The sequence below is a fragment of the Suncus etruscus genome, chromosome 14 (assembly GCF_024139225.1).
Source record: "Suncus etruscus isolate mSunEtr1 chromosome 14, mSunEtr1.pri.cur, whole genome shotgun sequence".
NCBI classification, from domain to species: domain Eukaryota; kingdom Metazoa; phylum Chordata; class Mammalia; order Eulipotyphla; family Soricidae; genus Suncus; species Suncus etruscus.
This window is the reverse complement of record NC_064861.1, coordinates 63859863-63931951: the sequence shown is the minus strand read 5'-3', so window position 1 is coordinate 63931951 and position 72089 is coordinate 63859863. Positions and strand designations below refer to the sequence as shown.

General features: G+C 43.9%; 1 protein-coding gene and 1 pseudogene across 1 annotated transcript; both read right to left on the bottom strand.

Moving 5' to 3' along the window:
* Positions 1-21541: 21541 nt before the first annotated feature.
* On the bottom strand, positions 21542-57095 carry LOC126027457 (cytochrome b5 type B). The gene is made up of 5 exons (XM_049786478.1): positions 56866-57095; positions 44379-44507; positions 43528-43557; positions 26529-26557; positions 21542-22807 (listed from the first exon to the last, which is right to left on the bottom strand). The coding sequence occupies exons 1-5, from the start codon at positions 57025-57027 to the stop codon at positions 22717-22719; spliced, it is 441 nt and encodes a 146-aa protein (XP_049642435.1). The 5' UTR covers positions 57028-57095; the 3' UTR covers positions 21542-22716.
* Positions 57096-57779: 684 nt separating this feature from the next.
* On the bottom strand, positions 57780-57880 carry LOC126029257 (uncharacterized; annotated as a pseudogene).
* Positions 57881-72089: the final 14209 nt, after the last annotated feature.

The window sequence follows — 72089 nt, the reverse complement described above, 5'->3', positions numbered from 1 at the left end:
TCTCGCATCTGCGCTTTTTTGTGTCTCCTTTCCTCTGCAGAGCCCCCACCTTCCTATGGTCTTTTTTTTGTTTGTTTGTTTGTTTGGGGGAGAAGGGGAGTTGGGGCCACACCTGAGGTACTCAGGAGCTACTCTTGGTAACATGCTCTGGGTCACTCCCAGAATTGCTGAGGACCATGTGGTGCCAGAGAAGGGTTTGTTGGCATGCAAGGCCAGTGCCCTATGACCCCCACATGGTCTCAATCTGATTTTTTCTCCCTTGCCCTGTCAGTATGTAACCCTCTGGTACCCAGTCTGTCTGTTGGCTGTGCCCCTGGGTGCCTGGAACAGAAGCAGACCTCCACACGTGTTTATGACATCCAGGTACCCCTTGGTCGCCCCATTTCAGCCTTCATCCGTGATGTGAAGAATATGGGCTTTCTTGGTGCTGGAGCCTCTACGAGGCAAGTGTCTAGACGGGCCTTTTATTTTTGGCATTTTTGGCAAAGGACCTTGCTTCTGGAATTTAACAAAACCAGACAACGCCTGTCTCCCCAGAGCCTCGCCCAACGCTGTGCCACCTCTTCAGAATCTGCCTGCTGATAGGGGAGGCCCAGGGACGGAGTCTGACAAATCCTGCTGGAATATTCTGCAGCTCAAAAAAAAAAAAAAAAAACTGGAGCTTCCCTGAACTGAAGCCTTCAAGGCAGCGGCAGCCAGCGACCAGCCAAAGCCCCTGGTCCTTAGTAGGCCGGACACATGGGATTAATTCAGGCCGGGCCAAGGAGAGCTGAAAAGGGCCCAAGAAAGGGATTTGTAAGAGTCCGACTGAAAACAGAACAGGAGCAGTGGCAGAATGTAAGGAGTGTGGGCGGGCGCTCCTCCTTTGCCCAGGTTCTCGGCCTGAGAGAGAGGAGAGAGAGGAGAGAGGAGAGAGGAGAGAGGAGAGAGGAGAGAGGAGAGAGGGGAGAGAGAGAGAGAGAGAGAGAGAGAGAGAGAGAGAGAGAGAGAGAGAGAGAGAGAGAGAGAGAGAGAGAGAGAGAGAGAGAGAGAGAGAGAGAGAGAGAGAGAGAGAGAGAGAGAGAGAGAGAGAGAGAGAGAGAGAGAGAGAGAGAGAGAGAGAGAGAGAGAGAGAGAGAGAGAGAGAGAGAGAGAGAGAGAGAGAGAGAGAGAGAGAGAGAGAGAGAGTTGAGAGAGTTGAGAGTTGTGTGAATGTGTGTTTGTTATAGGAAGTTTCATTAGGGTTGTGGTATTTGTGTGAATGTGAGTATGTGTGTGTTTTAGACAAGGGTCGAGTCTGGGTTGGGTCTCATCTGTTATCAGGGGTTTCCGTACACTGGGCCCCAAAAGGTTAAGGACTGCGCTGGGGCCGGCCCCCCTCATCTCCATCCTAAACACAACCTGAACTGAACCGATCACGAGAAAGGAAAAGTGCTTCACGCTCCAAAGAAAACAAAGGCCATTTCCAACAGGAATTGGCTGTCACATTCTCTGCACTTGGAAAAGAAAGCAACAGAGCATCCGCCCAGCCTGCCCCAGGCCCATCCCTTAAGCCCAGGTCTCCAGGGACGGCTGCAGGCTTTTGTTTTCCAGTTCGTGGGCAACTGGCTGGGCAGGGAGCCAGAAGGGAAAGAAGTGCTCAGAGGGAAACAGGGGTGACGGGGTGATGTGACGAGGTGTGCAGGCCAGACACCCTGAAGGTGAGCTCCCAAGAGGGGTCGAGAAGAGACCAGGTGGTGGCAGACTGCTCCTGCCTGTGTCTCCATCTGACCTTGGCCAGGAGAGTGGGGTGGGGGGGCTGAGCCTACCTTTCCCCAGCTTGCCCGGGGATACCCGGGTATCCCTCATCAGCCTGGTGACTGGACTTGAATGGCCCACACCATTGGGTTGGCACTGCCCAAGTCTCCGACCTGTAGTGAGCCCTGTACCCCATGTGGTGTTCCAAAGGGGCCTTCCCCACCCCCATCTGCTGGCATCTGCAGAAAAGGCCCTGGGTGGTGGCAGGAGGCCCTCGGAGTGCTGGAAGGAGCCTGGGCCGAGCAGGCTGCGGGCCCCAGGCCAGCGGGCAATGCCAGCACTCGCTGTCAGCTCCAGGGAGGCGCCGTCCACACACGTCCTGCTTCCGGGAGGCAGGCCCGGGGCCTCTGCTGCCCGGCCTCGCCCTGAGCCCCGGACATGCTGGCCAGCATTTCCCGTGTTTGTCAGAGGTTCTAGAAGCTTCTTGGCCCTAATACCTCCCTGAAAGGGAAAAAGGAATCACCCAGCAGCTGGGGAAACTGAGCAGCTTCAAGCAGAGAAACAAGGCCGAGGGTGTCCCCGATGCCCCGGATGTGCCCAGCACCCTGCTGATAAAACAACTGGTCTATATTCTGTCTTTTACATATTGGGGTTCCTAGAGTTTCCCCCAAATTCTCCTCCCAGTTTCTCCATCCCTGGTTTTAGGATTCACCTTCTGGGTCCCAGCTTAAGCAGCACCTTCCGGGGCCACAAATCTCAGGGCTCCTGCCTGCCATTCCATACCAGGTTGCCCTTCCAGGCTACCCATTTATTCTCTCCTGTGACCCTTTTCTATTTTCTCTGTCTCTCCACTGTCAGGCCTATGGGAGAGAGGCTGTCTCATGTCCCCCCACAGTTTCTTGGGGTAACCTGGCCATTCTCCACAGGCCCCTGCAGACTATGGGGTTGTCCCCTACAGCCAAGGCTAATGGGAGGCACATGGAGTAGGCATTTTCTGCCCTCGGCCTCCCAGGTACCCCTTCATTGCTACCTATGGCCAACCCAGAAGTACTTCCCTGTCCCTCACCCGGCTCACCTTTGCTTGCCCACACCTCCACAAATTGTCCCTTCCTTAACTTCCCTTAGAGACCTCTCTGGTATAGTCAGTGTGTGTCCTGACAAAGGTTTGGCCACATCAGGGTGATGTCTCCCTCAAAGACTCTCCCCCTGGTCCCCATAATATGCTAAAGGATCCCTGGCATGTCTGAGGCACTTCTCCCCTGTGTTTTGAATAAGAAAATTTGATAAGAATACTGTGTTTTAATTTACAATTTAAAGATGACACTGACCATGAAGTGCATGTCAGAAGGTCTAGGATTCAGTGTGTTTTAGTATAATCACCACTCATGAGGTCATCTGAGGACCTAATTCCAACCCCCTCCATTTCCGTCTTCCGCTAGCCCCTGGCAGTCATCTCTCTCTTTTCTTTCTCATGAATTTGTCTGTTCTGGACATTTCACTCAACTGGAATTACGTCACATGGTTTTCTGCATCTGGCTTCTCTCACTTTGCATCATGTTGTCGTGCCTGTGGTCCCCTTTTATGCTGAATAACAGCCCTTTTGTGTGTTTCCTTTCATTGGCTGATGGACCTTTGTGTTGTTTTCCCTTTCTGGTTGTCATGAATCTGCTGTGAACATACATGAACATGTTGTTTGCCTGGGCATGGTTTCTCTTGGGAAGAGGAAATGCTGCTTGTGCGGGAACCCTTTGTCTAACTTTGGGGGGCAGGTGCTGTTTGACATCTGGGTGTCCCACAGCACCAACATACTCTCGTCATCTGCACCTGGCTTCTGAGTCTCTATTTCTGCTGTTGATGTTGTTCTTGTTCTTTGTTGATTTGGAGCCATACCTGGCAGTGCTCAGGGCTGATTCCTGGCTCTGTGCCCAGGGATCACTATTGATGGGTTCGGGGGACCCTATGAAATGCTGGAGATGAAACTTGGGTTGGCCAAGTACAAGGCAAACACCCTACCCACTGTGCTACTGCTTCAGTCCCTGAGTTTCTATTTCTACAGACCAAACAGGTAAGAGGTGTGAATTCATATGTGCCAGGGTTGTGAATTCCTTGGGCCTTGGCACCAACCATTGCTTTTCCACTTAGTTTCATGAGGAGGTGACTCTCTACCGGGGGTCCCAATTCCTTGATGTCTCTGCCATGTCCAGCTCTACTTCCTCTAAGATGGTTGAGGGCAAATTTCCTAAGCCGTTTTTCCTCTAGGGAAACCAGATCCTTCTTCAGATAACTTGATTCCCAAAGCCCCTATTCTCTTCTTCCACAATAACAGGAGGTCTGAACAAGGCACTTCAAGAGATTTATAAAAGACAGATTCATTTAGCTGCCTCACAAAAGGACCATGATAGGTTAATCCTATCCCTCCAGTCACGATATACATTGCTTGTTTGCAGGTCTGGTGACAGTAGAATACTTTTTAGTAAACTATTTTCTTTTTTAACTGCAGCACAGTTTACCTGCAGAAAAATGCACAAATTATGCACAGCTCAATGAATTTATCCCAAAGTAAACACACCCATTTAATCACCATCCGAATGAAGAAACCACCGGCATTCCAGAAGCCCCTCTTGGGTCCCCTCCCAGTGCCTAGCCACACCCTCTCCCTAAATTCAACCACTATAATTTTCATCTTATGACCTCCATATTTTTTATGTATCTGATGGCCCAGATAATTCCCCTTGGAGGCCAGAGTTCATCAGGAGCCGGGAGGAGGATTGTTTCTCCGTGAGTCACTCCTCTTCTGAATAGTTGACCCATGAGCTTGCTTCCAGTTGCAAGTAAGAGCAACCCCAACTCAGGTAGCTCAAACAATAAGAAAATTGATTATCTTCACATAAAGGGAAGTACTGCTGGAGGGGGGAGCCCCAGGGTTCACTAAATTGGCAGCCCGAGTCCACACACAAAGTGCTGTGTCCTTTCTGTCCCCCCTTGCGGCTCCATTTTGGAAGTGGCTTTCTTCCCAGAAAGCAGCTCTTCCTGGGCCTCCTCTTTGCAGTGAAACGTCATCCAGAGGTCTTGTCTCAGTGCTAAGAATTGTGTCACTTGAGACTGATAGTACAATGGGTACTTGCACGTCTGATCCATTGTACCCACTATGGTCACCCAAGCATGTTAGGAATGATTCCTGAATGCAGAAACAAGAGTAATCCCTGAGCTTAGCCGAGCATGTCATTTGTTCACCCAAACAGATCGGACTGAGGAGTAAGATTGTCCTCAGGGTCTTAGACTTATCTTTGGGGACCCCAGCAATACTTCATACAGTCAGCCCCGTAATGAGAGTGGAACATGCCTGTTTCAGCTCATTCATAAGCTTAATATTGCTAAAGGGTAACAAGGCTTATAAACAGAAATTTGTGGCTAAACAGACTGGTGGTGAGTCAAGGTTAGAGGTAAGTAATTCTCTGGGAGGAAAGGATAAATTGACCGTAGCAAAATAAACAGAGCAGTTCTTGCCCTCTCTCTCCTCTGCACGTCAATGAGCTTTCATCGCTGAATTGCCCATTTGGGCACTGAATTGTAAACCCATTTTTAAATTAAATTTAATTTTATTTTTTGATTCCCCCAAATTTATAAATCTAAAAAGAATTGATTGATGCACTGTGATTTTCAGTAATTTATGATCGTTTCCTGTATACATGATTCCAATACTAGAGTCTCTGGTGCACCTGCCTCCTCCAGGTGCCCTCCCCCTCTCCTGAAGCCCCTCACAACCACATGAGCTCAGTTCTGTGGCTGTTTTCCTTGCTGTGTTGTCTTTGTCCCTTCGTTGCTATCTTGCTGTGTATCTTTCAGCCCCACATATCAGATCATTCTGTATCTGTCCCTTTCCTTCTGGCTGACTTCACTCAGCATGATCTTCTCTAGTTTCAACCACTAGGGCCAATTGCATGCTTTTGTACTTTCTTAGAGCTGCATAATATTCCATTGAGTGTATATAGCACATCTTGGATAGGGGGTTAGGCCACATCCAGATGTTCTTGGGGCTTACTCCTGACTCTGGGTGCAAGGATAGATCACTTCTGACAGCACTTAGGAACTCATTATGTGGTGCCGAAAATTTAACCTGGTTGGTCATATACAAGGCAAGAGCTCTACAAGTGACACTGTCTCCTGTCCTAAACCCCAATGTCTTGATTTATTTATCTGCAATTGAGCATTTGAATTGATTCCATATCTTGGCCATTGTACTTAACTCGGTTATGAATAGAGAGAGGTGTGTATGTATCCTTTTGAGATAAACTTAGTATTTTTTCTTTTGTTTTGTTTGTGGGTCACACCCAGTGACACTCAGGGTATATTCCTAGCTCTGCACTCAGAAATCACTCCTGGCAGGGTAGGGGGACCATAAGGGATGCCAGGAATTGAACCGGGGTCCTGATTGGCTGCGTGCAAGGCAAACTCCTTACTGCTGTGCTATTGCTTCCAGCCCCGGGATACACTTAGTTTTGTTTTGTTTTGGGGTCATACTCAACAGTGCTCAGGGGTTGCTCCTGGTTCTATGTTCAGAAATCACTCCTGGCAGGCACAGGGGACCATATGAAATGCCAGGAATCGAATCACCACCTGTCCTGGATTGGCTGCATGCAAGACAAACCTACCACTGTGCTATCTCTCCGGCCCTGATAAACTTAGTTTTTAAAGTTGCTGGGATAATATCTGTGACCAGTTATATAAAGTGATAAACACAATATTTAATATACTTAGGATGAATCTCTTCTCTGCAAGTCACATGAGAGCATGTCACACATGTCATATCATTTCAATGCTATCAGGTTCATATCATTCAATGCTATCTATGGAATCATAGATCCTCAAAGGATATCAGTTCTTCCAGTCACCTTGATAAGTATCCTTTTTTTGGGGAGTCGGGGGGATGCACACTGCAACACTCAGGGATTACTCCTGGCTCTGCACTCAGAAGTTGCTCCTGGCTTAGGAGACCATATGGGATGCCAAAAATCAAACCCAGGTTTGTCCTAGGTCAGCCTTGTGCAAGGCAAATGCCCTACCACTATGCTACTACTCTGGCCCTACACCTTGATCATTTTCAATAACTATTCAGAGCCCTACATATTGGAATGCCTTCTACACCAAAAAACCCATTTTCAAATAAATAGTTTTACAAATTAGTCATGGATATGCATATTTATTTGTTTATGGTAGTTGGGGATATAACCTGCATTTTAACAGAGGTCCATTCTCATATTATTAAAATGGGCAAAACTCATAGAGGGAGGGTATCCAAGATATGAGTTGGTAAACCAGTTTCATGGGAGAAAAATCATTACATTATGACAGATACAATAGTGTTATTCTTGTATTATGCTAAAATGAATATGCTTATGAATAATAGGACAAGTAGATATTTTCAAAAATATGGAGCTAGAGACCAGAGAGATAGTACAGCAGGCAGGACATTTACCTTGCATGCGGCTAACCTGAATTCAATCTCCAGCATCCTATATGATCCCTTGAGTTCACCAAGAATGAACCCTGGGTACAGAGTCAGGAGTATCCCCTGAGCACCACTTGATGTAACCTAAAACAAAAAAATAATTAAAAAATAAGGAACTGGGGCCCGGAGAGATAGCACAGCGGCGTTTACCTTGCAAGCAGCTGATCCAGGACCAAAGGTGGTTGGTTCGAATCCCGGTGTCCCATATGGTCCCCCGTGCCTGCCAGGAGCTATTTCTGAGCAGACAGCAAGGAGTAACCCCTGAGCACTGCCGGGTGTGGCCTGAAAACCAAAAAAAAGAAAAGAAAAAAAAAAAGAAACTACTGGGGCCAGAGAGATAGCATGGAGGTAGGAGGTTTGCCTTGCATGCAGAGGGATGGTGGTTCAAGTCCTGGCATCCCCTATGGTTCCCCCACCCTACCTGCAAGGAGCGATTTCTGGGCATGGAGCCGAGAGTGGCCCCTGCGTACTGCCTGGTGTGACCCAAAAACAAAAAAATAAATAAAAAATAAGGAACTATCAAGGTGTTTAAATAAAGATATTAATAATAATAAAAAATAAGGAACTACTATATATGTGCTACTATCTATGAATGTATATTTCACATATATAAGGGTATCTAGACCACAATTTTTATATTTTTAAAATATGTATTTCTTTTTTTTTTTTTTTTTTTTGGTTTTTGGGCCACACCCGTTTGACGCTCAGGGGTTACTCCTGGCTATGTGCTCAGAAATCGCCCCTGGCTTGGGGGGACCATATGGGACACCGGGGGATCGAACCACGGTCCGTTCCTTGGCTGGCGCTTGTAAGGCAGACACCTTACCTCTAGCGCCACCTTCCCGGCCCCAAAAATATGTATTTCATTTTTTGGGGTCATACCAGTGGTATTCAAGAAAGTATTCCTGGCCCTAGACTCAAAGGACCCCTTCCTGAAGTGCTCAGGCGATCATATGAGTGCCAGGGACTGAACAAAGACTGGCTATGTGCAATGCAAGTGGCTTAACCCTATAGTACCTCTTCAGCCCTTAAAAATGTTGGGTTTTTTTTTTTTGGGGGGGCCACACCCATTTGATGCTCAGGGGTTACTCCTGGCTAAGCGCTCAGAAATTGCCCCTGGCTTGGGGGGATCATATGGGACGCCAGGGGATTGAACCACGGTCCTTCCTTGGCTAGCCCTAGCAAGGCAGACACCTTACCTCTAGCGCCACCTCACCGGCCCCAAAAATGTTTTTAAATCAGTGTTCATAGTGAATACATATGTACTAGACTATTCTCAGAACTCACAAGAAAGGATGACTACAAGGGCAATTCCAGCTAACCAGTAAAAATATCCTGCTTCTCCTTCTAAAAAACAAGCACAAAATTAACATTTTGAAGAAGTATCTTTCTCACAAATGTTTCCATTTTAATTGGGACTATATTTATAAGGCAATGAGCACATCAACACAGACATAGCAATATCAAATATATATGGTTGGAAAATGAGTACATTCATAAATGACACACTTGTTCTCAACCTCCACAAGTTTCAGGAAAAAAAATTTTTTTTATTATTTTTTTTTTTTAGGGAAAAATTTCTAAGTACAAAGTAATATCCTGCCATCATTGATCGTTTTAGTCATGTGTTTCATTTCTAAGAACTACTAAATATCCACTGGATGTTTGAATGCTCTTAGAATTCCAATTCTTCCCAAGGATAACTCAGGAGGTTGAACTGGAATGTAGCTCAAGTAGTAGAACACAGACCTAGTATGTGTAAGCTCTTGAGTTTGATCCCAATACTTCATTATTCCGAGTACCACTGGGAATGGCCCCCTAAAAATATTCTGGATTATTCCTGGCATAGAGTTATAGAGTCCACAGTAATAGGGTACTCACGTTTGCTTTTTGATATACGTTAGGCATTTTTTTAAGATGTTAAGGGACCAGGGCAGTGGGTAGGGTGTTGTCTTGTACACGGCCAGCCCAACTTTGATTCCCAGAATCCCATATGATCTCCCAAATAATTTAGGAATGACTTCTGAGTACAGAGCTAGGAGTAACAACTCCTAAGTATTGCCAGATGAGACTTCAATACCAATAATAACAACAATTAAAAAATTATTACTACTTTAAAAATAAAGAAGCTTAATATTTCATGATGCCAAGACCCAATCAGGCAAGGATCTTTAGTGAGGTCCTAGATGTTATGAAGTCTTTCATGATTTCATCTATAAAGGTCAGGCCAAGGTCAAAAGGAAATGCTTTATCTATTGCACCAGCAGAGGGCGCATTTCCTAGCTCACTATGACTACTCCAACCACCAATCCAAAGTGTTGTATCAACTACACAGAGAACCCTTCAGGATACAGCTGGTCCTTGGATAACATCATTTCCTTCAGTGTCATTTCATTGCAACATAGATGAGGGAGGGAGGGAAAAAAAATCTAGCTAGTGTTGCATCAGACAACAATATTGGAAGACCTGGTTTAATTATCTATGGTTTTCCTTCAAGTTTCCTTTTCCAAGAAATTATAGAGATTTAAGTTCTCAATACTGTCTCCCCAGCCCTTCAGAGAAACCCCAATTTAGTTAGGAATATGAACACAGGGACTGAACTCTGGGGTCAAAACATAAAAAAGACCACAAGTGTGAGAAGCTGTGAGAAGGGAGAGTGCCAGGAGGACTGGACTCATCTGAGGTTGCTGGAAGAGGGAGATTCCTTCATCTTTGCAGTCCTTATGTGATTCAGACAAGCCCACGTAGTGAACAAGATGCCCCCATTTTCTCTCCTCCTTCTCTCTGCCTGTGCAGACCTTTCTATTCCCCATCAGTGTCTCTGCTCTTCAATGAGCTCAGATTAGATGCTGCTAAAGGCAATTAGAATCAAAACTCTGAACACAAGCCATTTGGTGTTAGCGGTAGAGTGGAGTGGTGGAATGGGTGTGGACTCCTGGGCACAAGAGGTAGAAATGAGCCAGAAGTAAAGAAGTAGGAGGCATGGCTGGCTAGGAGCTGACAGTCTAGGAATTCTGAGTTTTCTATTAAAAACTAGACAATTCGGGCCCGGAGAGATAGCACAGCAGTGTTTGCCTTGCAAGCATAAGATCCAGGACCTAAGGTGGTTGGTTCGAATCCTGGTGTCCCATATGGTCCCCTGTGCCTGCTAGGAGCTATTTCTGAGCAGACAGACAGGAGTAACCCCTGAGCACTGCCCGGTGTGGCCCAAAAACAAAACAAAACAAAACAAAAAACAAAACTAGACAATTCGGGGTTGGAGAGATAGCACAGCAATAGGATGTTTGCCTTAAAGCGGCTGACCCAGGACCCAGGGTGGTTCAAATCCCGGCTTCCCATATGGTCCCCTGAGCCTGCCAGGAGTAATTTCTGAACGTAGAGCCAGGAGTAACCCCTTAGTGCTGCTGGGTGGGACCAAAGTAAATAAATAAATAAATAATAAAAAGTATTAAAAAAACTAGACAATTCTTCAATGAAGAAGTGTGTTAAGGGCTGGAGTGATAGCACAGTGGGTAGGGATTTGTCTTACCCTTAGCATCCTTAGCATCCCATATGGTCCCCCAAGCCTGTCTGGGTGCTGAACCAAGAGTTACCCCCTGCCAGATGTGGCCCAAAAATAAACAAAAGGTGTTTAATTAGGGAGTTATAGATAGGAAGAAATATGCATAGCAAATACATAAAAAGTACATAAAAATAATCAGATATCCACTTAAAAAAAAAACTCACTGGAGCTGGGGAGATGGCTCAAAGGATTGGAGCATATGAGAGCCTGAGGCTCAATCCTTCACATACACAGACTCCTAAGCACAGCTGAGAATGGCCCAAACAAAATCTCTTTCAACAAAAGCTAAAATATTGTCTTAAGGGGCCGGGCGGTGGCGCTGGAGGTAAGGTGCCTGCCTTGCCTGCGCTAGCCTAGGACGGACCACGGTTTGATCCCCCGGCGTCCCATATGGTCCCCTGAGAAGCCAGGAGCAACTTCTGAGCGCATAGCCAGGAGTAACCCCTGAGCATCACAGGGTGTGGCCCAAAAACCAAAAAAAATAAAAATAAAAAATATTGTCTTAAGGGTGAAGATTCTGGGGCCAGAACAATAGTAGTGATTTCGTGCTTGCGTTGTATAAGGCTGACCCAGTTCAATCCTCAGCATTCCACATGGTCCCCTAATCTCCTCCAGGAGTAATTCCTGAGTGTAGAGCGAAGAGTTATCTCTGAGCATCTCCAAGTGTGCTCCTCCTCCCCCCCCCCCTAAAAAAAGATGACTCTTTTTTTTTTTTTTTGGTTTTTGGACCATACCCAGTGACGCTCAGGGGTTTCTCCTGGCTATGTGCTCAGAAATCGCTCCTGGCTTGGGGTAACATATCGGACACCAGGGATCAAACCCAAGTTCATCCTGGATCACATGCAAGGCAAATGCCCTACCGTTGTATTATCTCTCTGGCCCCCAGGAATGACTCTTAAATCTCATGATTTACAGACTTCTCAACTAATATGCATTCCAGGTTAGAAGCCAGGTTCTCTTGAAGGCAAGTTCACCTAGGGGTTAGTGTTGTACTGAGGTTTATAAGCTGCCTGCTTCTCCAGGGGATCTATTTTTTCTCTTTCTATTAGGAACTTTCAAGGCAGCAGTTCTCAACCCATAACCATACACCAAATGTGTCATCTGACCCTCTCTTCACTTGAAAGATGCCTTCTTGGCTCCTTGGCATCCACTGTCTGATGTCATCTACTGCCAGTCCTTTCTTCCCTTTCACAACCTTCACAATCACAGATAATGGTGAGTTTGTCAAGTTTGGATCTGATATTTGTACAATTTTTTTTTGGGGGGGGGGCTTTACTTCGTTTTGGAGTGAGGAGCCAAACCCCACAATGCTCAGGACTTACTCCTGGTTCTGTATTCAGTGTGATATGCAATGGACCATATGTGGTACCAGGGATCAAAGTGGGGTCACTGCAGTTTATGTGCTCTCTGGCCCTTGGTTTTACAAATTCAGGTTCTGAATGACAGGGAATACAATGGGGATATTATGCCCATCTAAATGCATCATTCCAAGGGTAACTGATACATTGCTGGCTATTCCTTCTGGAGGCACTTAAATCTGTTTCCTATCTCCAAAGGCTCCTGTGTGTGTGTGTGTGTGTGTGTGTGTGTGTGTGTGTGTGTGTGTGTGTTTACCAACTGACATGTACCCTCTCATTGACTTTGTTTTTGAGGACTTCTTCTATTTTATTCCTTATTCTCATTATTATGTGGCTTTTTTCCCACCCTCCCTATTATGTGGCTTTTGAAAAGGGGCAGAGATAAATGATTTCCTTCAAACTATTGCTCAATCAAAACCCTCTCCTGGGGCTGGAGCGGTGGTGCAGCAGTAGGGCATTTGTCTTACACACAGCTGACCCAGGACAGACCATGGTTCGATCCCCCAGCGTCCCATATAGACCCCATGCCAGGAATGATTTTTGAGCACATAGCCAGGAATAACCCCTGAGCGTCACCAGTGTGGCCCAAAAATCAAAACTCCCCTCTCCTGTTAGACAAAAACAAAGTATCAAGTATAAAATTCTATGGACCATGGGGCCAGAGAGATAACATAGAGGTAGAGCATTTGCTTTGCATGCAGAAGGACAGTGGTTCGAATCCCGGCATCCCATATGGTCTCCTGAACCTGCCAGGAGCGATCTCTGAGTGTAGAGCTAGGAGTAACCCCTGAGTGCTGCCGGGTGTGACCCAAAACAAATCAAGAAAATTATATGGACCAGTCTCCCAAGTATAAAATTCTATGGACCAGTCTCCCACACAGAATTCCAAATAACTAATGTACACAGTCCACCTTCATGAATGTAAAGCATAGGTTCCCCAATCCAGCTCACTCCCAAAATTATCTGGCCATTCCTTAAGTGTATAGAACCTCAGTTCAATATGAAGGAATAATATGGCAAGTTCCTTCCAAACAGTACTCTACAGTGGGGAAACTCATTCATATGATGATGAAGGCCAGCATCATCATTCATAAACCATGTCAGTGGCATGTGTGCTTGAGATGAAATAATTAAAAAAAAATAAAGAGAATATAGGCGTAAGGCATCTGCCTTGCACATGACTGATCCTGGTTCAATCCCCAGGCACTACATTTGATCTCCTGAGCCCCATAAGGAATCATCCCTAAGCAGAGTCAGGAGTTAGCCTTGTGCTCCCACAGGGCTATAATTTTTTCTTCCCTCAAGCCCAAATCTGCCTCATCATAAGAAATATCAAATTCCACAGCAGGCATCCCTCAGTGGACCTGACAAGTACTCAAATTGTCAAAATCAAGAACGAGATTTCAAGAAACTGATAGGAAAAAAGGAGCCTTGCAAGATACAGTGACTAAATGTACTGAAATGTCCTGGATGACATCCTGGGGGCATTAGGTAGAAGTAGGAATGACAAAAGCCTCAACTATTCTAGCAGTATATCAATATGGGTTCAATTACGGTATGATAATATAAGAGGTTAACCATAGAGAAAAAGAGTACCTAGTTCATGAAAACTCAATCCTTTCTGTAAGTTAAATGCTGTTTCAAATAAGTTTTCTTAAAATATATGTTTTGGAATTATATCCAGCAGTACTCAGGGGTCACTCCGGACAGTCTCAGGGAACCTTATGGAGTACAGAGATCGAACCCGAGGTGAACACATGCAAGACAAATGCCCTACCTATTGTACTATATCTCCGGCCCCTACCTAAATATTTCAGGGCCAGACCAACGCAGCAGACCCAGGTTCGATCCCTAGCATCCCATATATGGTCTCCCAAGCACTGCCAGCAGTGATTCCTGAGTTTAGAGCCAGGAGTAAGCCCTGAAGATCACTGGGTATGGCTCAAAACAAAACAAAAATTCTTTGAGGCCAACAAAGGCTGGCAGTTGCATCTATATTACTAAGAAACAGGACTCTTGTCAGCAGGCAGATGTGAATGGGGCAACATGAGCCTTTATTTTAAATTTGAGTTGGGAGTCCTACCTTGCCACAGGATAGCTATGGTGATAGTCCAGACCCAGCTGAAAATCACAATAAATCTGCTGAGCACCCCCGCGATGGTCTGGCATAATGTAGGGATCTTGGATGAGGCAGACAACATGATACTATCTGTTCAACTATATTCACATTTCTGGAAATGAATTTCTATTATGTGCTTGGACAGAGACTAATGCAGCCACCCTGAATTCGTTCATCTTCTGAGTTCTAATCCAAGTTCCCCAGGAGGTCAGGCAATCTAGCTGGCTTTCAAAATTCTTAAGTACCCATTCATAATTGATTCAGAACAATTTCCCTTATTGAAGTCTGCAGAATTTGTTATCCAATGGCTACAATGACTAATCTTAGTGTTTATCTTTTGAAAGTGAGGAATATTTTTTTCTTTCCAATAATACCTAGATGGCACAGAATAAAATAAATGTCTGCCCTGTGGGAGAGGTAGAAAGAAGCCTCATAAAGGACATTGCTAAGACAAGTATTTTAAGAAAAGAAAACAGAGGATTTAGTAGGTAGCTATGTGTCAAAAACCAATTGGAATCACTAAAGACAAAAGTAAACTATTGACTCATCCATGGAAGATTGAGATAGAATCTAGCCTTCAACCAAAAGCCAATAGTGATGTTTGAACAGGCACCAGTTTCCATGGACACACCAGATTAAAAAGTAATCAGCTTTAGCTCATCCAAATACTTCATAGAACAGCTCATCGCGTACATTTTTGTGGAATACTTTAAAACAAAAGTGTGCGCAGCTGAGGTGTTATCTTGTCATTGATTAAAACATGAGGCTTCAAAGAAGTCCAAGGTAGGAAGAAAGAACTAAGAAAAATAGCAACAGAAATGTTCAAGGATCCAAAAAAACAAAGAACTAAGAAAAATAGCAACAGAAATGTTCAAGGATCCAAAAAAGGGAGAGGGATCAGACCTGTTGTAAAGTTTGTTTTCCTGTGTTCACCTTCTCCCCTTTTTTCTCCTAAATAGATTTATTTTATTCTCCTAAATAGATTTATTTTTGGTGTGAACACGTGTGCAAAGATTCACTTTTTTCCTGTAGATATCCTATTGTTTTGGAAAGTAATGCATCTCCACTTATTACAAATGTAAATGAGGAAGGTAGAGGAAATGGTCCCCAATGCCTTTTTTTTTTAGTTTTTGGGGCCACACCCAGTGATGCTCACAGGTTACTCCTGGCTATCCACTCAGGAATAGCTCCTGACTTGGGGGACCATATGGGACGCTGGGAGATTGAATCTTGGTCCATCTTAGGTTAGTATGTGCAAGGCAAACACCCTACCACCCTGCATCACTGCTCAGGCCCCCCCCCTTTTTAAGTAAAATTCAAGCACCTGGAGTTTTGGGGGGTTTTTTTGTTTGTTTTTTTTTTTTTTTACGGTTCTATGTGGTTCAAAATTGGCACCAATGTTTGAGTCAGAGATGGGAAACAGGGGCAAACAATGGGCAACTGCTTTGAGGCTGGCACCAAGGGTCAAAACTGCCATGTCACCCTGTAACAAACAGCATTTGTCTTTGTGCCTCTCCTACAAACTGGAATCTTCTCATGACACAAGTTTGAAAGCAGGAAAATGATTTTTCAAATCCTATACCTTGTGACATGAAGTACACTTTCAATTTACAAAATTCTGAAAAGATGAAGGTTAAACCTACTGACTAAAAAAACCTTCAAAACCATGTGTAGGTGCCAGAGATAGTACAGTGGGTTTAGGAGTTTGCCTTGTACATGGTCAATCAGGTTCAATCTTCAGCAACACATCTGGTTCTATGAGCCCTGCCAGGAGTGATCTCTGAGTACACATCCTAAGTACCACTGTATGTGGCCCCCAAACACACATACACATACACACACAGAGAGAGCTAGCCACATAATAGCAGATTAAATCTTTTTTTGGGGGCCCGGAGAGATAGCTCAGCGGTGTTTGCCTTGCAAGCAGCCGATCCAGGACCAAAGGTGGTTGGTTCGAATCCCGGTGTCCCATATAGTCCCCCGTGCCTGCCAGGAGCTATTTCTGAGCAGTCAGCCAGGAGTAACCCCTGAGCACCGCCGGGTGTGGCCCAAAAACCAAAAAAAAAAAAATCTTTTTTTGGGGGGGGCACACCTGACAGTGCTCAGGGGTTTCTCCTGGCTATCTACAGAAATACCTCCTGACAGACATGGGGACCATATGGGATGCCGGGATTCGAACCAACCACCGTAGGTCCCAGATCGGCTGCTTGCAAGGCAAACACTGCTGTGCTACCTCTCCGGCCCCAGGTTAAATCTTAACTATGATCCTAGACTAAATGAAGTAAGGCAAGAACTTTTCACTGGTGGATTTCACTCAAGGATTTCCTTCCTCAACTCTTTTTTTATAGGTGGTGTTTTACTCAAAGGTATTTGGCTCTAAATTCTCATTAGCAGACTTCAAGAATTATTTTGCAAGGACCATTTTAAAATAAGTTATTTCTATGTAGAGATGCAATGGTTCTCGTCAACAGCTAAAACTAAAGGACTCCCAAAGCCAGTAGCTTTATTTGGGGGGGGGGGGGGTTCAGCCACACCTGATGACACTCCTGGCTATGTGCTCAGAAATCGCTCCTGGCTTGGGGGACCATATGGGACTCTAGGGGACCGAACTGCGGTCCATCCTAGGCTAGTGCTGGCAAGGAAGACATTTTACCACTCCATGCCACCGCTCTGGCCCACAGTAGCTATTTATTTTAATATCTACTAATTTTAATGACATTATTAGGAAGACCAAATATTCAACTTCATTATTTACATAGGACCACAAAAGTATGGGCATATTTACTTTGGTACAGTGAGAATGGTCTTTACTATATGGAAACCACCAATACAGTGGAAACTGAGTTCGAGAACTAGATTTGGGTTTAATTTCTAACCCACCCTCTAAGCTAAATGGAATCAGAAGTTTCTGAACTACAGGAAGACGTTAGCTTGCTCCATCTACTATGTGGGGATAAGATACTATGTGGGGATAAGAATCAGAAATTTTACAAACTATCAGAGATGGAGTGTGCATGCCATGGGTGCAACATGAACACTAGAATTACATCTGTAACCTCCTATTTCATCTGAAAATAGCTCGAATCACTCTTGAATGCTTCGTGAAAGGTGTGTGTGTATGATTAAACTAAATGCCCCTTAAAAAAAAGACTATAGATGGGGCCGGAGAGATAGCACAGCGGTAGGGCGTTTGCCTTGCAAGCAGCCGATCCAGGACCCAAGGTGGTTGGTTCGAATCCCAGTGTCCCATATGGTCCCCCGTGCCTGCCAGGAGCTATTTCTGAGCAGACAGCCAGGAGTAACCCCTGAGCACTGCCGGGTGGGTGTGGCCCAAAAACCAAAAAAAAAAGAAAAAGAGTACAAGATTATCAATCAGTACCTAAGTGGGTACAGCAGGTAGGGAGTAGGCCTTGCATGAGTTCGATCTTCAGAATCTCATAAGGTTCCCCCAAACCTGCCAGGAGTAATTTCTGAATGCAGAGCTTTGAATAACCCCTGAGTGCCACCGGGTGTGGCTCAAACCCTCTCCCTCAAAAAACAGTACAGGGTTATTGGGACCTGAAGTGGTACAGCAGGAAGGTACTTACCGTGCATGCTGCCAATCTGGGTTTGATCCTGGCACCATATGGTCACCTGCCAGGTGTGATCCCTGAGCACAGAGCCATAAACCTTGAACACACAGCTGGGTATACTCCAAAAACAAAGACAACAACCAAAAAAGGTACAGAGATATAAACTATTCTGATTCAAGATTAAACTGCTGCTAGGAACAAGAATGGGGTTTTGGTTAGTAATAAGAATGATGTTCTTATTTTTGGTTAGTATCCTCAACTCATGATAATTAAAGAACAAAGTCTCAAAGACCAATTTCTCCTATAGACTGTTAAGATAGGGCCCGGAGAGATAGCACAGCGGTGTTTGCCTTGCAAGCAGCCAATCCAGGACCCAAGGTGGTTGGTTCGAATCCCGGTGTCCATATGGTCCCCCGTGCCTGCCAGGAGCTATTTCTGAGCAGACTGCCAGGAGTAACCCCTGAGTACCGCCGGGTGGGTGTGGCCCAAAAACCAAAAAAAAAAAAAATACTGTTAAGATAACTACTGGTGAAAAAAAAAAAGATAACTACTAGTGGGGACGAAGAGATAGCATGGAGGTAAGGCATTTGGCTTGCATGCAGGACAGTGGTTCGAATCCCAGCATCCCATATGGTCCCCCCAGCCTGCCAGGAGCAATTTTCTGAGTGTAGAGCCAGGAGGAACCTCTGAGCGCTGCTGGGTGTGACCCAAAAACCAAAAAAAAGAAAAGAAAAGAAAAAAGACAACTACTGGTATACTGTAAAGGAAACTATAAGATGATTTACTTCACCTTTTATTAACCGTCACTGTAACTTAAATCTCAGTGTCTGATGCTCCCCGCTTTAGCTATTTCTAAGAAAACAACCATATCAGAGAAATGACACCATGCACTGCCTTCTCTTTCTCCAATAGTTTCAGTAAAACTCCCAATGTGCTGACCTGGCTTCCACTTTACACTACCCAATAACAGCAAAGCATTGATTTTTTTTTTTTTTTTGCATCTCATAATTATCAAATGAGCAACTCATTTCAAGGAAGAAGCTGTAGTGAGAATTTTGACAAACTGCAGAAATGTTAGCAGAGACCCGGTGCCCATCATGCCTCTGGGCCTCTCCATGAAGAACCCAAGAGGGTTTCAGAGCCAACACTTGGACTTTAAAACAAAAAATTTAAAACAAAGCAAAACAAAACAAAATAAAACAAAACAAAACATGACAACTAGGGGCCGGCGAGGTGGCGCTAGAGGTAAGGTGTCTGCCTTGCAAGCACTAGCCAAGGAAAAGATCCCGACCACGGTTCTACCGCGGTTCGATCCCATGGCATCCCATATGGTCCCCCCAAGCCAGGGGCAATTTCTGAGCACTTAGCCAGGAGTAACCCCTGAGCATCAAATGGGTGTGGCCTGAAAAACCAAAAAAAAAAAACCCAAAAAAAAACAAACATGACAACTGTAGTCAGAGCAAGAAAAGGAAAACAGTATCTTTATTGTGTGTAGTTTTAACAAATATTCGCTGTGTGCTACATTCCAGCAGAGACAAAGATCTTTGTTCAAAATATGCTGAAATAAAATAGGTAAACAAATTCTATTATTGAATACACAAAAGGAATGTCAATGTTAACTTGTCCAGAGTGGAGGGTAAGTAGAAAGAAAGGAAATGAAATAATCATCATAATGATTGGCCAAGCAGCCAAGGCAGAACTCAGGTGTGGGCAAAGGGCAGCTCTCAAATCTGGAGTAGAAGTGATGTGAGGACGGGTGACTTGATTACCTCTGCTTCTTAGAACCTCCGCTCGGAAGTCACCCCCATAAATTCCAAACTGGGCCCTCACTGCACAACAGCCAAATGTGACTAAACTCGGCTTTACTTCTGTGATAGTTGGCAACAGAGGTCATGTTCTTTTATTTTTGTAAATCAATTTTCTTGTTGAGACAAGACATGTCTGAATCCATTTCTCCCGGGGAAGGAAGTAGCGAACATTAATGTTTTGCATTTCACTTTCCTAAGATGGAATTTAATCTGATAGATATATATCACTTGAGATTTTAAGCATGAGATCCCATTAAGTAATGATATGCCTGGCTCGAAAAAAGCATTTCTCATTGCTCCACCTCAGAACGAAATGAGTCTAAATACAACAATGCTTTCATTTCACAACAGCTAACAGACCCCAAAAATTCTTCTGGGGCTCCAATGAGAGGTTCCAGTGAATTTTTTTTGTTGCTACTTAAGAACTTAACAGAATAAAATACTGTCCCTCCCCCCATTGCTTTAAAAATATAGAAATCATTAACAAATCAAAAAACCTAAGCCCAAGCCTCCCTCAAAACAAAAACAGTTTTCAAGGAGGGGAGGTTGGACACAGATACTCAGCTTTGGGGGCCCAACTGTCTGTCCTCTCGCCTTCGGAGAACTCAGTCCCTGGAGGCAGCAGTCATCCTTCTCAGGAATCAACAAGCCAACACCCCCGACAACAGTTCCGGGGTCCTAGGTGGCCCATAGAATTCGCTTCTCCAGCTCTCTTGTGGGACTTTCAAGACCTCCCTGTGTGGAGAGGGTCTTATGGATTTGAGCACACCTCATTGGGAAGGACTTTCTAAAACAAAAGCCCTTTTTGACAGATTCGGCTAACTGTATATTTTTATTGTTTCCCAAAACCTGTGCAAACTCTCCAATGAGCTCTACCTGGCTGTTTATGTACGCAATAAAGTCAGAGCAAATGCACCCACATGTGGTTTTTATTCTACAAAGTGCCATCACATTAGCAGTCATTCCAAAGTCCTGGACAGGGTTCACACGGGGTAGATACAAAGTCTGAAAATCTTTTCCTCTCACTCGAGTAAGAACAAGTCCAGATATAAACAGGAAAAGACAACCAACGTAAAATTTAAAAAACAGAGCTTTCACATTGGTGTTTACAATAAAAAATATCAAAAACACCAGTCTTGCTTGACTCAGTCTTTAATGTTTCTTATAAGCCAGATGATTTTCATCCATACAGAGGCTGCCAACAAACTTTTAATTGATCTAGGTTATCTTCTGGCTTCATTTTAGCTTGAATGTTCCTTTTTTAGCTCCTCAATGTGCCTTTGTTCATTATTTCTACCCCAAAGTAACCCCTTGTCATCACCATGCAACTTAATTTTTATAGCCATTTATTCAAGGTAAGCCTTTCCTATCTTCAGAGGAGAATTAAGTTATACCAGTGTTGTAAATAGTCAATAAAATGCCTGACAGTGGCATCTTGCAGTACATACAAAACATTTTCTAAAGATAAAAGTTTGCCTATACCCATACCCCTAGTATATAAAAAAAAGTCAGACCCAAACCCCCTAGTTATTCCAAAAGGTCATTATCCAAGAGAGAAAGTACAAGGTTTGAAGAATTATGAATCCACTCAATTAAAAAAATCACAGGAGACAAGGCCTGGGCTGAACTTTTTCTTAAATAGTGAGGGAGCGGGAGGCGCAAGCAGAGCCACACCCAGCCACATGTGACAGAGCTCAGAGACTGGAAATGCTCAAAGGGTGGGAGAAATGTCGTCAGAAACAGAAGTGACTAGAAAATAGGCACAACACTGTCTCCTCAGAAGCTTCCTCAGAAATAGACAAGTCAAAGATGTGAGAGAAATTCCTAAACCACAAAGAAACAGTAACATAGTTCTATAAAAATCACTTCCTCAATGAAACACTCATTCGAGGAAAAATTACCAGTTTGGTCTTTTTTTTATTCTCAATGGAAAACAAAACAAAATCACAAATTGGAATTGCCAGCAAGGTAATAGAAAACATTCTTGGCTACAATTGCGCACAATCTAACATTTTACTATATGAAAGTGGTAAACAGATCAAAGAGTCTACCTTGGATCAATTTTGAATCATTTTATAAAAGGTGGAACTAAAGTGAGGCAATAAACATAGAACATCAAAATTTTCTGGTAAAATTCCTCAGACGTAATTATAAATTTGCATTTGAACAAGAAAAGATGGCTGCAGGAGGGGGTGGAGGGTGAGAATATAATATAGCTCAGCGGTAGAACACAAATCAAATGTTCTATCCCTGATGCCACAAAGTAAGTGAAAAAGAGCGAGCAAGAGAGAGATGGGGGAAATCAATGGCTATAAACTGGTGTCATTTCTACATTCCTGTCCTAATGGTTTTCAATATTTTTCGGAAACATTACTATCAATTATCCTATCACACCAATCTATCCTCTCTCCCTTTCCCAAGAAATAAAAGGGAAGTCAATACTGTCTAGTGCCACTTGGGAATCTAACAGCCTGGAGTCAGCAGGAGGCCTGGCCTACCTGCTATACTCGCTTAGGAAGGAGGAGAGGATCACATGGAGGATCACATGAGGATCACAGGAAGGATCACAGAGAAGACCACATTTCTTTGTATTTTAATAAATATAAGCAAGAAACAAGGATCTTGGGCAGATGTGTTTAAATTCATAGTGGGCAAATTAAGAAACTAAACCCTTAATGATAAATAATAAAAATAAGCCAAAATTTTGTCCTATTTACTTGAAAGCGTCTGAGTGTGCTCCTCTTCCGGGAAGGACCACTCTGCAGTCTAAAGTTTTGGAAAGCATTTTTGCCACAGGACAGCGTGACTAAGACAAGGACTGAAATTAGGAAACTGAATTTTGAAAGGTAAAAGTGCCTGTGGAAACTTGGACATGGAAAGCTTGGGTAGGGGCAGAGAACGATGAGTGCAGCTGAGACATAGGACACAGCCCTGGCGTGTGGGGGGCCAGGATGTCTGGCCAACCCGCTAGGATCCAAAGAGACGAAGATAATGGGCAATAATGCAGCCTCCAACAAGTCTCTAGTTTTCACTCCCAAGCCGATTTGCTTTCCAGACTTCAACAAGGCCGCCTCAGGAAGATCTGCTTTCTGATGTGAAGTAACGGTACAGGAAACCTAAGAGAACAGCGCCTATGATGGGGAAGATCCAATATGACCAGTAACTAGAAGAGGGGGGGAAAAGCAATAAAATCATCAGCATTTTACCAATGATGGTTTTCTTTCAACATTCACATTTAAATATTTGTACATTCTTTTTTTTTTTTTTTTGGGTCACACCCGGCGGTACTCAGGGGTTACTCCTGGCTGTCTGCTCAGAAATAGCTCCTGGCAGGCATGGAGGACCATATGGGATACCGGGATTCAAACCAACAACCTTTGGTCCTTGCTGCTTGCAAGGCAAACGCCGCTGTGCTATCTCTCTGGGCCCAAATATTTGTACATTCAAAAAGAGTTAATTTACTTTGGTTCTTGCTTTATAATAGTTGGAGACAAAAGCAAGTATCTAGAATGGTGACAATATTAAGAAATAATTTTTAGGAACCGGAGAAATAGCACAACGGCAAGGTATTTGCCTTGCATGCAGCTGATCCAGAATGGCCGGTGGTTTGAATCCGGCATCCCATGTGGTCCCCTAGCATGCCAGGGCGATTTCTGAGCACAGAGTCAGGAATAACCCCTGAGTGCTGTCAGGTATGATCCAAAAAACAGAATAATAATAATAATTTTAAAAAGATTACAATAGTATCAATATAGAATACTTATATGCCTATATACAAATGTGTATATGTGCCTCTATATGATCACATATAATATGGGTTATGGGCTAGTTCTGAGTATATTATGAATAAAGTTTTCTTCTTTTATTTTTAAATTTGGAAGCAATATCATCTAATACAGCTACTGGCATCTGCTTCACATGTGGTTTGTTTGTTGAGGGGAGAACATGCTGGGCTGTGCTCAAGGCTGTCATGGCTCTGTGTTCTGGGATTATTCTGATTGGGCTCGAGAGACCACATGGGTTGCTGGGAATTGAACCAGGGTTGGCTGTGTGCTAGGCAAAAGCTTTGCCCACTGTCCTATCTCTCTGCCTTCTGTCTAGTGATTCTTAATCTGTTTTACATGTACCTAAGACTTTGGCAAATTTAAAACTCAGTTGTAAGCATTATTTATGTACTCCTGGTAGTGATTCTTTTTTAGTTTTTGGGTCACACCCGGCAGCACTCAGGGGTTACTCCTGGCTCTATGCTCAGAAATATCTCCTGGCAGGCTCAGGGGACCATATGGGATGCTGGGCTCCGAACCATTGACCTTCTGCATACAAGGCAAACGCCTTACCTCCATGCTATCTCTCCGGCCCCTCCTGGTTGTGATTCTTATTTGTTTCAAGTTTTTTTTTTTTATGTCACACCCAGTGATGCTCAGGGGTTACTCCTGGTTCTGCCCTAGGAATCACTCCTAGCAGTAAACAGGGGGCCATATGGGATGCTAGAGATCAATCCCAGGTCAGCTGCATGCAAGGCAAGTGCCTTACCTGCTCTGTAATGATTCTTACTCAACTATGTATACCTAAGACTATGGCAAGTTTGTAATTTATGTTTGCAAATTCTTTCCGATGTTTCTTTGTTTTGGGCCACACTCAGTGAAGCTAAGGAGTTATTCCTGGTTCTGTACACATGAATCACTCCTGGTGGTGCTCAGGGGACCATATGGGATGCCAGGGATCAAGCCTAGTTTGGCTGCATAAAAGGCAAGAGCCCTACTCAGACCCCATTTTCAAATTCTCTGTGGAGAACCTGGCTGCAGCATTTCAGTCCTTAAAGTTAAAGGAAGAGAATTTACTAATTTACTATTAGTTTCTTGTAAGTATATGTTCTTAATACTCTGTCCATTTCAAACTAAAAAAAATTTTTGTTTGTTTGTTTTTGGGTGCCCTACCTCCATACTATCTCTCTGGCCCCTCATACTAAAAAATTTTAACAGTCTTGGGCCAGAGCGATAGCACAGCGGTAAAGGCGTGCCTTGCACGCAACCAACACAGGTTCGAATCCCAGCATCCCATAAGGTCCCCCGAGCCTGCCGGGGGTGATTTCTGAGCAGAAAGACAGGAGTAACCCCTGAGCGCCGACAGGGTTACTAAACAAATTTTTTAAGTCTTAGGACATGTTTCCCCTATATACACAAAACGCTTTAAGTCAGATAGAAGATAAAGGTACTCTTTGTAATCAATTTTTTCATACATAAAGGATTCCAATCTCTCAAGACAATTATAGGATGGCATATGTGTAACTTTCAGAATACATGTGTATTATTACTAAAACTGTAAGAAATGTATTATAAAACCATTGGAAAAATCTGATACCTAATATACTTGTAAGATTAATTATTTCTTGTGTAAAATATAAAAGAAACTCTTACCTTACAGAGCAGTCCTGGAGACAGGGTGAGATTAAGGAGGGCTGAGCTGCAGACCAGGGACTGAACTTCAAATCAGTCCCTTGTCTGTGCATCAAGTGTGGTTCCAATTTTTTTTTTTGGGGGGGCCACACCCGGTAATGCTCAGGGGTTACTCCTGGCTATGTGCTCAGAAGTTGCTCCTGGCTTGGGGGACCATATGGGACACCGGGGGATCGAACCGCGGTCCGTCCAAGGCTAGCGCAGGCAAGGCAGGCACCTTACCTTTAGCGCCACCGCCCGGCCCCAAGTGTGGTTCCAATTTACTTTCCAAAAAATACTTAAAAATTACTCAAGGATGGGGCCGGAGCGGTGGCACTAGAGCGAAGGTGTCTGCCTAGCAAGAGCTAGCCTAGGACAGACCTCAGTTCAATCCCCTAGTGTCCTATATGGTCCCCTAAGCCAGGAGCAATTTCTGAGCACATAGCCAGGAGTAACCCCTGAGCGTCACCGGGTATGGCCCAAAACAAACCAAAAAAATTACTAAGGTTGGGAGAGGAAAAAAATTACTCAAGGTGAGCTTTTTTTTGTTTTGTTTTGTTTTAGGGTCACACCTAGCCCTGCTCAGAGGTTAGTCCTAGTTCTGCGCTCAGAAATCGCCCCTAGCAGGATCAGGGGACCATATGGGATGACAGGAATCGAACCACTATCTCCTGGGTTGGCTGCGTAGAAGGCAAACACCCTACTGCTGTGCTGTCTCTCTGGCCCCTGAAAGTGAGCTTTTAAAGTTACTCAAAATGACTGAAATTAAAAATCAAATTTTCTAATGCTAAAGAACTGTTCCACTGACCAATAATTGTGGCCAAAATTTACTGTTACTCCTTTTTTTGGCCATGCTGGGATCAAACTTACAAGACTAGTGTTCTACCATTAAGCTACACCTACAGCCCTATACAGTATTCTTTTTTCTTTTCTTTTTTTTTTGTGTTTTTTTTTTTTTTGGTTTTTGGGCCACACCCGGTAACGCTCAGGGGTTACTCCTGGCTATGCGCTCAGAAGTCGCTCCTGGCTTGGGGGACCATATGGGACACCGGGGGATCGAACCGCGGTCCGTCCAAGGCTAGCGCAGGCAAGGCAGGCACCTTACCTCTTGCGCCACCGCCCGGCCCCTACAGTATTCTTTTTTTTTTTGGTTTTTTGGGCCACACCCGTTTGATGCTCAGGGGTTACTCCTGGCTAAGTGCTCAGAAATTGCCCTGGCTTGGGGGGACCATATGGGACGCCGGGGGATCAAACTGCGGTCCTGATCCTTGGCTAGCTGATCCTTGGCTAGCGCTTGCAAGGCAGACACCTTACCTCTAGTGCCACCTCGCCGGCCCCCTTATACAGTATTCTTAAGTTACATCATGTATGTAAATGTATGAGGGAAATCTTTATGAAAGAAACCTTGTGAAGAACTTGACATAGAGCAGAATTCAAAGGGATACTAACCTTTGGCATGGATCTTTTTTGGAAGGTTCCTGAAGAAGCATGTCAAAAAAATAACAAAAACAAAGATAATTAACAGAATATAAATCTTTTAGTGCATTCTTATAAATTCTATAGCTATCAACAGAACATAAATTTTCCATGCATTTTGATGTTTGTGATTTTGGATGTGAAAGGTAAACTGGGAATTCTATTTCTGATTATATACTGGTTTTCCCTAGTTTAAAAAAAATCACTGAGGAAAGCACAGAGAAATTACTCTAAACTTTTGTAGATATATAAAATGCTTCTAATACTAACTATTAAAATGCACTAAATTACAATCACAATGATATACCTGGTTCCACTGGGCCTGCCACTGCAGTTGCTAAGAATGCAATTTCTGACATTTTTAAAATTCTTTTTTGGGTCATATGTAGAAGTGCTCAGGAAACCATACAGGGTGCGGGGAAACCCAGCTTGGCCGCATGCAAGGCAAGTGCCCTATCCACTATGACTCCAGAGACACACATTTAAAAATGTTAACTGTGAAGTGCTCTACAGTACACAGATGACTGTTTTGTGGCTACTACAAATGAACTGGTTTAATCTCTGAAATCATAGTTATTACGATTAGAGATCTTACTTTACAATAAAAGGGAATGAAAGATAAGAAAAAATACCAAAATAACTTTAAAGCAAAACCTCGGCAATGAGACATAATGCAATAGTATGTTACAACATGATAAACCTGGAAAATATTATACTAAGCCAAAGAAGTCAGATACAAAATAGCTCATATTATCTAATAAATTTCTTCATACTAGCTATTCAGAATAGGCAAACCTATAGAGGTAGAATAAAGATTTGTGGTTTCCTAGTTCTCAGAAGCAAGTAGGGAACGAAGAGAAAGACCTACTGTGTATGTTTTTCATTCTGGAATGCTCCAAAATGTGCACCATATTTTCCGGGGTATAAGATGACTTTTGAAACAAAAAAAAAAGTCAACTGAAAATCGGGGGTCATATGTACTCGCATATACGCCAAGTATATTCCAAAAAATGTTTCAATATGCCGCTAAACGAAACAAACAAACAAAATCAGGCCGCAGAGTTTCCAAATCTCTTTCTTGGAGGCTCCCAAACAGTACTCAGGAGATCTGGGGGGCCACTTCTGGCAAAACCCAGCTAACCGTATTGGTGGTTCAGTGCTAGGGTTCGAGGATGTGGTGGTGTTTGGTTCATGTAGTGGGGGAGATTAACTGACGCCACCAGGGAATTGCCAGAAAAGGTGCCTATGATAAGGGACCAATCACTGCAAGGCTGCTCGGACCGCCTCTCTAACAGCCAATCCAAGCAGGCTTTTGATGCATGCAAATTAGACAACGTTCTGGACCCGAATCTACACTGTCAAAAGCCTGCTCAGATTGGCCAGAGTCAGAGAGGAAGTCTATTACATTATAGCCTTTGAACCTTTGCTTGTTGTGATTGGCTCACTGTGGTACATACAGTTGCAGCACAGGAACGTTCTGTCTCAACAGCGAATATAGGCCTAAACCTATGTTTTAACTGCAAATTTAGGGGGTCACCTTATACGCCGAAAAATACGGTAAATGTGCAGTGCTAGGGATCAAACCCAGTGCTGCAGCATGCAAACCTATGCTCCATTTGTGCCCTCCCATTATTAAACATTTTATCCAATCAAGTAAATAAGAAATAATTACAGATTTAGTTAACTAACTGTAAAGAACAAAGAACCTGTTAACTTACTGCCAGAGTACAACGACCCATTCACTAGTGGAAGTATGCGAGGGTGTGAACACCGAAGTTGCACTACTGTAACCCTTGTTTTCTTTTTTGGTTTTCGGGTCACACCTGGCAGCGCTCAGGGGCTACTCCTGGCTCCACGCTCAGAAATCACCCCTGGCAGGCATGGGGGACCATATGGGATGCCAGGATTCGAACCACTGTCCTTCTGGACACAAGGCAAACGCCTTACCACCAGGCTATCTCTCGGGCCCCGTAACCCTTGTTTTCAATCAGCTCCAAGAAATCCCAGAAACCCTACATACTGGCCTAAATACTTCAGAGAAGAACATGAAATGAGTCTTAATTTCATAAATTCCAAAAAAAAAAAATTACCATGCAAAAGAATGCATGCCAGGTCTCAAAGACATTAGCCTAACACAGGCAAATTAAATGCCTAAGTAAAAATTTGAGAATGACATTAACACACTATCATACTGTAAAGCCCTTTATAAAATTATCTGGAACATTTCTGCCAGAAGAGTTAAGAATCAGGCTAATTAAAATAAAATGTGCTGCAGGCAAATCTTTGAAAAATTCATTAAGTAGTTACAGATTGGAAGATAGAAGTGCTTGTGGATGTGTATATGAAATTAATTAAAAATTTGTCTTTTGAAAAGTTCCACTAGGGACTGGTGTGATAGTACAGCAGGTAAGGTGCTTGTCTTAAATGCGGCCAACTAGAGTTCAATCCCTGGTATCCAATAAGGACCCCTAAGCCTGCCAGGAGTGAGTTCTGAGAGCAGAGACAGAAGTATCCCGAGTGCTCCTGGGTGTGGCGACCCCAAAAAAGACTACAATATTTTAAAAAATTGGGGCTGGAGAGATAGCAGGGAAGTAGGGTGTTTGCCTTGCTTGCAGAAGGATGGTGGTTCGAATCCCAGCATCCCATATAGTCCCAAGACTGCCAGGAGCGATTATTGAGTGTAGAGCCAGGAGTAACCCCTGAGTGCTGCCAGATGTGACCAAAAAAAAAATTTTTTTTTTAAATCAACCTTAGTATGCAAAACATGTCATCATTTTTAAAAAGCAGCACGGTAACAATATAGACTGGGTTTTGTCATCAAACCTTGGAGGCAAAAGGCCAATTCGTCTAACACTGGAGGCCTGAAAAGAGTGTGTTTCCTAGTAAAAGCCTAGGAAATGCCAAACTACAATTATACAACAATTGTGCTTTTATTCAACAGCAATGAAAGAATTGTTGAAGGCTCTGCCCCTTCGTAGCCAACTTAACTGGCAACATTTGGAAAGAAGTCAAATAAGGTCTTTAATTTTACAAAATTGCAAAGAGAAAGGTTTGGGCACCAGGCTGGGTCACTGGGAGGGCACCTGCCTTGCAAGCTCAACACCACAGTCAGATTCCTTCGAACAGACCAACTCCAGCTTCTGTAATGGAAGCCGGGTACAACAAAGCATGTGATCTCAATAAGAACCAGGAGCAAATCAAAGCAGCATGCAAACTCTACAGCCACAGTGTGCACAAGTACAACAAAAGAGTGCGCTCTAGGGGAGCAGAGTGACCAAGACAGGACAGGGCCTGCTCTTCCAACCAAGGGACAGAGAAAAAACAAAGAGAGAAGGTGTGGAGAAAGAAAGAAAAGGAAAGGAGGAAAGAAAAAGAAAAGGGCTCCATTATTCCTTCACCCCACTCTTTAATTCCCTCTGCACTGTTCTCTCTCAGAGCCGTGCTAAATCTAATGGATGTTTATGTGAAATTCCTACCGTTTATAACTGGTTTTAATGTATTCTTTGGGTGTTCAGGCATATCTAACCTGGCATTCTCTCCTACACCGTAAGCTACATGCAAATCTTTTAGTTAAAAGAACAAGTACATAATCTTTGGCAGGGGAAGCCAAAATGGGAATGCTTTTATTTATGAGAGCAGATCAAATACAAAATTCTTCTAGGAAAAGTCTTACTGAGTAATTAATTATATACATGTTTATTTATTTTCCACAAGGAGTTTTGGATATACTTCCAAATAACCCAGTGGCTTTAAGTCTACAATGATTTTAGTTCAAAGTTAACTGTTGGGGCCGGCAAGGTGGCGCTAGAGGTAAGGTGTCTGCCTTGCAAGTGCTAGCCAAGGAAGGACTGCGGTTCGATCCCCCAGTGTCCCATATGGTCCCCCAAGCCAGGAGCAACTTCTGAGCGCATAGCCAGGAGTAACCCCTGAACGTTACCGGGTGTGGCCAAAAAAAAAAAAAAAAGAATTATTATTAGGACTCAATAAAATATACAGACAGTACAGACTATCTGCAACCTGAATAGTTAATAGAGTTACTAAAAGACTATATTATGAGATATATAAGGAGTTCATATTTTAACTCCTAAATTGCATGCCTGCTGTTCTAAGATTCCAAATACTTAAAATTAAAAGTGAGTTTTAGGGGCCAGAGCAGTGGCACAAGTGGTAGGGCATTTGCCTTGCACACACTAACCTAGGACGGATTGCAGTTCAATCCCCTAGTGTTCCTTATGGTCCCCCAATCCAGGAGCAATTGCTGAGTGCATAGCCAGGAGTAATCTCTCAGTGTCAACAAATGTGGCCCAAAAAGCAAAAAAACAAACAGAAGTAGTTTTGAGCACAGAGAAAGGAATAACCCCTAAAAACTACTGAATATGATAGTTTAAGAAGCTAGATATTTTACACTTTATTTGGAGAAGGTAGAAATGGAAAGGGCAAAAAAAAAAAAGTGAGGGGCCATCGAGATAGCATGGAGGTAATGTCTTTGCCTTCCACGAAGAAGGAAGGTGGTTCGAATTCCGACATTCCATATGGTCCACCTTGCCTGCCAGGGGCGATTTCTGAGTGTAGAGCCAGGAGTTACCCCTGAGCAATGCCGGGTGTGACCCAAAAACCAAAAAAAAAAAAAGAAATGGAAAGGGGGGACGGAGTGATAGCATAGCATGAGGCTGACCCAGGACACACCCAGGGTTGATCTCTGGCATTCCATATGGTGCTATGGTCCTTCCAGCCTGCCAGGAATGATTTCTGAGCACACCCCTGAGCACCGCTGGGTGTGACCCAAAAACAAACTTAAAAAAAAAAAAAAAGGGGGCCGGAGAGATAGCATGGAGGTAAGGCGTTTACCTTTCATGCAGAAGGTCATCGGTTCGAATCCCGGCATCCCATATGGTCCCCCGTGCCAGCCAGGAACAATTTCTGAGCACAGAGCCAGGAAAAACCCTGAGCACTGCCGGGTGTGACCCAAAAAACACAAAAAAAAAAAAAAAATTGAAAAGAGAATGTTTATTAAGGCCTAAGAAATAGGGCCCGGAGAGATAGCACAGCGGTGTTTGCCTTGCAAGCAGCCGATCCAGGACCAAAGGTGGTTGGTTTGAATCCCGGTGTCCCATATGGTCACCCGTGCCTGCCAGGAGCTATTTCTGAGCAGACAGCCAGGAGTAACCCCTGAGCACTGCCGGGTGCGGCCTAAAAACCAAAAAAGAAAAAAAAAAAAAAAGACCTAAGAAATACAAAAACTTGTTTTACACTAAAGAACTCATCTAAAAAGGATTTAACCTTGTTCTTCTGACACTGCTTTGCATAACACATAACTAGATTTCATTATAAAGGAGACCTTAACAAGATGTTAAGCTTTATAATTTTTCAATATGGAGCATTTTTTTCTTAAAGAATTATATTTTTCCTTTATATTCCAAACTTTTAGTTTAAGACACTATATTAGAAATTAAGACTCAGGGTTGGAAAGATAGCACAGCGGTTAGGCATTTGCCTTGCATGCGGCCAACACACGCTGGATCCCAGTTCGAATCCCGGCATCCCATCTGGTCCCCTGAGCCTGTCAGAAACGATTTCTGAGCAGAGAGCCCCTGAGCAATGCTGGGTGTGACACCCCCCCCCCAAAAAAAGGAAGAAAGAAATAAATTAAGATTCAAAGTAAAGGGGCCGGGGAGATAGCACGGGGGCAGGGGGTTTGCCTCGCAGGCAGAAGGTCGGTGGTTCGAATCCCGGCTTCCCATATGGTCCCCCATGCCTGCCAGGAGTGAATTCTGAGCATAGAGCCAGGAAGAACCCCTGAATGCCACTGGATGTGGCCCATAAACAACAAAAAAAAAAAATTCAAAGTAAGGAACAACTCAACAATGAGACAAAATTATTGGTAAACAGTGATCCTACTTATCATAAAGACTATCAGAGAAGTGACCTTTAAGTGCAAGTGAAAGATTGCTTCTAACATAAAGGAACTTACTGAATTTTTGTGACATTTTTTATTTTTATTTTGGGGCCACACTTGGTGGTGTTCAGGAATTACTCCTGGCTTTGCGCTCAGGAATTACTTATGGTGGGCTCAGGGGACCATACAGAATGCCAAGGATCAAACCCCAGTTGACCGAATGAAAGGTAAATGTCCTACACTGTATTGTCATTCCAGCCCCAGGAATTTACTGAATTATTAAAAGTTAAAAACTTCTTCCCCACGGCCGGAGAGATAGCATGAGGTAAGGTGTTTGCTTTGCATGCAGAAGGTCAGTGGTTCGAATCCCGGCATCCCATATGATCTCCTGAGCCTTCCAGAAGGAATTTCTGAGCATAGAGCCAGGAGTAACCCTGAGCGCTGCGGGGTGTGACCCAAAAACCAAAAAAAAAAAAAACACCAAAAAACAAAAAACAAAACTTCTTCCCCACAAGCAGCCCTAGTGGCACTGCCATTTGGTTCCTAGCACCACAGCCAAGAGTGCACATAAAAACCATTGTGGGGTGAGTTCCCCACAATAAAAATAATGTAAATGGGGCCAGAGAGATAGCATGTAGGTAGGGCGTTTGCTTGCATGCAGAAGAAAGGTGGTTTGAATCCCGGAATCCATATGGTCCCCCGAGCCTGCCAGGAGTGATTTCTGAGCGTAGAGCCAGAAGTAACCCCTGAGCACTGCTGTTTTTGTGACCCAAAAACCAAAAAGAAAAAAAAAAGAAAAAAATTAGTAATAATGTAAATGAATGACAGGAAGAACTGGGAAATAGTTTCTGACTTATAAATACTCTGCAAGGGTCTTGGGGGTTGGGTTTTCTTTGGGGAAGGTAGACTCAAGCAAGGAAGCAATGTAGAGCTAAGGTGATGAAAGAAGTGAAGTAATGAAGGAGAAAACTGTCCCATTAAAGCAGAATATACCTCTTAATTAGGCTCAAAAATAACCACTTTTCTGAGGTTCAGAAACCTGTAGTCAAAAGGAAGTCATTAATAGAATTAACTTCATACCCATTTCTTTACCTTTTTTGGCTTTTGGGGCCACACCAGCATTGCTCAGGGGTTGCTCCTGGCTCTGCACTCAGAAATCGCTCCTGGCAAGCTCTGGGGACCATATGGAATGCCAGAGGTCAAACCCGGATCCATCCCAAGTTGGCCATGTGCAAGTCTAAAGCCCTACTGCTGTGCCTGCTCTCATACCCATTGCTTTATGGCCAATGTTTAAACCAGAGAGACAGAAAATTCAAGAAAAGAATTATTTACATCCCATACACTGACATGCCTATTGTGTTTTTTCCCTTTATAAAAAAATATTGCACTGTGATTTACCAAGTCATTCAGAATAGTTGTTTCAAGCATTTAATGTTCCAACATAATCCCACCACCAGTGTGACCTTTCCTCTACCAGTAACCCCAGTTTCCCCACCACCATCTTAGCCTGCTCCCATGCAGGCACAAATTTACTGTACATTTTATTATCAACCCCAAAGATGCTCACCCCACCCCACCTTCTTCTTTCTTAAACCTCTTTCTTTGGGCCCGGAGAGATAGTACAGTGGCGTTTGCCTTGCAAGCAGCCGATCCAGGACCAAAGGTGGTTGGTTCGAATCCCGGTGTCCCATATGGTCCCCCGTGCCTGCCAGGAGCTATTTCTGAGCAGACAGCCAGGTGTAACCCCTGAGCACCGCCGGGTGTGGCTCAAAAACAAAAAACAAAAAACAAAACAAAAAAAAAAAAACACCTCTTTCTTTGATATGTAAAAGCCTACATGATAGGTACTTCGTCTCACTCCCACCTTCCCCCTCCTGGGCCTTCACTCCCCTTGGTATGGGTATTGATATAATAAAGAAAAGTCAGTTTGGGCTGGGTGCTTGGAGACACAAAGAGGAAGAAGCCACTCTTAAAAGCCACAGACTTCTTGACTTTCCTGATTTGCTTGGTGTATTATTTCTTCACTGCTACCTGCTTCTTCAGACCTGGCTGCTTAGGGTTTAAAAATATGGTGCCTGGGGAGATCTCAGAATGTGGGATTTTTATTTTATATCTCCCAGTGGTGTTACTAATAAGTCATTATTTGAGGATTTACTGGGCAGGTTGGTACTAATCGACCACCTACTGTGTTATTGTTTAGGCTTACAGATCTTGGTAATCTTCTATACAACTTTCCCATCAGATTTGCTGTGATCCAACTGGGCTAATAGTACTAAAATTTGGAGGTGTCACATATGAGGCCTCAAGGCCCAGGAGCTATACAAAATTGGGCTATTTTTGTGGGTATTCTGGTTAGGATATTTTGGTATTTTGGTGGACTGGCAGTTTGATGAGGTTCAGTTGTGGAGCTGGGCCATTTCTGTAGTAAAGGGTGTCAGGTGTGGCTGTGGCTACTGTGCCTACAGGTGGAAAAGGGAATGTGCCCAACCCACCCCATTCCAAGAAGGTCCCAGAGCTGACATTCATATCTTACACCTTTGTGAAAAATAAACCAAACCCAGAATTTCTAAAACTAAGGTTCCATGACAACCTATGTAGGGCCTTAACTTTTTCCCAAAGGGCTTCCTTGCCTGATATAGTCAAAGCCCAAAAAGTATGAATAGAAATTTCATGGTGACTTGCTTTGGAGACAATGAGCATGAAGAAAATAGTCTTGAAAGCACAGATAGAGGCCTAACTGACAGTACATGCAGACAGGACACTTGTCTCACACATGGCAGACCCAGGATTGACCCCAAAGCCCAATAGGAGTGATTCCTGAGTGCAGAGCCAGGAGTAACCCTTGAGTACCATTGGATGTGGCCCCAAAACAAAAAGAAACAAACAAAACAAAAAAGCAAAGAAAAGAAACACCTTTAGAGGCTGAAGCAGTGGCACTAGAGGTAAAGCATCTGCCTTGCCCATGCTAGCCTAGGACGGACCATGGTTCGATCCCCTGGCGTCCCATATGGTCCCCCCAAGCCAGGAGCAATTTCTGAGCACATAGCCGGTAGTAACCCCTGAGCATCAATGGGTGTGCCTCCCCCCACCAAAAAAAAAAAAAAAAAACCACCTTTAATCACCATTTAACCTGGGCAGGGACTAAATAAACTACATTTGGGGGAAGCCGAGGAGGGCTCAAAACGAAAACCAACCATTTTGGATCTTACCCATTTCCACTTTTTCTGGGCCTCCCTATACTGAGACACAACAATGTTGATATTAGTCAATCAATAACCTTACAAGGGCCTCTAAGAGTTCAAGTGAAATGAAGAGTCACAGGTTCAAAGTGCTGGAATGCACTCTTTGCATAAAGAGGGACTAAGTTCAATCCCCAGCACTGCATGATTCTCCCAAGCTCCATACACTGCTGGAAGCTGGACGGAAGGTGGAATGAGAGGGGAGTAGGACAGTCAGTCACATGCCTCACTTTAAGGCAAAAGCTAGAAATTATTCACCTGTGTGAGGAAAGCATGTCAAAAGCTGAGACAGAATGAACACTGACTGAGCCCTCTGGATTTAAAAGTTCTTGAAGGAAATTACAAAGTGGTACTCCAGTGGACACATTAATAAGAGACAGCCAGGAAAATAGTTCAAGGGTTGGAGCATAGCCTTTGCATGTAGGAGCTGTGGGTTTGATCCCTGGCACCACATGGTAGTCTGAGCATCCCAGGAACAATCTCTGAGTACCAAGCTGGGAACAGACCCCCAGTATCACTGGGCATGGTTTAAGTGGGGGTGGGTGGGGGGAAGCAAAGCCTTTATTGCAGACATGGGCAGTTTTAGTAGTCCACACAGAAGATTAAATCTGCCCAGAGATCTAACATTTCATTTCAATGATGGCTGAGAGGGATGAGGAAACTGTAGGAGAGAAAGTTTGCAGCCGGCAGGGTTGGTTTGTAAAGTCTCAGAAGAGAAATCACATCTATAACTCAGAGAGTCCAAAGTTAAACTAGGAAGTAGTGCTGGTGGCTGGAGAAAGTGAAGGAGCTGCACTGAACGACTGATTTTCAGTATAGATGGAAGTGCCTTCCATTAACTATACAGCAAATCACGATGTCTAGATTTAAAAAAGGAAAGAAAGGAAAAGAAATAGCTTTATGTTGGAAGATGCCATGGAGGACTTTCACAGCTACATTAAAAAAAAAAAAAAGACAAGTTAATGCCTGTATTCAAGCTTCACAGGTTAGGCTCTTTCATTAGAGGATAATGCAGCTGGTTACTTTAAGTTGAAGCCAATGCTCAATGATTATACTGAAAATCCTAGGGCCTTAAAAATTAAGAACTATATATTAACTCTAGGCTAGGGAGATGACTCAAAGGGGTGGTGCACAGGTTTTCCATTTGTGAGCCCTAAGTTTGATCTTTGGCAAACATGATTCCATGAGCACTACCAGGAGTAAAAAAAGGGAACTGGAGCTGGGAGCAGTCCCTGAGCAAAGCCAGATGTGATTCAAAAATAAACAAACAAAAAAAGAATTAACTCTATCTTTGCTCCATAAAAGGCACAACAGGGGGGCCGGAGCAATAGCACAGTGATAGGGTGTTTGCCTTACATGCAGACAACCTGGAATGACCTAGGTTTGATTCCTGGCATCCCATACGGTCCCCCAAGCCTGCCAGGGGAATTTCTGAGTGCAAAGTCAGAATTAACCCCTGAGCACTGCTGAATGTGGCCCAAAAAAAACAAGAAAAAAGACATAAAAGGCACAACGAAGTCTGGGTGACATTACATTTGTTACAACATGATTTAATAAATATTTAAAATCCACCATTGAAACCCACTGATCAGAAAAAAATTCCTTTCAAAATATTGACAGCTTGGGGCTACAGCAATATAAAAGTGGGTAGGGCACTTGTCTTGCACACAGCTGACCCAGGTTCGATACCTGACATTCCATATGGTCCTTCAAACACCACCAGGAGTGATTCCTGAGTGCAGAGCCAGGAGTAATCCCTGAGTGCCACCAGGTATGGTTCAAAAACAAAAACAAAAACCCAAATATGACTGCTCACTGACAATGCACCTGTCCACCCCAAAGCTCTTGGGAGGACATGAATAAGAAGACATATACTGTCTTCATGTCTGTTAATACAACACTTATTCTGTTGCCCATCAATCAGGTAGTACAATCAAGATGTATATCCTTTCCTTTTTTTTTTTTTTGGTTTTTGGGTCATACCCGGCAGCGCTCAGAGGTTACTCCTGGCTCTACGCTCAGAAATCACTCCTGCCAGGCTCAGGGGACCATATGAGATGCTGGGATTCGAACCACCATCCTTCTGCATGTAAGGTAAATGCCTTACATCCAAGCTATCTCTCTGGCCCCCTCAAGATGTCTATCTTAAGAAATACATTCCCATGGGGCTGGAGCAATAGCATAGTGGTAGGGCATTTGCCTTGCACACAGCGGATCTAGGATGGACCTGACTCAACTCCCCATGTCCCATACAGTTCCCCTAGCCAGGAGTGATTTCTGAGCGCATAGCCAGGAGTAAGCCTTGAGTGTCACAGGGTGTGCCCCCCCCCAAAAAATACATTTCCCAAGATTTTAAACTGCCATAGACAGTAATTCCTCTTATGAACATGAGGCAAAGCCACTGAAAACCTTCCAGAACAAATTATCTATTCTAGATGTACCATTAAGAATATTGTATTTGGGCCCGGAGAGATAGCACGGTGGCGTTTGCCTTGCAAGCAGCCGATCCAGGACCAAAGGTGGTTGGTTCGAATCCCGGTGTCCCATATGGTCCCCCGTGCCTGCCAGAAGCTATTTCTGAGCAGACAGCCAGGAGTAACCCCTGAGCACCACTGGGTGTGGCCCAAAAACCAAAATCCAAAAAAAAAGAAAAAGAAAAAGAATATTGTATTTACCCAAAAACAAAAACAAACAAATAAGAATATTGTATTGGGGGCTGGAGCAACAGTGCAGTGGCTGGGGCACTTGCCTTGCATGCTTCTGACCAGATTTGATCCCCAGCATCCCATATGGTCCCCTGAAAACCATCAGGACTGAATCCTGAGCACAGATCTAGAAGTAGCACCTGAATACCACTGGGTTTGGGCAACCCCCACCGCCCTCAAAAGTAAAAGAAGGGGCCGGGCGGTGGCGCTGAAGGTAAGGTGCCTGCCTTGCCTGCACTAGCCTTGGACGGACCGAGGTTCGATCCCCCGGTGTCTCATATGGTCCCCCAAGCCAGGAGCAACTTCTGAGCACATAGCCAGGAGTAACCCCTGAGCGTTACCGGGTGTGGCCCAAAAACCAAAAAAAAAAAAAAAAAGTAAAAGAAAAAAAAATTTGTGTTGTGCCCTAAGAGATATTATTGCTTTGTATGCAGCCTACCCAGATTTGATCCCCAGCACCACATACAGTGCCCTGAGCTCTACCAAAAGTGATCCCTGAGAACAAAATCAAGAGTAAGTCCTGAGTCTGTAGCTCAAAAGCAAACAAAAGAGTATCAATGTTTTATGGAAGGATGGGAAAATATCAACATTAACAGAAGTTTGGAAGATGTTAATTCTAACTTTCATGGATAACTTCTTTTTATTTTTTTTTTTTTTTTGGTTTTTAGTTTTTGGGCCACACCCGGCGGTGCTCAGGGGTTACTCCTGGCTATCTGCTCAGAAATAGCTCCTGGCAGGCACAGGGGGACCATATGGGACACCAGGATTCGAACCAACCACCTTTGGTTCTGGATTGGCTGCTTGCAAGGCAAACACCGCTGTGCTATCTCTCCAGGCCCTCATGGATAACTTTTGTTTGTTTTTGTGCCACAAAACATAATGCTAGATGCTCAGGGGTTATTTCTGGCTCTGCACTCAGGAAATCACTCCTGGCGGGCTCAAGGGATTATATAGGATACCAGGATAAAATCCAGGTCAGCTACATGTAAGGCAAGTGCTCTACTGCAGAGCTATTACTACACTGTGCTATCACTCTGGGCACCCCCTCATGGATGACTTTTGTTTAAGACTTCAGTAGAGGAGGTCCCTGCCAATATGGTCAAATTAGCAAGAAAACTAGAGTTTAGAATGAGAAGTTGAACATGAAGATAAGACTGAATTATCAGGAGACTGACTGCAATCTCAAGATAAAATTTAAAAAGGAAGAGTCACCTCTTACAGAGAAGCAAAGGAAGTGGTTTCTTGAGATGGAGTCTACTAGTGAGGAATCTCTGATCATTACTAAATAGATAAGATTTAGAGTATCACAATACTCTTCATGACAGAGGGTCAGGGCTGGAAAGGATATATTCTGATTTTAAAGAGTTCAACTGTGGGTAAAAAACACCACTATATACCAAAGGAAGTTTTGGTTTTGGTGCCACACCCTGCAATACTCAGGAGTTACTTCTGGCTCTACTAGACTCAGGAATCACTCCAGGTGAGCTTAAGAGACTGTCTGAGATGCCCTGTGCAAAACAAGTACCCTACTCACCATACTATCTCTCTAGCCATGCCCTAAAGAAACCTTTCAGGAAAGGAAAAACAAGTCAAATCTGATTTCAGAAAATGCAAGATGTGGGCCAGAGAGATAGCATGGAGGTAAGGCATTTGCCTTTCATGCAGAAGGTCATTGGTTCAAATCCCGGCATCCCATATGGTCCCCCGTGCCTGCCAAGAGCGATTTCTGAGCGTGGAGCCAGGAGTGACCACTGAGCACTGCCAAGTGTGACCCAAAAACCAAAAAAAAAGAAAATGCAAGATGGGAGACAAAGTGATAGCACAGTGGCATAGTGGCAGGGCATTTTCCTTGCACACAGCAGACCTGGGACAGATCTGAATTCGATCTGCAGCATCCCATATGGTCCCCTGAGTCTGCCAGGAGCGATTTCTGGGTGCAGAGCCAGGAGTAACCCAGGAGTAACCCCTGACCGGCTCGAGGTATGCCCCCCCCAAAAAAAGAAAATGCACGAGGGTGGGGACAAAGATGACTAAACAGGAAAAAACTTGTACTTACTTCATCCTGCAGTTAAGAGTAAATCTACACCCAAATTCTGATTAATCCACATAGAAATCAGCCTGAAACCCTAATGAACAAAAGGTTCACAGGAAGGAACAAAAGGTGAGTTCTCAAACACCTTAGATAGAAAAAAATGCCTATGGGGCCCAGAGTATCTGTTTTGAATGCAGCTGACTAGTGTTAGTCTCGGCACCCTTATGGTCCCCTTAACACTGCTGCCAGCAGTGATCCCTGTGCAAAGAGCCAGGAGTAACCCCTGAGCATCACTTGATGTAGCCCCAAAACTAGAAAGAAAAAAAGAAACAAAAGCACACTGGAAACCAAGTTGCAATCAGGGATGAATCTGAAAAAGTACAGGAGGAAGCTTCCCTAGGGAATGGAGGTGGAGGAAATCGTTGCACCCCAATCTACAATTATATCTGTACAACACTGGAACAAAAGAGAATAAAGGGGTTGGGGATCACTGCCATCTTGGTGACCTCACTCAACCTTGCTGACAGCCCTGCCACTAGGCACATACTAAATCTCCTTCTCCACAATAACAAAAGCTGTGGGTAAATTGCTCAGAGATCATACTCTGAACAAACATCAAGGATCATGGGGGTAGAAAGACAATTCTCCAAAGTGCTTCCTTTTAGGGAGGGAATAGTCAAGCCTCTTCCATCACACCTAAGTGCAAGAAGCAACCCCAATCTCTGGCTGCCATCATTACTGACAAAGAGACACATTGCCACAATGTTCGGGAGCTACTCCAAAGCTAGTCAGACTGCTCCCCACCAGCCCTGGGGCAGGTGCTCTATCACCAGTTGGAACTAGAACCACCACTTCCCTTATTTTGGGATCTGTTTTGGGGTACACCCTGCTCAGTGCTCAGAGGTAATTCCTGTTGGTTCTCAGGGACTATGCGATATAAGAGCACAAACTAGGGCCTTGTACATACAAAGCCTGAGCGTAGCCCACTGAGCAAACTCTACGCACCCCGCCCTGCCGTCTCCTCTCTTAATCTTGCTCTGCTCAGGTTCCCTGGCATTGCCCAAGTGAAGAAACCCAGTGGCTGTTGGGCACTAACGATCTGAGTCCCTGGCAGTTGCCCAGGCCCACTTGAACTCAGTGGCCACTGAGCACGCTCTATTAGGTCAGTGCCAACAGCAGGGATCAGGTGCTAGAGACTCACTTCCCCATACCCCCCAGGCATCATAAGCCTTGGTCTCTGCCACACACTTGAGACCAAAACCTCCCAATCACTCCCTTGTCACTGCACTTGTGACAGAAATCTCCTAATGCCCCAATTGGAGCCACAGTTGGGTCAGACACCTACCAATGCAAATACCCTGGTCACCACCTTGACCCTCAAGGAGAGACAGCCAAACTGAGGAAACAGAACAACTCAACTTCACCAATGCACCAGACAACAACCTGGGAAGAACTCCTAATAAATAAAGCTAAGCATGCTACCTGAAGAAAACCACACAAAGAAAGGATCCTAAGAGCAGCAAGAGAAAAGAAAAGAGTTACTGATGGAAGGAATCCCCATCTCACTATCAATGTATTTCTCTACCAAGTAAGTGGGAATAGTGTGGGCCTTCCTGAGCCAATAGAATGAAAGAACTGAATTTGAGAAACAGAAAGGTCTATAGTCAATTATGACAGTCTACAATTCCTTCCAGGTCATTAAGAGAAATCCACTTTCCAAATATCCTTCCACCCAAAAATCAAGCACCAAAACAAAACAAACAGGGGCCAGAGCAACAGCACAGTAGTAGGGCATGCCTGCTAACCAGGGACAGACCCAGGTTCGATCCCTGGCATCCAATATGGTCCCCAGAGATTGCTAGGAGTGACTTCTGAGTGCAGAACCAGGAGTAACCCCTGAGCGCTGCCTGCTGTGACCAAAAAAATATACCGTATTTTCCGACGACTTTTGAAACCAAAAAAAGTCAACCGAAAATCGGTGGTCATTTTATACGCCAAGTATATCCCGAAAAGTGTTTCAGTATGCCACTAAACGAAAATTGTCTGAATATTGCCACAAAACGAATTTTCCAACTTGATCCTGCACCAATCACTGCAAGGCTGCTCGGACCACCTCTCTAACTCAGCCAATCCAAGCAGGCTTTTTATGCATGCAAATTAGACAATGTTCTGGACCCGAATCTACACTGTAAAAAGCTTGCTCAGATTGGCCAGAGTTAGAGAGGAAGTCTATTACAGTATAATCTTTGAACCTTTGCTTGTAGTGATTGGCTCACTGTGGTACATACAGTTGCAGCACAGGAACGTTCTGTCTGATACAGCAAATATAGGCCTAAACCTATTTTAACTGCAAAATTAGGGGGTCATCTTATACGCCCAGTCGTCTTATACGCCGGCAAATACGGTATATATTTTTTCCAACACAGAATTAATTTTCACTGTATTATTCATTTAATATGAGAATCTGACATGGTTATTTTTTGCAGTGGAACTCAGAAATTAATTTCCTTCAAAACCATATGGGGAATGTCTTTAGAGTTTCAACATTAAAAAAAAAAAAAAAAAACAGGGGCCGGAGAGATAGCATGGAGGTAAGGCATTTTGCCTTGCATGCAGAAGGTCAGTGGTTCAAATCCCATCATCCCATATGGTCCCCTGAGCCTTCCAGGAGCGATTTCTGAGCATAGAGCCAGGAGTAACCCCTGAGCACTGCTGGGTGTGACCCAAAAACCAAAACCAAAACCAAAACAACAAAAAAACAGAAGTTTGAACAAAAAGATTTCATGCTATTCATTTTTCCTGAGATGATACTAAGTTCAAACGCCAAAAATACAACTTTTGCTTTGGGAAAAGGTAAATAATTCAGTTAAGATAATTTTTTGGTGGGGAGGAGGGAGATCTGGGAAATTGGTGGTGGGAATGTTGCACTGGTGTAGGGGGGTGTTCTTTACATGACTGTAATCATACAACTATAATCATATTTGTAATCACGGTGTTTAAATAAAGATAATTATAAAAAAAGATAATTTTAATGCAAATCATTCTATTTGAGTAGACAGAAATAAAAACAATTGAAACACAGAAATAGAAGACATCTTACCTTGTTACCACCCTCAGGTTTAAGGTCATTCTGTTAAAAGAAAACAAATACTATCTTAAAACACAGTCAAATCCTCACTACGAGTTTAATTCTAACCTAGGATTCTAAGACTATACTCAAAGTAAGGAATTCCTTTGAGAGACCTGAGGATTGGTAGAAAGTTATGCAGGCCCCCACACCCCTTCCTCTGTCTCTGAACCTACCAAGATCCCTTGTTAGAATCACATAATTTTTTGTCTGATGCCTTTTTATTTTAATGCCATACCCAACAGTGCTCAGGATTTACTTATGTCTCTGCACTCAGAGATCACTGCTGGCAGTGCTCAGAGAACCATACAGGATGTCAGGGACCAAACCTATGTCAGCCGTGTGCAAGGCAAAAGCCCTACTCAAGCACCCTAACCAAAAGCCCTACTCTTGCTCCAGTCCCTGAATCATATAGTTTTAAAAGTTCATAGGGGCTAGAGAAATAATATAGCAGGTAAGACATTTGCCATGCATGTAGCTGACTTGGATGCGTTCCCTGGCACCCCATACACGGTAGCCTGAGCCCACCAGGAGTATGATCTCTGAGCATAGAGCCAGCAGTAAGCAGTGAGCACCATAGTTAGCAAGTCACTTGTAGCAAGTAATCTGCAAGAACAACCAAACTACTATTTAACATAGAAAAATTATTAATCATGTTACAAAATAAACATATGTAAATAAAAATAATCCAAATCACATTCCCTTAGCTTTCCATATGTGTATCACTTTGTAACAAAGAAGTAGTATCTTAGCACAGTAAGGCTAGATGATTTAAAAGAAATAATTCACTCCCTGTTAATGTTCTGTTAAGTAGAAGTTCTTACCGGGTGCACATCACCAATATAGTACTGCTTTAGCATTTCTCTGGCATCTGAGGAGTGGCCCACATCTTCAAAGCTTTCACTCGCATCTGCTCCAGCTTGTTCCAGCAGAACCTCCTCTCCACCAGGATGCTATAAGAATAAATACTTAATAAATAGGTGTTGGGGGTCTCTGAAAAACAGACCAATGTCAGCTACTTAACCCTCCCCATCTCTTCCTCATTTGGGAGTGAAAGATTCTTTGTTTTGGGGCCACACCAAGGGCTTACTCCTGGGTTCTGCACACAGTGGTCATTCCTGGCAGGGCTCAAGGTGCACTGGGGATCCAACCTGGCTGGTCATCTGAAAGGCAAACACCCAATCTACCCACTGTAATATCACTCAAGCCCTTTGTCCTTTCTCTTTTTTTCCTTCCATGGGAAGAACAAAACTAAGTGACATTTTATGCCACCAAACAAAATGCAATGGAAATAACCTGACTTTATTTTCAAGGATATTCTGGTCCCAAATAAGTAATACAGGTTTACTGGTGAGGAAACCTAGAATACTGCCCAAACTGAAAGATACTCTACAAAACAACTAGTCTTTGATCTCCCAAAATATCAAGATCAAAAAAGTCAAGGAAAAACTGAAGAATTGTTCCCAAATGACAGATGCTAGAGAGAGGACAAATGGAACTAAGTGTGCTTTGGTTAACATTATTGAGGCAGCTGCAGAAATCCAAATGAAAACTCTAAGGGAAAAAAACGGCTTATGGAATTCTTTACTATATTCCTATAACACTTTTCTAAGTTTGAGATGGTCTCAAAATAAAAAGCTAGGGGCCTGAGAAATAGCAGGTAAGGTGTTTGCTTGCATGTGGCCATCCCAAGTTTGATCCCTGGCATCCCACCAGGAGTGATCCCTAAGTACCTAAGTGTGAAGCTAGAAATAAGCCCTGAGCACCGCTGAGTGAGGCCCAAACCACCACCACCACCAAAAAAAAAAAAAAAAAAGAAAAAGAAAGAAAGAAAAAGAAACACATTTCCTGACATAAATACTCAATATACATTAAAAAATAACTAGCGAGTTTAGAATCTATATATTTGACACATCTAAGAAAGGAGCACATTCAGCAGTGCTCAGAAATTACTGTCTTAGCAAGTTGTTTCCAGTGTCCAGAGACCTCAGGAAACCATGCGGTGTCATAGACTGAACAGGAGGTCCCCAGACCTAAATTCATAATTACTTTAAAAGAGGAGTAACACTATTGTTTTTAAAGATAAAACTCAGGGTCGAAATAGTGGTGCAGCAGTAGGGCGCTTGCCTTGCATGCAGCTGACCTAGGACGGACCAGGATTCGATCCCCCAGCATCCCATATGGTCCCCCAAGCCAGGAGCAATTTCTGAGTTCGATTAACCCCTGAGCATCACTGGGTGTGGCCCAAAACAAAACAAAAAAAAAAAAAAAAAGAAAAAAAGGAGAGACTAATTGCTGGCAGAAATATAGCTACAGTTACCTGAGAATAATTCTCTCTGGTTAAAATGATACAAGGAAATAGTGGGTGCCACTTCTGTATGGGGTAGATGCGACTTGCATGTTCAGTTCTATAACCAAGTACAAGTGACTCTTGACTACAAATTAATCTGTCCTGTTTACTATTTAAAAAACTAAAGTGGTGGAGCCAGAGTGATAGCACAGTGGGTAGGGCATTTTCTTTGCATATATCCAACCTGGGTTTGATCCCTAATATCCCACATGGTCCTCGAGCACACCAGATATAGTTCCTGAGTGAGAATCCAGGAATAATCCCTGAACAACCCCAGGTATAGCTAAAAAATTTTTAAAGACTGGAGAAAATAAAGAACTAAAGTGGATATAAAACTGAGAAATCAGAATAAGATCTGTGGACCATACCAAGGGCAATATCCTGACTGTTATTTTGTACTACAGTTCTGCAAAATGCTATAATGGAGGTATTACTTTCTATAACTGCATAAATACCTATATACTAAAACTTCACAGCATCTCCGGAGCCCTTCAGCAATGATCCCTGAGCAGAGAGAGGAGTAAGTCCTGAGCACAGCTGGTTGTGGCCCAAAACAAAAACACATCAAAAAGAAAAAATCTTCACATGGCTCACAACATGCCAAAAAAGGAAAAAGGGCCAAGGCAAGAGTTAAGTGTGCTGAACATGTACTTCCCATGCAGGAGGCTTTGGGTCCAAGCCCTGACACCTCATGGTATCCTGAGAGCCTCCATGAACAACTCCTGGGCAGAGAGAGGAACAGCCGCTGAGCACTGTTGAAGGTGGCCCCAAAAACCAAATTGAAAAAAAGAAAACATATTCTTTTTTTTTTCTTTGGTTTTTGGGCCACACCCAGCAGTGCTCAAGGGTTACTCCTGGCTGTCTGCTCAGAAATAGCTCCTAGCAGGCACGGGGGACCATATGGGACACCGGGATTTGAACCAACCACCTTTGGTTCTGGATTGGCTGCTTGCAAGGCAAACGCTGCTGTGCTATCTCTCCGGGCCCAGAAAACATATTCTTTAAATGAATGAGTAAAAAGAATGCTATGTCTTAAAAAGAATTCTGATACATGCTCTATATGTACAAACATGGAAGAAGTTATACTCAAAGAAATAAGTCAGGGCCCGGAGAGATAGCACAGCGGTGTTTGCCTTGCAAGCAGCCGATCCAGGACCAAAGGTGGTTGGTTCGAATCCCGGTGTCCCATATGGTCCCCTGTGCCTGCCAAGAGCTATTTCTGAGTAAACAGCCAGGAGTAACCCCTGAGCATTGCTGGGTGTGGCCCAAAAACCAAAACCAAAAAAAAAAAAAAAAGAAATAAGTCAGCTACCAAAGAACAAATATTACACAAATACTTTATATGTGATACCCTGACAGACAAATTCAAAGTAAGAAAGCAGAATAGTGATTATCCGGGGCTGGAAAGAGGAGGCAATAAAGTTACTGTTTGGAACTGGAGTGATAACACAGTAGATAGGATGTTTACCTTGCACAAGGCCAACCCAAGTTCAATCCCTGGCATCCCATATGGTCCCCCAAGCCTACCAGAAATAATTTATGAGCACAGAGCCAGGAGTAACCCACTGGTGTGCAACCCAAAAAAATGTTATTGTTTAATTGGTATTGATGCAGTCTGGGAAAATAAAAAATTCTAGAGATGGGTAGCAGGAGAGATTGTACAGGGGTAGGGCTCTTGCCTTGCAACGCAGCCAAATTCAATACCCAGCAACCTATATGGTCCCCCAAGCAGTGCCAGGAGTAATTTTGTTTGTTTGTTTGTTTGTTTGTTTTGGGGGCCACACCCATTGACGCTCAGAGGTTACTCCTGGCTATACATTCAGAAATCGCTCCTGGCTTGGGGGACTACATGGACGCCAGGGGATTGAACCGAGTTCTGTCCTATATTAGCACGTGCAAGGCAAATGCCCTACTGCTTGCACCACCATTCCATTCCAGCTCCACCAGGAGTAATTTTTGGGGGGAGGTTTTGGGTTTTTTTGGGCCACACCTGGTGACGCTCAGGAGTTACTCCAGGCTATTTGCTCAGAAATTACTCCTGGATTGGGGACCCAGATGGGATGCCAGGGGATTGAACCACGGTCTGTCCTAGGTCAGTGGGTGCAAGGCAAACGCCCTACTGCTTTCGCCACTGCACCTACTCCACCAGGAGTAACTGCTAAGAGTACTGCCAAGAATAACCTTACACACATCACGAGGTGAAGCCCCAAAACAAATGACAACAACAGAAAAGGCAAACTATGTTCTTTATCTTACCAGAATAAAGCAAAAAAAAGAGTACAGCAGTTAAGATGCATGTCTGTACATGGATGTTCAATCCCCAGCACCTCATATGGTCCTGAGTAAACCAGAAGTGATCTCTGAGCATAGAACTAGGAATGAACTCTGAACACGGATGGGTGTGGGCCAAAAACACAAAAGAAAAGGTGAGAGAACTAAGGCACTTCCTTGTGCACAGCAGTTAACCCTGGTCCAACCTGTCCTCTGCACTGTAATATGGTCCCCCAAACACTGCCGGATGACCTCTGAGCAGAGAGCCTCCTGGAGCTCTTATGCACTGTAAAAATCCCTCACCCTGTGCATAGAAAAGCTAAGCCTATATTCCTGAAACTAATATAAATCAAACTTCTACTTTTGTCTGAGTCAAAGTAAAACGAAACCAGAAGAATTTGGGGGTTTATCCTAAGTAATCTAGACTGGTTGTCTTCATTATTCAAATATATTAGACAATTTCTCCTAGTATCTGCTTGTTTTAGGGGGTTTGAAGGAAAAGGGATTGGATGAGGATATTAAGCACTATTAGAAAGAGGAAGAAAGGGGCTGGAGTAGTGGCGCAAGGGGTAAGGCGTTTGCCTTGCCTGGGGTAGCCTAGAATGAACCACAGTTCGATCCCCCAGCATCCCATATGGTCCCCCAAGCTGGAAGCAATTTCTGAGCACATAGCCAGGAATAACCCCTGAGTGTCACTGAGTGTGGCCCAAAAACCAAAAAAGAAGGAAAGGGAAAGGGAAAGGAAAAGGGAAAGGGAAGGGGAGGGGTGGAGAGGGGAGGGGATGGGAGGGGTGGGGAAGGGAGGGGAGAAAGAAAGCATGTTATAATAAAGAAAATAAAAAGGAAAAATTACTAGTAGAAAACAGTATTACCAGAACCAGAGCAATAGTAGAGTGGGTAGGGCACTTGCTTTGCATGCAGTCAATCTAGGTTCCCCATCTAGACCCCAAGTCCTGTCAGGAAGTGATCTCTGAGAACAGAGGCAGGAGTATTACCAGATTACTTAACTCTATGGAAAAGATTTAAGAGACAAATGGGCAGAGAAGAGAATGTGAAGGATAAAATTTAGAATAAAAATGGCTTTGGATAAAAAATGACAAGACATTCTTTGTAGGTGAAAAGTCCATAATGATGTAATAAAAATATATATAACAATAGAGATACACTGAAGACTATGTGACTTGAAAAAATGAAATCTAGAAACATTATGTAAAATGCCAGAGGCTGCAAAATCAGTATGGGTGAAGTAAAAAGGAACCATTTAGCCAGGGTTAGCATCATTCTTCATCAAAATAAGATATGGCAGTTAAAATTCTGGGAGTGGCCAAAAACAACTTCCTAAAAGAGCCTAATAGCAAAGGAACATAATAGCCCTGGGAGTAGAACAGAAGGAAACAGGGCTCATGTACAGTATTTACATTTGGATTAGAATAAGCCCAGTTAGATGGGGAACTAATATCAGAAAGGGTGTGAGTTTGGCAAAGTCAAGAGTCTGAGGTTCAGGGCTACAAATCCAAACAGAAAGTGACACCCGAATCTTCCTCAGAACAGGCCTTTTTAGTACCAAGTCCCATAATTAATTCAACATCTTCGTGGGAATTACGTATTATAGTTCTGGTGACTGCCAGGAATTTTTCTACCAGAGGGTTCCTGTCCTTTTTACAGGGAAAAAGAAAAAATAGAGGGGGCCGGGTAGGTGGCGCTGGAGGTAAGGTGTCTGCCTTGCAAGCGCTAGCCAAGGAAGGACCGCGGTTCGATCCCCCGGCGTCCCATATGGTCCCCCCAAGCCAGGGGCGATTTCTGAGCACATAGCCAGGAGTAACCCCTGAGCATCAAACGGGTGTGGCCCAAAAACCAAAAAAAAAAAAAAAAAAAAAAAAAAAAAAAAAAAAAAAAAAAAAAAAAGAAAAAATAGTATCCCTTCTCTAATCAAACAGAGAAGAACCCCTCCACCCAGCATTCCAACAATTCCTGGGGTATGAGTATTGCCCACACTGGGAAAGACTATAAAAGCTCCAAAAGAACAGGGCGGAGCGATACCACAGCAGTTAACGCATTTGCCTTGCATGGAACTGACCCTGGTTCCATACCTGGCATTCCATATAGTCCTCGACTACTGCCAGGAGTGAGTTAAATTTTTGTCTATGGGGCTCAGATACACTTAATCCTAGCCACAAATTCAGTGCTTGCTCTTGGTGGTAGTGGGGATTGAGCTTGGGTCTTCTGCATACAGAGAATGCAGTGAACTCTCCCAGTGAACTCTCTCTCTAGCTCTGGATGTTACAGTTTTGTCTTATTTCCGGCCTTCCCCTAGGATTAAGCATTGGGACTTCTCTAGGAACTATAGTATCCACAAGCAAGGATTTTTGTTTTTCTTGGTATGTCTTGGTCAAAAATGAAATCTGTACCCAGTTCCAGAAGAGGCCAGCATTATAGTACCAATCCACCCATTTATATTAAAATTGAAAGGTGCTGTAAAAAAAAATAATAATAGGGCCTGGAGAGATAGCACAGCAGTGTTTGCCTTGCAAGCAGCCGATCCAGGACCAAAGGTGGTTGGTTTGAATCCCGGTGTCCCATATGGTTCCCCGTGCCTGCCAGGAGCTATTTCTGAGCAGACAGCCAGGAGTAACCCCTGAGCACCGCCGGGTGTAGCCCAAAAACCAAAATAAATAAAAAAATAAATAATAATAACCCTACTCTATAGCTAAAAATAAACAAAAAAATATACCACAAATCTGCAGAGAAAGTAGAGCAGGTTATATGGTTGCTTTGTACAAGGCCAACCTATATGCCATGCCCCACCCCCTCCCTGGCCTGGCCACGTATGACCCAAAAACAAAGAGAAAAAAACATGTAAATTTTAATGTAATGGACATAGACTACTGAATCAGACTACTCAGTTCAAACCCCACCTTTATCCTTAGGAATTTGTGAAAACTGTCTATGCCCATTTTTCTCATCTCTGAAATAGGCTGCTCGAGTAACAAATACGAGGGTGGGAGCAGTGGAGCAAGCGGTAAGGCATCTGGCATTGCCCGTGCTAACCTAGGAAACACCTCGACTTGATCCCACAGCGTCCCATATGGTCCCCAAGCCAGGAGCAATTTCTGAGCGCATAGCCAGGTATAGCTCAGGTAGCTGAGCGTCACCAGGTATGGCCCAAAAAGCAAAAAAAAAAAAAGAAAAAGAAAAAGAAAAAGAAAAAAGTAACAAATACTGTCATTATAGATAAAGCTTAGCCAGGAGTGATGCCCATTTAAGTGCCCAATCTGAGCATCACTGGGCATGACCCAAAACTTAAAAAAAATGAACTGAAACCAAGGTTCACAAAATCTTTTTTATTACCCTAGCTAAAGATGTATTTTCCAGCTAATGTCTTTTTCTTTTTTATTGGATTTTGGATCACACCCGGTGGCACTAAGGAGTTACTCCTGGCTCTGTGCTCAGAAGTCACTCCTGACAGGCCCAGGGGAGCATATGGGATGGTAGGATTCGAATCGGGGTCCATCCTGTGTTGGCCGCCTGCAAGACAAACACCTTACCGCTGTGCTATTGCTCCGGCCCCTCTAGTTAATTTCTTTTTTTTTTTTTTTTTTGTGGGTTTTTTTGGGGGTCACACCTGGCAGTGCTCAGGGATTATTCCTGGCTCTATGCTCAGAAATCGCTCCTGGCAGCAGGCTCAGGGGACCATATGGGATGCCGGGATTCGAACCGATGACCTCCTGCATGAAAGGCAAACGCCTTACCTCCATGCTATCTCTCCGGCCCCACCCTCTAGTTAATTTCTTAAAACTATTATCATAGTTCTGAACTACTAAACAGAAGAAAGAATAATTACTCTTGTATGGCTTTTCATTCACAGTTTTAATAGAGTAAACCAATACCACGGGTTTGAGAAGGCAAAAATCAATCCATTAGAATAAAGAAAATTCAAATAAGGGACTGGAAAAAGAGTACATAAGGAAGGCACTTGCCTCACATACAGCTGACTCTGGTTCGATCCACAGCACCACAGATGGTCCCCAAGAACTGCCAGCGGAAACTTCTGAGCAAAAAGCCAGGAGTTGCCCCATAGCACCTCTGGGTGTGCCCAAAAAAAGGGTGGGAGTTTTCCTTTCATACAGCCTCTTTGATTTGAATCTCTGGCACTTCATATGGTTCCCAGAGCAGAGCCAGGAAAAATCCCTGACCGCTGCTGAGTGCACCTCAAAAACCCTGTCCCCAAAAGATGATTCATTTATATTAATAATTCTAAATATCGAGGCCAGAGAGATAGCATGGAGGTGAGGTGTTTGCCTTTCATGCAGAAGGACGGTAGTTCTAATTCTGGCATCCCATATGGTCCCCCGAGTCTGCCAGGAGCGATTCCTGACCATAGAGCCAGGAGAAACCCCTGAGCACTACCGGATGTGGCCCAAAAACCAAAAAAAAAAAAAAAAATCACATTCAAATTATAGGATCATACTGTAATCATATGCCTTAGTATTTTTTACAAAGCAATATAGAGATACAAGATTAGGGTTAAGAGGAACCCAAAGTAACTTTTTTGAAGGAGGCCACATCCAGCAATGCTGAGGGATTCTTCCTGACTCTGCACTCAGCACTAACTCGTGGGGCTCAGGGGATCATATGGGACACCAGGGACCAAATTAAGAACAGCTGTGTACAAGGCAAGCACCCTACCCGCCATACTATCATTCCGGCTCCCCACTCACACCTACCCACACCCAGGTATCCCCATCACTGGCAAAGTAACTTTAGATTAGAAAGAGAAACTAGGGGCCCGGAGAGATAGCACAGCAGCGTTTGCCTTGCAAGCAGCCGATCCAGGACCAAAGGTGGTTGGTTCGAATCCCGGTGTCCATATGGTCCCCCGTGCCTGCCAGGAGCTATTTCTGAGCAGACAGCCAGGAGTAACCCCTGAGCACCACCGGGTGTGGCCTAAAAACCAAAAAAAAAAAAAAAAAAAAAGAAAGAGAAACTAGGGGTCGGAGAGATAGCATGGAGGTAAGGCATTTGCCTTTCATGCAGAAGGTCATCAGTTCGAATCCCGGTGTCCCATATGGTCCCCCGAGCCTGCCAGGAGCAATTTCTGAGCATGGAGCCAGGAGTAACCCCTGAGCACTGCCAGTGTGACCTAAAAACCACAAAAAAAAAAAAAAAAAAAGAGGGAGAAACTAATGGAGGTACCCTGTGTTGTGGAATAGTGACCTTTCAGACCTGCAGGGCCAGAGTTCCACTGTCATCTTTAACTCCTTCCTCTCCTGATAACATAATTTCACTGGCTCTACCATCACAAGAAATTCCAAGATGATGTTCCACTGGGGCCCACTGCTACCACCATCTCTAGCTGTAGTTACTAAGTTACTACTGCAGTCTTCTAACCAGGCTCCTCAATTTTGCCCTGGCCTCCTTCAGTCTCAAATGCAAGCAAAAGTGATACCATTGAGTTCCTTGTTCCAGAGGCTTCCCACCCAGAAAATCTAAATCCTTCCTAAAAAACACATACATGCAACACTCAGCTCCAACTTCACCATCATTCTAATTCATCTACTCTACAGTATGGCCTACTAGGGCCTCCAAACTCTTCCTCAAACACACTAGACATTCTCCTACCATAGGCCCTTAAACATTCCTCTGGGAATGTGCTTCCTGCAGATATCCGAGTGGCTGATTCCTCTAACTTCTCTCAGGCCTTTCGTCATCTTCTTAACAAAGGTTTCACAATTGAAATCCAACTCCTCGTCCTCACACCCTTACCTTATACACCTCTCAGTCCTCTTCCCAGCTTTGTCTTCCAAGCAACTATTACTAGATCCAACATAGCACATGTTGTCATTATTTACTTTACTTATTGTCAGATTATCAGCGCCAGAAGGGCATAAAAGTTTATCCATTCTCCAGTACATAGAAACAGTATTCAACACACTGTAAACACTAGGAAAATACTTGAATAACTGAATGAACAGACTTGGGGATATGAACAGGAACAGACACTAAAGAAGAGGTAATGACCAAATGTGAGGAAAGAGCTATGGTTCAAACTCTTGACGTCCTGGCACACCTGCAAAGTCTCAAGACTTCATCAGCTGATCTAGGTTATTCACCACTCACTGATAACCATCCCGTACTATAGGTACTCTATGTTCCTTCTACACTCATTATTTGTAATTACCCAAGAAGCGATGGGGAAAATGAAACTACAAATGAAAACTAAGATTGCCTTCCCAACACAAAGTGTGCTTTATCCTCCTAATGAAACATATCATGAGGCAAACATGAAAAGACAGAGCTACGTCCCCAAATTTAAAGGTCAGCACTTCCACCCACCTCCCTTCTTCCCCAAATGTAGAATGTTCCAGTTTTGTATGATTTGGTAGGTTATTTTTGGGAGCCTAGGAATGCTATTAGCATTAATTTATATGGAAAAAAATCTTTAGCATTGCCAGACCCCCAAAATAACCTACCAACTCATAGCAAAGAACATTCTATTCTCAGACAGCAGGGAAGATCTGAAATGCTATGTAGAAGAGAAATCAAATCCAAATGACTGCCACAGATCAACTGAGTGAATCAATTCTCTGAACTTGTATCTCATATGTGGGATGTAAGTCACATCCAAATCACACTTAAATCTTTTTGTGGCTTTTGTTTGTTTGGTTGGTTTTTCGGGCCACACCCGTTTAATGCTCAGGGGTTACTCCTGGCTAAGTGCTCAGAAATTGCCCCTGGCTTGGAGGGACCATATGGGACGCCTGGGGATCGAATTGCAATCCCTCCTACACTAGTGCTAGCAAGGCAGACACCTTACCTCTAGCGCCACCTTCCCTGCCCCTTTTGTTTGTTTGTTTGTTTGTTTGTTTAGGGGGCACACCTGGCAGTGCTCAGAAGATACTCCTGGCTCTGTGCTTCTGGAATTACTTGTAGTGATCCTTGAGGGGCCAGATGCAATAATGGGGATGCAACCCAGGACAGCCACATGCAAGGCAAATGTTCTACCCTCTGTACTATGGCTCTGGCCCCCGACCCTGAATTAGTTACAGAAGAAATTAAATACTCTACCCTTTTATTTTTGATTGGGAGGCAGTTTGGAGCCATACCCAGAAAGTACTTCGGGGATCACATGTGATGCCAGGAATTCGAAACAGAGTTTCATAGTTTCAAGTTTGCAGGAAACCAGCTGTGATGACGTGCCCTATCTCCTATATTCTTTCCAGGCCTGTCATAGCACTTTAAAAACCTAAAATGCCATATAAATTCAAATGAAAAAAAACTACAAAATTCTATGCATATTCATTTATTGGCTACTAGGAAGATTTAAACAAGATTGGGGGATGGGGAAGGTAGTTGCTTTAGATGCTGCCAACCATCACATCTGATCCCCCGAGTTCCAACAACAGGAGTGATCCCTAACCATGGGGCCAGGAGTAAACCCTGAGTAAAGCCAAGTGTGAACCAAAGACTGTAATAATAATAGCAACAACATTTGGCAGGGACAGAAATGTAGTTCAGTGGCAGAATACATATCCCTTACATATGTGAGTCCCTGGGTTCAATGCATAAAACTTAAAAAAAAAGCCCTTCCAGGGCAACTGTTAGGATTTAAACATTTTTATTGACTTATGAGTCAGGATGCAGAAATGTCTCCCCTAGGCTCAAAGTGAAGAGAAAAACTAATTTACCAGTCCACTTGATTCAAAGAAAGAATAGTTACACTGTTGGGTTACAAAATCACAATAGTATGCAAGAGTTCCAACAATGGTTACAAGATTTCTAGTGGATTACTTCCAATTACCTACTCGGAAAAAATTATACAAAGAACATGTACTATATATTCATACACATAACATGGTGCCTCCAGGATGCAATGGTGGAGGGGAGAGATGACCTCAACGTGAACTTTTCCCAGGGAAGTAAAAACCTCTTCTTTTCTTAACTGTGGTTATGATTACCAGGGTAAACACTTGGTCAAGACTTACCAAACTGTTGGAGATTTCAATGGGTCCAATTGACAACTCAATAAAGTGAAATGAAATCGTTCTGCTGGCTCCTCGAGCTTAATTTTTATTTAGTTTTTTAATTTAAAAACAGCCCACAAAACTCGATTACGCAAGAACTCCCAACAGTGGAGGCCTGAGAGAGAGCACAGCGGTAGGGACATTTGCCTAGCATGTGGCCCACCCAGGACGGTCCTGGTTCGATTCCTGCCATCCCATAGGGTCCTCGCTTGCCAGCAGGTGTAACCCCTGAGCATTGCTGGGTGTAGCCCTCAAAAAAACAATCAATAAAATAAATAAATAAAATTGCTTAGAAAAAAATAAAGAATTTCAGAGAGTCCCTGCCCGATGATGGATCCATTCATTCACGACCTTCTGGCCCCAAGGTCAACCTTTCAGTGGGGGCGCTAAAGGGGTCAAAGGGTGAGACCCCCTGATCCCCCCCCAAAAAAAAATGGGCTGACCCCTGGAGAGCTGGGTCAAGGGAAGGAGTCAGGGGAAAGACAGTTAAGTAAGTGGGCGATCTCGTGTACACCCCACTTCTCAGTTTCCCTTCTCTGGCCTCCAGGGCTCGGCACGTGGCGGGGCGCTGGCCTGCCCAGGCCCCGCCTCGCATCACAAGCCCTCCGCCCAGCACCCCACTTCTCCAGCCCGACCCCCGGCCGCCCCCACCCACCTCCCGGGCCCCACCTCATTAAGGAAGCGGGTGACATCGTAGACGCGCCCGTGGATCACCAGCCAGATCTCCTTCGCGGAGTTGCGCTTCTCCACCTCGCTCAAGCGATAGTAGGTGACGGGCTTCTCCTCCCCTCGCCCCAGCCCTTCGCTGCCGCTGCCTTCCGGAGCCGCCATTAGGCCCGAGATTGCTGCTTTCCCCGCTCGCTGGGATTCCAACGCGGACTTCCGGGAACGAGATGCCGTTCTCGGTCCACCACCCCACCGGCTTCCGTACCCGTAAAGGTTCCGTTGGTCGCTCCTGGCAACAGCCAATCGCAGCCCAGAACAGAACCTCGTGCGTTTTCCTTTCGACCCATGAAACGAGGGGCTCGGTTTTTTAGTTCCCGCCCACTCTCGGGCCAGCCCTGCAGGGAGACCTGGTTCGAGTTCCAAGTTGACCAATCAGAGCCAGCCATCTCTAAAACTCGCCAATCAAAAGCTAGGATTTTTTTTTTTTTTTGGAACGAGGAGATTAGAGATTAGTGGACAGGTGTCACTTGGGCAGAGGCTTTGGCTGAGATTTCCTCAAAGTAATGGGAGGAAGAGGCCATTCTTGACCTCTTTCTTCTCTTTCCTAATCTGTGGTCCCCTCCTGAGGCCCACCAGGCCAATGTCCTCCAACTAGTATTTCAGTCTCAGATTTACTATGTCACAGTCAAGACTGTGATCTAGTGGATTCTGCTAGGGAGAAATCAAAAGGTTCTTTAGTTGTTTTAGTTTTTTGGTGTGGTGTGGTGTTTTGGTTTTGTTTGTTTTTTTTTTTTTAATTAAATCACCATGATTTACAACTTAAAGTTATTCATGATCAAGTTTCCAGCATACAATGTTTCAGCACCCATTTTTTTTTTCGCCAGTGTCCATTTCCCTCCACCAATGTTCCCAGTTTCAAAAATAGGGAATGCTTCACGAATTTGCGTGGCATCCTTGCTCAGGGCCATGCTAATATCTGTATCTTTCCAGTATTATTAGTAATTGTGCTGCTGAGAATTTAACCTGAGGCTCCCCCACATCACGCCACATGCACTCCAGTACTTTGACCTATCTCTTTGACTCAGGTTATGATATTTTAATTAATGTTTAATTTTCTGATTTAGAATTTCAAATAGGTAACTTGAAAAATATTTAAATGAACTGTAGTTTGGGGAAGAGGAGCATAGTGCTTATAGCAGGCTCAGATACCAAGTGGGGAAGTGGGGATTGAACATGGATCAACTACTGCAAAGAAAATGCCATATCCCTGCACTCTCATGTGTGTGTGTGTGTGAGTGTATATGCACACACATAATTATATATATATATGAATATATAATACATTTTAGGGCTACCACCCCTGAACTATTCTTTCCCTTTTTTCCTCTTTATTTCCTTTTTTTTTTTTTTTTTTTTTTTTTTGGGTTTTGGTTTTTGGGCCATACCCAGCAGTGCTCAGAGGTTACTACTGGCTCTGCACTCAGAAATCACTCCTGGCAGGTTCAGGGAGCCATATAGGATGACAGGTCTCGAACCCAAGTAGGCTGCATATAAGGCAAATGCCCTACCAGCTGTGGTATCACTCTGCCCCCCCCTTTTTTTCTTTTGGGCATTTGGCTCACACCTGCTGTGCTCAGGGAATACTCCTGGCTCTACTGTGGGATCACTCCTGTCAATGGTGCTCAGAGGATCATATGTAGTTCAAGACTTAAACTCAGGTGGGCTGCATGCAAAGCAAGTGTCATATTTGCTGTACTATCTCTTTGGCCCCTTCTTTATACTGTGTGTGTGTGTGTGTGTGTGTGTGTGTGTGTGTGTGTGTGTGTGTGTGTGGTTTTTGGGTCACACCCAGCATTGCGCAGGGGTTATTCCTGGCTCCAGGCTCAGAAATTGCTCCTGGCAGGCACGGGGGACCATATGGGAAGCCAGGATTCGAACCGATGACCTCCTGCATGAAAGGCAAACACCTTACCTCCATACTATCTCTCCGGCCCCCTTTCCATATACTTTTAAATTTTTCATATTTTATTTCTCCCATATATTATTATTATTATTATTATTATTATTATTATTATTATTACTTAAAACAAACCATTTCCATAGGACAATACCAGTGTAAGCTTGCCTTACACATGGCCAGCACCAGTTCAATTTCTGGCATCACATATAGTACTCATCACCTCCAGGTCAGGAAGCCTTGGTTCTAAGCCCAGTGCCATTCACTCCCTGAGAACTTCTGGGTGTAGCACCAAATAAAATAAAATAAAACAAACAAGCAAACAAAGAAGAAATACCAATATTGTCAAAGAGCTGAACAGACTAGAAGATATGTCAACCAAATGCAATATAATAGCTGATAATGGATTGTAGAACTGGAAAAACTGGCCACATCTAGATAAATTCATAGTCCAATTCTGATTTATTTCTCGAAACAATGGGAGCAGAGTAATTTAAGATAGGACAATTATGGGAAATGGAGGCAGGAATATTCCAAACTCTCTATCGTGATTCAACTCTTCTAGAAATCAAAAACTCTCCAAAATTAAAAAGGTAACTTTGTGGGAAGGGAGTCTCAAACAGTGTTCAGGGATCAGTGGGCCATATGACCAGACTATTCAATGCTCAGGCTCCATGATTCTGGAAGTCACCCTGGTAAGTATTTGGAGGCTTCCAGGGCTACACTTTATGGTATTTAGGGGCCCTTGTGCACCCACTGCATGTGCTCCTAAATGCTGAGTATTTCCCTGATCCCACATGGGTTAATTAAGAGAGGAGACAGTGGTACCACTCATAGCTGTGTTCAGGAACTATACCAGTTCAGTGCTTGGGGGCTGCTCCTGGCCAAGCTACACAGAGCCAGAGATGGAACCCAGGCTTCCAGCATACAAAGCACATGCTCAACCTTTAGAGCTCTCTCTCCATTCCACTAAGATTTTCAAAATCCAAGTAAGGGTGTTGAATCTCATCAGATACTATTTTATACTTCTATTGATATGAAAATATAATTTTTCTTTAATTTTGTTCATATGGCCATGACATTGAATGGATTACTTTGTATTCTTTTTTTTTTTTTTTTTTTGTGGTTTTTGGGTCACACCCGGCAGTGCTCAGGGGTTATTCCTGGCTCCAGGCTCAGAAATTGCTCCTGGCAGGCATGGGGTACCATATGGGGCACCGGGATTTGAACCCATGACCTCCTGCATGAAAGTCAAATGCCTTACCTCCATGCTATCTCTCCAGCCCCCGTATTACTTTGTATTCTTGGATGTGATGTTAGTCCTTTTTACACATTGTTGGGTTCATTTTGTTTCCTTTTGGATCTTCTCATCTATATTCACAAGACATTCTAAATTCATGAGAAATTTCTTTTCGCGGACCCGGAGAGATAGCACAGCGGCATTTGCCTTGCAAGCAGCCGATCCAGGACCAAAGGTGGTTGGTTCGAATCCCGGTGTTCCATATGGTCCCCCGTGCCTGCCAGGAGCTATTTCTGAGCAGACAGCCAGGAGTAACCCCTGAGCACCGCCGGGTATGGCCCAAAAACCAAAAAAAAAAAGAAATTTCTTTTCGCGCAATGTAGAGTTTTCCCTCCGGTTCTTTGACTTTAATGCTAACAATAATAAGAGCATTATTTATAGCTGCTATAAATGGAGACCCATCTCTTTTTTTTTTTTTCAAAAATTCTCAATTTTATTCTAAAATTCTAAATTCTTTTTTTAAAATATATTTTTTACTTAAGTAGCATGATCATAGTTGGATTACAGTCACAAACAATACACCCCCCTTCACCAGTGTAACATTCCCTCCTTCCCCCTTTCCATCCCTGCCTGTATTCAAGACAGGCATTCTACAGTTATTTGTTTTTAAGTTCAGTAAATTGTTTTTATTTTCCTTAAAGGATACACGTAAAAAAATATAGTAAAGGTGTGATAGTGGCAATCGCCGTTGTTTGCATAGGTCCAGAAAAATGGGGAAAATGGAAAAAAAATCCTCGACCTGATTACAAAAAGGCCTCACCCCAGAAGTTTAGAGGCATAAGACCGACTCTGGGTTCCAGGCATACCAATCTGTCCAACCCGAGTCATTCTCCGTGGTCCCTGTGAAACTTTTTCACACTTTAGTTATTGTTGGTATCAGATTCTTATATTTAAAGATTCTGAATTCTGTGCATTTCTTTCATCGATGTCAGGCTGATGTGGAGCATCCTCTAGTTTCAGCATACCATTAAATGTGGAGCGATCTGCCCTGCAAGCAGGCTGTTGCTGAGTCGTCTGGGTGTTGAGAGCACTCTTTGAGAGACCCAACTCTTAAAAAAACTTAACATGTTTTGGAAGGAGGGGGCACATTAGACAGTGCTTAGGGTTTACTCCTGGCTCTGTGCTCTGGAGGGACTCAGACTCCTGGAGGGACTCAGACCATACTTGGAGATGTTGAAGATTGAACTCAGATCAACCACCACTCACAAGGAAAGCCCCCCTACCTGCTGTACTATATCTCCATCCCGGAAATTTAACTTTCATTTTTTTTAATTTAAAGAAAATGCATCACATAGTTGATATAATTGATCATAATACATTTGTTTTAAGATAAGGGAAAGCAAAGCTATTAAAAATAGAAAGAGGGCCGGAGAGATAGCATGGAGGTAAAGCGTTTGCCTCTCATGCAGAAGGACCATGGTTTGAATCCCGGCATCCCATATGGTCCCCTGAGCCTGCCAGGAGTGATTTCTGAGTGTAGAGCCAGGAGTAACTCCTGAGTGCTGCCAGGTGTGACCCAAAAACCAAAAAAAGAAAAATAAATAAAATAAAATAGATGAGAAGGAAAAAGAAAGAAGAGAAAGTTCGGGGGCCAGAGAGATACACAGTGGTAGGATGTTTGCCTTGCACGAAGCCAATCCAGGACAGACAGTGGTTCGAATCCCGGCATCTCATATGGTCCCCTGTGTCTGCCAGGAGCAATTTCTGAGCACAGAGCCAGGAGTAATGCTGCCGGGTATGACCCAAAAACAAAATAAAACAATACACACACACACACACAAAAAAAAAAAAAAAAAAAAAAAAGAAGAAGAAGAGAAAGCTCAGTAGCAAATATATTCATGGAAATTCTTGTATCTCCAATAAAGTCATTAATACAATAGCAGAACCTTTAGTAAGCTTTTCTTTTTTTAAGATAAGAGATAAAAAAAAAATAGAAACTTAACTTTCTAAGGGAACATTGGCATTGACCACACAAGAGGGTTTTGCTCCTGGGGTCATACCCAGTTGTAGGGAGCTTCTTAGAACAGACAGAATACTTAGTTAAAAGAGCTTCAAGGATTAAACATTTAAGGTCATCTTATATCCCACCTGCAGGCAATCTTGAGAAATTACTTTAGCTCACCAAATAGAGAGCCATAAGCAAAACAGGTAGCCTCAAGGATTAACTTGTATACCCTACCTGCCAGAGATAGGCTCCATTATCAGTTTATCCTGACCTAGAGATAGATCTCATTATCTGCATATTATTTCACTTGCTAATGGATCTTGTTATGCCTGTTCTATAGGTACGAGCAGAACTATGCCCACAAAAAATATATATATAAGCCGGGCCTTGAGTTTCAATAAATTGGAATTGGGTTCAGACTTGGCTGAAATTCTTTTCCCACTTTTTTTTTTTTTGGAGGGGGGCACACCTGGCAGTGCTCAGGGGTTACTCCTGGCTGTCTGCTCAGAAATAGCTTCTGGCAGGCACAGGGGACCATATGGGACACCAGGATTTGAACCAACCACCTTTGGTCCTGGATCGGCTGCTTGCAAGGCAAATGCTGCTGTGCTATCTCTCCGGGCCCCTTTTCCCACTTTTGTCTGACTCCGTGTCTGTCTTTGTCTGTCTGTCGTCATGTCTGTCTTTGTGTCTTTGTGTTTGCGTCTCCCTCCAAGAAAAAATAACCATACCTTAACTGGGGTGTCCCTGCAGGAAGGGCACCCACACCCAGTGGTACTCTGGGGTTACTTCTTGCTCTGTACTCAGGAATTACTCCTGGCTCTTGGGACCATATGGGATAACAGGGATCAATCATACCCAGGTTGGCCACATACAGGAGGAAGTGCCTACTGCTCCAGCCCTCTCCCCTATATAAGACATTTTTAACATGAACATTTTAGTTTTTATCTTTTTACAAATCAAAACCCTCTCCCTAGGTTATTTATCTCCAAAAACAGTTGGCTTGTTGTGTAAAATGCTGCTCCAAGGGACATGTTATTTACCTTGTGAGTGCATATTATACTAATATTGGAATTGAGGCAGGAAGAAAACATTGCATATTGCTTGAAAAACAGCAAGAACCTACGATTCTGCCTGCTTCTTTCAGATGTCAAACAGACCTCTCACTGTCTTGGGAGCGAGGAAGAATTCCTGTCTTGTTCCAGAAAAGGAATGCACAGAGAGGGCTCCCCAGTGCACTCTTGCTTTTCTCAAGGTGGTACATCTCCAGGTCTCCTGGAAACCTTTCATCTTTCCTGGCCAGCAGGAAGGCAAACCCTTGAAGCCACCACAGTGCAGTGTTCTCTTCTTGCTATGGCAAGGCAGGGGGGTGGGGAGCAACCAACATCAGAGAAGCTGAGGAAACAAAGCTTCCTTGGAACCAGGAATTCCTGTTCCCTGGGGAAGGATTGCAGTGAGAGCTCCGCTGCCAGCTTCTTCCCAGTGTACTCCAGGCCAGTCTGCTCCTGTGCACTGCTGCTGCCAGGGCTGTAAACGTTTCCCAGGACAAGCTTGAGTCTTATGCCAATATGATGCAACTCCCACGAGCCCAGCCTGATTTCTAGAAGAGAAAGAACCCCTGGACTGATTTTCTGAACTTGAGAACACTTCATTGGAGATTGTTTTCCCCTTTCCTGTGTGGTTGTTTTAGCTTTGTTTTTGTTTGGTTTGGGGGAGGAAACACTTGGTGGCACTCAGTGCACTTTTACTTTTTTTTTTAAAAAGGTGGAGTGTTGTATTAAATAATTAAAGATGGTGGTGGATGGTGAAGGATAGAGGCCTTGTCCTTAGGCCCTGGCCACGTGGCTTCATCCCCCATCAATGGGCGGGTCTGGGGTCCAGGAAAGCGAAGGGTATTGAACTCACTCACAGGCAGGCATCAGGAAGCATCAACTTTATTCATACCCTATCCACCACACGTGTGGCCTCTATCATAACCTTATAAGCAGTTATTCTTAGCTACCCTGCATCTTAACTCCTTTCAGCCATCTTCCCTTTGGGCTCCATGCTGGTCAAAGACCAGAAGCGCCTGCCAGCCAAAAGCCCTAATCCCCTCTGGTCCATACCTTATCTACCTTTTCCAAGACCCCTCCCAGGAATGGGCGGGGTCTTGCAAGTAAGGTCAAGTTACCTAGGGAGAAAGGGTGGGGGATGAGGCTTCAGTGGAGGATGATTGGGGTTTGGGGTCATCTCCAGTGGTACCCAAGGGTACTCCCAGCACAGTTATGGGGGTTGCCTGCAGTGCTCAGGGGGCCCTACACTGTTCCTGTCACAAAGAGCTATGTCCCCCACATCAGCAAGGCAAGTGTTCTGTGACTGGGCTAGACCCCCAGCCCTAGTTACTTTGTTTTCCCAATGAAAATATATGCATGCATGTACATATGCTTGTACATCTAAAAACATACATATGTGTATGCATCATTTATGTACTCAAATCTTTTGGTTGGGTGGGGGGTTTGGGCCACACCCGACAGTGCTCAGAGGTTACTCCTGGCTCAGAAATCGCTCTGGCAGGCTCCAGGGACTATATGGGATGCTGGGATTCGAACCACTGTTGGTCCTGAGTTGGCCGCTTGCAAGGCAAACATCCCACCCCTGTGCTATCTCTCCAACCACTGTACTCACCTCTTAAGCCACATTTCCAAGCCCCACTTAAGTCTTTCCCCCCCATTTTTTTTTTTTTTTTTTTGGATTTTGGGCCACACCCGGCGTTGCTCAGGGGTTACTCCTGGCTGCCTGCTCAGAAATAGCTCCTGGCAGACACGGGGGACCATGTGGGACACCGGGATTCGAACCAACCACCTTTGGTTCTGGATCGGCTGCTTGCAAGGCAAACGCCATTTTTTAAAAAAATTTTTGGGTTACATCCCATGGCACTTATGGATTACTCCTCCTGGCTCTGCACTCAGAAATCGCTCCTGGCAAGATTTGAACCATCATCTGTCCTGGATCTGCTGTATGCAAGGCAAACGTCCTACTGCTGTGCTATTTCTCCAATCCCTCCCCTCTTTTTTGAGGGGTGCTGGAAACTACTCCCAGCTTGGAGCTCAGAAGTTGCTCCCAGAAGAGTAAGAGGACCAGGTAGTCCTGTGAATCCAACCCGGGCTCCCTCATACAAAGTTCATGCCTTGGCCTCTTGTGCCATCTCCCTGACCCCAATTTTATTTCCTTATTCTCTACCACTCTCTTCCCTTTATTTTGCTTTTAAAAAAATAATTGAATCGGGGCTGGAGAGATAGCATGGAGGTAAGGTGTTTGCCTTTCATGCAGAAGGTCATTGGTTCAAATTCTGGCATCCCATATGGTCCCCCGATCCTGTCAGGAGAGATTTCTGAGCGTGGAGCCAGGAGTAACCCCTGAGCACTGCCGGGTTAGACCCAGAAAACAAAAAACAAACAAAAAATAAAAAAATAATTGAATCATCGTGAGATACAAAGTTATTCATGATTCTCTTCCCTATTCATACAAAGTGTCATTTACTACTTACTTTGTTCTTTCTCTCTCTTTTTTTTTTTTTTTTTTTGTTTTTGGGCCACACCCATTTGATGCCCAGGGGTTACTCCTGGCTAAGCTCTCAGAAATCGCCCCTGGCTTGGGGGGACCATATGGGATGCCAGGGGATCGAACCACGTTCCTTCCTTGGCTAGCGCTTGCAAGGCAGACACCTTACCTCTAGCTCCACCTCGCTGGCCCCTCATTTACTACTTACTTTGATCAAGTTGTTTCATTCACTGAGTTTCTCTGACCTCATCCCTCATCAATTTAGAGAGCTAACTTTTATCAATTTAGAGAGCTAACTTTTCACAGCCATCTGACATTCATTTCATTTATAGCAAAATTATAGTTTCTTTGTTCAGACCTCCGTTTGTTTATTGTTAAGTGAGTTAAATAGGAGGCTATTAGACCAAAGGACTCTCACCATGGGTTTACCTAAGAAAACTTAAATCTGGGCCCGGAGAGATAGCACAGCGGCGTTTGCCTTGCAAGCAGCCGATCTAGGACCAAAGGTGGTTGGTTCGAATCCCGGTGTCCCATATGGTCCCCCGTGCCTGCCAGGAGCTATTTCTGAGCAGACAGCCAGGAGTAACCCCTGAGCACCACCGGGTGTGGCCCAAAAACAAAAACAAAAAAAAAAAAAGAAAAAGAAAACTTAAATCTAAAATTGTAATGCCTCCAGGTTACAAAATCAAACCTCTATGGACAATCCAGCCAGAAAGAGCCAACCAAACTTGAAACTAGAGCCAATCAATCCTTTCCTAACTTGGCTTCTACATTTTTTCAATCCATCTCTAGGTTTGGAGTGTGGATTCAAGAATGTTTGTAATCGCTTCTAGTCTGGAGGTGCCTCACTGGGATTTGCTGCTACTGAACTAAACTCGTAAAACTTTCAGTACAGCTCAGTTCATCCTTAAGTTATCTCTAGTCTTTCTTGCTGTTATGATCCTCAAAATCCAACAAATGCGTACATTTGTCCTTTTGCACATGAGGATCCTACATTCTCTGTAATATATATCCCTAAGGGGCCAGAGAGATAGCACAGTGGTAAGATGTTTGCCTTGCATGCAGCCAATCCAGGACAGAGGATGGTTCGAATCCAGGTATCCCATATCCTATATGATCCCCTACACCCCATGCCTTCCAGGGGCAATTTCTGAGCACAGAGTCAGGAGCAACCCCTGAGTGCAGCCCTGATCGACGCTGGGTATGACCCAAAAACAAAAACAAACAAACAAAAAAGATACATTCCTAGCAGTGCCAGCTGGACCCAAGAGTACATATTTTTATAATTGTGGTTGTAAAACATTTATTTGCACACCTACTTACAAGGTATTAGGATGTCAGCTTTCAAAAAGTCTTATCCACAGTGTGTGTGATCAATAGATGTAGCAAAGAAACAAAAAATTAAAAAAAAAAAAGCCTTAAAATATAGAATCGATAGCAGTGCCTGATTGACCGGAAATGTGTCTAGGCAGATGAGTGCATGCTCTGCATGTCTGAGGCTCAGGGTCTTCCAATCAATCTATCTCCCTCAAAAACCGAATAGAAGATTGTCTTGTTTTGATTTGGGGCCACACTAGCTCACCTGGGGATCATATGTGGTACAATCAGGATTCTACATACAAGTACCTTAACTACTAAATCACTTCAGTCCTATGGCAGCAATTTTTGTTTAAATAATATTCCCCATTAGCTGAATGCTAACAAGGTGGCAGAAAACAAACCAAATAAGGTGTTTTCTTGAAGGTCATATCCACGGCAATTCAGGCACTACATTCTTTTTTTTTTTTGCTTTTTGTTTTTAGTTTTTTGGTTTTGGTTTTTGGGCCACACCCAGCGATGCTCAGGGGTTACTCCTGGCTGTCCGCTCAGAAATAGCTCCTGGCAGGCACGGGGGACCATATGGGACACCGGGATTCGAACCAACCACCTTTGGTCCTGGATCGGCTGTTTGCAAGGCAAGCGCTGCTGTGCTATCTCTCCGGGCCCCCGGGCACTACATTCTTAAAGCCTTAATAATGACCATTCCTGTGGTAATAATTTCAACACAAATTAGTGAAGGAAAAGAGGGATTTTATGGTGTGAAAAATAATAACAATAATATTTTTATTGGGGCCAAAGTGATGGTGCAGCAGTAGGGCATTTGCCTTCACACGGCTGACCGCAATTCGATCCCCTGGCATCCCATATGGTCCCCCAAGCCAGGAGCTATTTCTGAGTGCATAGTAACCCCTGAGTGTAGCCGGGTGTGGCCAAAAAGAATCCCCCCCAGAAAAGTTTTTTATTTAGGAAAAAAGCTATAATCTTAGCGACAACAGAAGAAAAATAAATTAGTGATAAGGGAGAGAGAATGAGATGGAAGAAGGAGCAGTTAAAAAAAACAGGAAGGGAGGACCGGAGAGATAGCATGGAGGTAAGGCTTTTGCCTTTCATGCAGGAGGTCATCGGTTCGAATCCTGGAGTCCCATATGGTCCCCCGTGCCTGCCAGGAGCAATTTCTGAGCCTGGAGCCAGGAGTAACCCCTGAGCACTGCAGGGTGTGACCCAAAAACCAAAAAAAAAAAAAAAACAGGAAGAGGGGCCCGGAGAGAGAGCACAGTGGTGTTTGCCTTGCAAGCAGCTGATCCAGGACCAAAGGTACTTGGTTCGAATCCCGGTGTCCCATATCGTCCCCCGTGCCTGCCAGGAGTTATTTCTGAGCAGACAGCCAGGAGTAACCCCTGAGCACCGCCGGGTGTGGCCCAAAAAAACAAACAAAAAAACAAAAAACAAACAAACAAAAAAAAAGATAATTTAGGTCATGGTCTGAATGAGTGTCTCTGTTTTTATTACAAGCTGCTGAGCACAGTGCCTCCCTTAATACCGGGTTTCATTCACGCTGACTTTCCCCTAGAACACTCCAGCTGTCTTTGGTCAAGGCCCTTTATCTAGTTAGCTGAGGCACAGAGAGCTCCTTCGAGGATCAGATAAACAACCGCTAATATGCCCTTTAAATCAGCCCTCTGAGATATAATTTACATATACTAACTTGCTCCTTAGTAACCATCAACCATACTTATTGAGGTAAAATGTTTTCTGGCCTCCTAGGGGACAATTTTCAACTTAGATGTTTTGAATTCATAGTGGTGCCAGACTGAAAAATTAAAACAAAAATAAATTAAAGTCTTGGGCCAGTGAGATGACTGAAAGGCTGAAGGATAAGATTTGTATGTGGGGCCGGAGATATAGCATGGAGGTAGGGCATTTGCCTTGCATGCAGAAGGACAGTGGTTTGAATCCCGACATCCCATATGGTCCCTTGAGTCTGCTGGGGGCGATTTCTGAGCGTAGAGCCAGGAGTAACCCCTGAGCGCTGCCATGTGTGACCCAAAAACCAAAACAAAATAAAAAAAAAAGAATTGTATGTGGAAGCATTGAGCTCAGTCTCCAGTGCCATATGGTTTCCCTGCATGAATACCTTTGGGCGTGACCACTGAGCACCATTACTATAGCCCCTAAACAAAAATTTTAATGAAAAGCCTCTCATCAGGGGCCCGGAGAGATAGCACAGCGGCATTTGCCTTGCAAGCAGCCGATCCGGGACCAAAGGTGGTTGGTTCGAATCCCGGTGTCCCCTATGGTCCCCCGTGCCTATTTCTGAGCAGACAGCCAGGAGTAACCCCTGAACATCGCTGGGTGTGGCCCAAAAACCAAAAAAAAAAAAAAAAGCCTCTCATCAACCATTTCTATTTTTCCTTATTTTTTTCCCTTTGAAAAATATATCAAGGCACCATGATGTAGAATAATGTTAATAATGGTTTCATGCCTACAGGGTTCCACACTACACCCTCAAGCAGAGAGGCTTGTCCCTGTCCCTCCACCATTGTCTCGATAATCCCACCTTCCCACCCTGCTGAATTCAGTTCTGTAGATCAGATAGTTTTCAGGCTCTGAAGCCTTTGACCATTTGTTATTCCCTTGCTATATTTTGTTCCATCCCACATCTGAGAGATCATTCTGTATCTGTCTTTTTCTTTCTAACTTCAGATCCATCCAGATCCATTCACATTCATCTACCTTTTCAAGCCACTTTCTCTTTCTTTCTTGGGGGGTACACCAGGCAGTTCTCAGGGCTTTCTCCTACTTTTGCATTCAGGAATCACTTCTGGAGGGACTCAGGGGACAATAATAGGGTGCCAGGGATTGAGTCCAGTCAGCTGCTTACAAAACAAGTACCCTGCCAGCTGCAGTATTTCTCAAGCCTGCTTTTCCTTTCTTTCTTCTTTTATTTTTTATTTGTTTGTTTGTGTGTTTGTTTGTTTGTTTTTGGACTACACCCAGCAGCACTCAGGGGTTTCTCCTGGCTCTGTGTGCAGAAATCACTTCTGGCAGGCTCCAGGGACCATAATGAGACACCAGCAATCAAACTGGGTCCTTCCCAGGTTGGTCACATGCAAGGCAAATGCCCTACCACCGCTGTGCTATCACTCCAAGCCCCTGTTTTCTTTATTCTTTTTTTTTTTTTTTTTTTTTTTTGGTGTTTGGGCCACACCTGGCAGTGCTCAGGGGTTAATACTGACTGTCTACTCAGAAATAGCTCCTGACAGGCACGGGGGACCATATGGGACACCAGGATTCGAACCAACCACCTTTGGTCCTGGATCAGCTGCTTGCAAGGCAAACGCCGCTGTGCTATCTCTCCGGGCCCTGTTTTCTTTATTTATTTTTTTAGCCACATCTGGCAGTTCTCAGGCCTTACTCAGGGATAATTCCTGGCAGGCCCAGGCCAACCACAATCAATGCAAGTGCCCTACCTACTGTACTGCCTCTCTGACCCCTTTATCAAGCTGGTTTGGTGGTACCATTCTTAAGATATTTAAAAGGTTAGGAAGATGACTCAAGTACTCTGTATGTTCAAGGTCCTAGATCCAACCCTGGTACCACATGGCCCCCTGAGCACTTCTGGGATCAGCTCCCACAAAAGCAACATAAAACACAGAAAAAGGCAGTAAACTGTAGTTTTCATGTGCATTTTCCTTTTACTTCAATGGGAAGTCAAACAACCATGTTTATTGTTAAGAGTCCAAAAGGAACTTATCAACTTCTACTCTAGATCAACTCCTGATAAACAGTCCTCATGGCAAAGACTTTCTTTTGAGTTGAGATGATTTCAGTGTTCGCCATCTCTTGCTATTTGTAAGTTTTCTTGTAGTATTTTTTTTGTTTTTTGTTTTTTGTTTTTTTTTTTTTTGGTTTTTGGGCCACACTTGGCATTGCTCAGGGGTAACTCCTGGCTGTCTGCTCAGAAATAGCTCCTGGCAGGCACGGGGGACCATATGGGACACCGGGATTCGAACCAACCACCTTTGGTCCTGGATTGGCTGCTTGCAAGGCAAACACCACTGTGCTTTCTCTCCAGGCCCTTCTTGTAGTTTTTGAAGTGGGTCATTTCTATATGCCAAGCCAGAGCCAAATCTAGGGGGTTCTCCCATGGCCCAGAAAGATCTTCCAACCAAGGGCACCTTCAGTTTTTCTCATTCCAGTCCCTGGTGGGCTGTGACCCCCTCAGTGAGGCAAGGTCTAGAGGCCATTCCTCACTGCCTTCTTTCTCTCCAGGGCCATCACGATTGAGCTATTTTTCGGGTGTTTGTGCTCATCAGTCTGTACGTGCACCATCACACCCCCAGTTTCTGGTGCAGTGCTAGGCACAAAGGAGGTGCTAGACTAGATAAGTGCCCAACTTCTGTGATGAGGGGGAAGGGGTGATACTTCTAAAAAGAGATCAGAGTGTGGGAAAGGAATTGGCTTTGCCACTAAGTTGAGCTTGCCTACATGCAGCCCCAAACCCTGAGGTTTTCATCTTAAAAGCATTTTAACCTCGTGCTAACTTGGGGCAAGGGACGTGAGACCCACCCTTGGCTAAGTTCAGGTTAGGTTTAGGACACTGAGATATTTTCTTTCATCCATAATCACTGGATCAAGGCCTATAAATCAAATAGTTAAGACACAAAACACAAACAAGGTCGTAATTTGTTTCTTCCTGCCCTCTGTTTTTCTTGGCATGCAAAGACTCAAGCTTTTCCTGAGTTGGGTTGGGGAATGACATGGGGGTGATTCATTCCCAGTGGCCTGAATAAGTGGCCTTTCATTCCTTCTTATTCTTTGTCCTTATTGTCCCCACTCCTGTAAGGAAACACATTGAATTAAATCATTTACCTACTTATTAAGAACTTTCCCTTGAGGGGGAGCACAATAGTATAACAGGTAGGGTGTTTGCTTTGTAAGCGGCCCACCTAGGTTCAATCCCCAGTACCCATATGGTACCCCGAGCCAGGCAAGAGTGATCCCTGAGCAAAGAGCCAGGAGTAAGAACTGAGTAACAATGGGTGAGCACCCCCTTCCCCAGAAAAAGAACTTTCCCTTGATTCTTTGTTCACTTGCAGCAATAGCTTTCCAGAACCAAATCTTGTAGCTGGGGAGGCCAACACTTCTAGGGTGGATGTGACAGG

Coding starts and splice junctions, on each gene's coding strand:
- LOC126027457 (XM_049786478.1), bottom strand. CDS start 57,027: ATGGCGGCTCCGGAAGGCAGCGGCAGCGAAGGGCTGGGGCGAGGGGAG. Junction 26,558..43,527: donor AACCTGAGGGTGGTAACAAG/GTAAGATGTCTT, acceptor ATGCTTCTTCAG/GAACCTTCCAAAAAAGATCC. Junction 22,808..26,528: donor AAAAAAGATCCATGCCAAAG/GTTAGTATCCCT, acceptor CCCCTCTTCTAG/TTACTGGTCATATTGGATCT.